A 60,948-nucleotide genomic window follows, 5' to 3' on the forward strand; every position below is an offset into this window, starting at 1 on the left:
ATTCGTGACCACAACGACACACATCAATAAACTAAAAGCGAAGCCTGTACCATAAGAAAGAAAGTTCAGTGAGAGTGATGAAAAATTCTTTGGCATACATCTCACAAGATCATCTGCTAATCCTCGGGACACCAGCATACCAAAGACATTGAAACAATTGTAATACTGCTTTAAAAATCGCTTGAATGATGTGCATGAGGGGATTTTGGAAGCGACAATTCTTGCTGACCTTAAATCATGGCCAATCAAATACCGATCAGAGTTTGTGGTAAGTCATCACCAAACTCTGATTGGTATTTGAAATGAATGAAGATGAGTAAATAATGGTGCATACTGATGGCAGACGGAAAACAGTGATGTCATATACATGCAATTAATGTTATAAGTAGGTTTATAATAAACATAATTTGTTTGTGTTGTTCTGTTATATATTCTGATTATCAATCCTTAATATTTTGCAACAATGTTTTTTTTGTAATTAGTCATCTAATTGTGTTTCAAGTTGTGAAAAACCGGGCAGGCAACTTTATGGCCGGGCAGGCAACTTTCCAGAGTTGCCCGCACGGGTGTCCGGTAACTTTTTGTCATGAGTTTCAGACACAGACACAGATAATAATAATAATTATTATTATTCTAGCTCCACTTGAGAACGCGTTTTGGCACTGTGCTGAGAGTTCTTATTCTTCTGAGGTGAACTTGATCTGTCACGGTTGGCTAGGTGGTGATGGCAGGTGCGGATCCCAAAAAGCAGGCAGGAGGGAGCAGGAGGTTGTTTGACAAATTGTATTAAATTAAAGGTCAGCAGGAACAAAATGTAAAACATCAAAATCATCTGAATGGAAAAAATACAAAGTAGCAAAAGAAGACCAAAAGTAAAAGTCCGCCAAGGTTAAACAAACACATACACAATGCATGCAGCCAACAAGCAGCAAACAAACAATGAACCGGCACCGGATGGTCGTGCCGGGTGTCCTTTTAAGTGTCAATGATCAAACGACCAGCACCTGCGAGGCTGCAGGCAGGGCTGACGTCGCCAACCCGCTGGTCGCCAATCTGATCGGGACGACCAGCACCTGTGCAGGTGTAGGCGGGGCCGAGAGCGCCCCCCCGTTGGTCGCCAACCAGATCATGACAGTACCCACCCTTCAAGGGGCTGCTTCCAGAAGTCCCAACAGTCTTCCAAAAGGTCCACTCGCCAGGGAAGGGTCGGTGGAGAGGGCAACCGCTGCCTCTCCAGCATATGACGGGCGGCGGCCTGATGGGAACGGGACTCGGCCTGGGGTGGACGAAGACGCGGCACGGATCGTCGTGGGCGTGAGTGCGATCCCTCTCGCACATTCACGCGACGGCGCATGGCACTGCGTGGACGTCGAACTGCCAGGCGCAGAATGGCACCCCGTACGGCCGTATGGGACCAGGTCTCGGCCGGACGCCGACGTGGGCGTGAACTGCCTGGCTCCGGGGTAACGAGACCAGTCAAGAGCCGCTCCGGGATCCAGCGGTGAGTGGGGTCTCGGACTGACGTTGACGCGGACGTTGCACGGCTCATCGTGGATGAGACTCAATTCGTCATGCACAACGACAGCGTGGCTGGACGTGGGCGTGCAATGCCAGTCACCCAGTGTCACCCTGGACGGCCACCTGGAAGGAGGTCTCGGCCGGACGTTTACGTGGACGTTGCGGCTCGTCGAGTGACGCAATTCAAACTCGACGAGGCTTGCGCTAACGTCGACGTAGCATTGCCGGGCAAAGGGTGGAAATGAGACGGATCCGATGTACCAGCGGGATCCGATGGTAGGCCGGTTTATTCTGTCACGGTTTGCAAGGTGGTGATGGCAGGTGTGGATCCCAAAAAGTAGGCAGGAGGGAGCAGGAGGTTGTTTGAAAAATTGTATTAAATTAAAGGTCAGCAGGAACAAAATGTAAAACATCAAAATCATCTGAATGGAAAAAATACAAAGTAGCAAAAGAAGACCAAAAGTAAAAGTCCGCCAAGGTTAAACAAACACATACACAATGCATGCAGCCAACAAGCAGCAAACAAACAATGAACCGGCACCGGATGGTCGTGCCGGGTGTCCTTTTAAGTGTCAATGATTAAACGACCAGCACCTGCGAGGCTGCAGGCAGGGCTGACGTCGCTACCCGCCGGTCGCCAATCTGATCGGGACGACCAGCACCTGTGCAGGTGTAGGCGGGGCCGACAGCGCCCCCCGTTGGTCGCCAACCAGATCATGACATGATCCTTTGCCGACAGCATAGAAACCGCTTGTTTTACATATTTTTTGTTTATTTACATCCAAACGACTGCCGCACATGATTTGTTGTGGTGCTTTTATTTTGAAGGTGGCCCACGCCGCTCGCTAGCTGCAGACTACCGCAATGCACAATGTTATCAATTGAAGTGGCGGCTCACTTGACTCCGATTTTGCGAGTGGAGGCCGGCTTGACCGCAGTGTCCACTAAATATATAAAATACTCCCTCTTAATTTTAGATGTATGTGTATTTATTCATTCTTAGGAGCATTAAAAATGTGTATTATTCTCCACAAATTACGTTCATCAAAGCTCTGCATCCAAATGTGATATACAGTGGGGCCTCGGTTTACGAACACCTTGCCTAACAAACTTTTCGGTCTACGAACGTTAAATTTATGAAAATTAAACCTTGGATTAAGCACTACCTTTCGCGATACACCCCCCCACCACGGCTGGTGGAGTAATCTTCGGCGGAAGAACACCAAAGCACACGACCGAACAGCGCCTAACTTTCCACACCCTTTCTATGAGTGCACACGTCGATCGTCTTCAACGATACGTTTGCTGTTATGGGACCGAAAAAGACCCCACCACAGGCTCGTGTTCAGCCGAAGAAGAAAATTACAGTCGAGGAGAATAAGGAGATCATTAAGAAACACGAATGAGGTGTGCGTTTGTGGCGTCACAAGTGCGCACCACGGCTTTCATGTGAATCTCAGCCTGACACATTTCCCACGCTGTGTGTCACTTCCCTGAGAGTAACTTTCTACTACCATTCTACAAATAAAGAGCCCGGTACCGATATGCTAAGTCCACCATTGCTACACAAAGGTGTGATTTACTCGATGCTTTCACGTGACCAATGACACCGAACTTGTCACATGCGAGTTGACAGCAGGGGCGGGGGTCGCCGCCACCAGGCTTCCTATTTGCTGACAAGAGTTGTCCATAAGGCACCTGTCGAGGCAAGCGGCAGCTAGGCATTCGGATGACATGTCCAACCCACCGGAGTTGCCTCTTTGCTAGAATAGCCTTGATACTGGTGGAGGCAGTGCGTTGAAGGATGTCAGTGTGTGGGACATGATCCTGCCGGAGTCGGTGGAGGCACCTGATGTGGAATGCATCAAGGCGTCTCACATGGCGTCGATAGAAGGTCCAGGATTCTGCGCCATATAGCAGCGTCGACACACACACTGCTTGGTAGACGGTGACTTTTATTGGAGTTCTTAAGTGGGTGTTTTCGAACACACAAGTATGCAACCTGCCAAAAGCTTTGGAGTCTTGATTGATGCGGGCCAGGAAGTCATCATCAATTAGACAGGAGGGTGTTAGAATGCTGCCGAGGTAGCTGAATTGCTGGACAATCTTGAGGGGTGTGCCACTGAGGGTGAACACGGGGGGTGGAGAACTCTCTTTTGCCATGACCTCCGTTTTCGTTACATTGGTCACAAGACCGAGTGATCGGTAGATGGAGGACATCAAGGTCATGTCGCATGGCAGCTTGGCTGTGGGCCAGCAGAGCACAATCATCTGCATATTGTAACTCGTGGATGTCGCTGATCAGGGTCTTGGCCTGTAGGCGTCTGATGTTAAACAAGCTACCATCCAGGCGGAATTGGATTTGTACGTCACCACCTTCCTGGATGGATTTATGGAACAGGAGCATAGCTGCCATCAGGAACAGGTTGAATATAGCAGGGCCCAGTACACAACCCTGCTTCACCCCGACCTCCACAGGGAACGGGGGAGATTGCTGGCCACCCTCGAGTACAGTTGCTTGCATGCCGCGGTGGAACTGTTAAGGATGCTGAGAAATTTGCAGGGGACACCAAATGTCTGCAGTATGGTCCAGAGAATGTCACAGTTTACTGTGTCAAATGCCTTGGTAAGGTCGATGAAGGTGATATAGAGGTCCTTGTTTTGTTCCCTGTATTTCTCCCGAACTTGTCGCGCGGCGAAGATCATGTCCAGAGTGCTACGGTCCTTTCTGAAACCGCATTGTGTCTCTGGGAGGATGTCTTCGGTAATGTGCGATGTAAGACGGAACAGTATTACTTTTGCAAGAATCTTGCCAGCAACAGAAAGCAGGGAGATGCCACGGCTGTTGCCACAGATTGACTTGTCCCACTTCCTTTTATAAATGGTGACAATGTTGCTGTCTTTCCATTCCAGGAAGTGTCCCGTTTTGCCAGATGTTGCAAATGAGGTGGTATAGCTGTCGTGTCAGGAGGTAACCGCCGCTCGTGAAAACCTCAGCTGGAAGTCCATCAGGGCCAGGGCTTTTGTTGTTTTTAAGGCTCCGGATTGCAGAGAGGACCTCTGTGAACTGAGTAGGTTCATCAAGGAAGAGAACTCACGGAAACTCTGTGAGGGAGTCAAGGACAGATGGGTCTGAAGGGTTTACTTGGTTGAGCAGGGAGTCAAAGTGCTCTGCCCAGCGCTCAAATATTAGCTGGTTGTCCTTCAGTAGCATAGAACCGTCTGCAGATCTAACTGGAACAATGTGTTGTCTTTGTGGGCCATGCAGGTATTTTATAGCATTATAGAAGGCGTGTGTATTGTTGTTATCTGCATGCCTCTGGATTTCCTGGGCCTTGCTGAACCACCACTTGTTTTCCATAATCCTTAGCTGTTTCTGTGTTTCACCTTGTCGTGAGAGAGGAGAAGTGGAGAGTGAGGGTTGGATAAAAATGTGGTATGGGCTTTGCGCGTGGCTTCCAGAAGCTCCTGTATGGCAGCTGAGCTGTTATCAAAGTCTTGGTAACGTTTCTGAGTAAAGACGATGGTCTCAGAGACAGCTTGATGAATTGTTGTCCTCAATTTTTTTCCACCTGCTTTCAACATCAAGGTCACCGTTACTGATGTCCTTGTCCAGGCGGGCAAGTCCCTCTGCCAGCTTGTTGCGGTAGCTAGCTGCACATTCTGGGGACTCCGGGGCCCTGGAGTTGAGACACCTTTGGGGTTGCTGATTCTTATGAGGAGGTCGAATTCTCAGCTCGAGCCTGGACTTGATCAGTCGATGATCAGTCCAGCATTCAGCCCCACGCATGGCCCGCGTGATGGAGACGTCATTTTGGTCTCGTTGCCTTGTGGTGATGTAGTCCAGTAAGTGCCAATGTTTGGACCTGGGGTCCATCCATGTTAAGTATTTCTTTTTCAGAAAGAAATATGTTGTTGGTTACAATCAGCTGATGCTCAGAGCACAGAGTGAGGAGTGAGTGAGTTTCCAGAGCCTGGCATCAGTACCTACTCGGGCATTGAAGTCACCCATCAGAACAAGTTTATCAGAGGCAGGTATTTTAGATATACCGTGGGACCTTGGCTTACGAACTTAATTGGTTCCCAGACAGAGTGTGTAAGGCGAAAAGTGTGTATCCCCAAAAATATTTCCCATCGGAAACCATTAAAATGAGAATAATCAGTCCCCATAAAACATAATTTTCTACTTTCTAATTTTCTAAGCCTTTAAACTACACAAAATATACCTTATTTTATGTATAATAAATGTGCTATAGTTGTATGATTAAAAAATAAACTGTACTTTACAATAAAGTCATTTTTTTACCTTTGTGATGGTTGCTAATGGCTTGATGGAATGGAGTGTCCGGTTTCCTCAGTATTAAAACTTGATGAGGAACATAGGCTTCTTTCGCCATCTTGAGGAATGATCCCTTGTAGATGCTTTCTCTGTGATAATTGTATCTAGTTCTTCATCAATTGTGATCTGTTTAGCTGGGTTGATAGCTTTTTGCATCAAGTGTACAGATAACTTGTGCGGGTTATTTGTGGAGCCTGATTGATGGGATATGTAACCTTCCAGTCTACACTCTGCTTTTGAACTATCAAAGTTGAAATGGGTCCAAATTTCACTGTTTTCTATCCATTTTCTCACCATTTTACTTTTTTTTTCAAGCTCTGTCCTGGGAATATAGGACAAAAAAAGTCTGCTGCCATTTCCTTGTTTGGAGAACGGGCTTGTTCACGGACGACACATCACTCATTGTGGCAGGTTCATGTGTATCCCGAAAAATAGTTCGTATGCCAAGGTAAAATTTTCAGAAATGTAACGTTCGTAAACCAAAAAGTTCGTAAGTCAAGGGGTTCGTAAACAGAGGTCCCACTGTACTAGCATCCAGGGATTCGTAGAGCCATCTTTGATGTTATCGTCAGCATCCAAGGTGGGAGCATAGGCACAGATTAGAGTAGCAAAGCGACCTTTCACCAGGGAAACACGCCAGGTCAATAAGCCTGATGCCTTGAGGGGACTCATGGATGTTACTGAGTAAGCTGCTTTTCACAGCAAAACCAACTCTACGGAGTCTGTGCTCATTCCCCGGAAGACCCTTCCAGAAGAAGGTGTAGCCCTCACCAACTTCTATGAGTGAATCCTCACCTGAGAACCGAGTCTCACTGAGTGCGCCGATATCGATGTTGTACCTCCTGAGCTCATGTGCAATGAGGGCAGTTTGTCTCGAGCATCGAGGAGGGTGCGAACATTCCAGGAAGCCAGGTTCATAGTCATGGATTTGATTATATTTCGTTTTCGACTACAGAGGGGGATGCCTTGGTGGCTGCGGTGGGCCACCCAGGTGTGGTAGAACGAGCAATGTTTAGGTCACCTTTCCTAGACCCTTCCCCTATAAGGGGTGAGCAGTGCGGACCCTGAATTGGGCTGCTAAGACGCACAGGATGCTGCCGAAGGACAATGTTGCTCCATCCCATCTTCGCAATGACCATCAATCCTGTACCGCCACTGTGTAGGAATCAAGCTAGAAGCTCCCAGTCACATCCATGACCTGCCCCCGTCACTTTATCCTATCGCTAGTGGACTTATATGGTTGAAGCTGAAAACCTGCGCTACTAGTGGATTTAGTGTGAGGGACAGGGCGTGCAATTCCTTCCCCCACATACCTGCCCGCACCCACTGTATTCCAGTGGCATGAGTGAGGACTCACTTTCAGGTGAGTGCGGTTGCTGGGGGCTGCCGGTGGTCCGATCTGTTGGACTTTCCCTATGCCTACCCCCAGTCCACACCTCAACCAGACACTGCAGTCATGGTTGTATTGGAGATTCAAAAAATGGGAAGTGGACTCTTGATCAATTATAGAACATTAACACAGATAAAATAGTAATATTAACACTCTGTCTATGAATTTAGTAAAATAGTTCAGATGACAGGCTGGCACCCTGTACACTAACACAAGTACATTATTTTTGCAAGCTATGACAGCTACAAACTGATACAATCAACAGATTAGCGATGGTGGGGAAGGGCAGCGAGAATATGAGAAAAAAATATCTACAGAGGAGGTGGCACTGGACCAACTTTCACCTCATAGCTGTGGTGCTGAGCAAGGCATGGACAACGTGAACACGTACATTGACACAAAAACTCTGCAGTCACAACTTATATTTAAAGGTCATACGGGAGCACATTAAATGTCAAAGAGAATGACGCAAAAACAAAAAGATTTTAACACGTTTAATTAAATGTTTTTTTAAAAGGGAAGGCAACTACTATACACTCAGAGATGCTTAACTCATTCACTGCCATTCCCGAATTTATTCGGGAATTGAAATTGTGACGTGGAGCGCCATTTCCGAATTTGTTTGGGTTTTGTGTTTTCTTGCAGATAAAATACTGGTGAGAGCTGCCCCCACTTGTACCTCATCATACTCCAGACGCATATAACCTAGGAATTAACTATTTTTTCTGATGAAAGAATAGAGTCTAAGGGTTCTCATGCTCTATTGAATATTTATGTAGTGCTAAAACTCAATATTCTGAGGGTCATGGAATTTCAGTGGCAATGACAAAAACCCTGCCACTGGAATGGATACATTTTTTGCACATGCCTGGCAGTGAATGAGTTAAAATTGATGCTACACAATTATGTCACCTATATGCATGCAAGTACGTACACACAAAACATAAATCTAACAGAAACTTTGTCGCTTGGTGCCTTATAGCAGCACAGCATCAAACTAATACAATTGTGTCATAGCTAAATAACTATCTAAAATAATTTGCCCACAATTTTTTTTCAAAGCTCCTTACCAATTACAGATTCCAACCACTTTTTGTATGCCAGTCCAAAGTGTCTTTGCTCATGATTACCTTGTCTGTCCAGAATAGTGTTCAGAAATGTGCACTCTGATGACAGGCTGGGTGGGGTTAATATACAGAAACCCCTCTTAAGACGCTTGCTGTCGTGAGAATCAGGCAATGATATGCCATCTTCCTTGAGAGCACCATCTCCCCAATCTCCAGACCCTTCAGCACCTTGTTTCAGTTGGTCTGTGTCATCAATGTTATAGAGAACAGTGCTTCTATTCGAGTTGAAGTAGAGCTGGTGTTCCCACCTCCACTGGTACCACAAATAGAAGACATGACGCCTGGTGTACAAGGGAATATACATATTCACTATCACATCATCACAGTAATCATGTACATTTCATAAAATAAAAGTTACATGGTCCATTAAAAAATATTAATTGTGTTTAAGAGCAATTTTTAAACATGTAGTTCTAAATTGACAATGTATTATGCAGGGCTTGACATTAACATCTTCAGCTGTTGTTAGTGATATTAGATTTCTCACTCGCCATTTTGTGGCTTCAATTATTGATCCACATTGATTGCTTTCCACACGGGGTTTTATTGAGTGAAAAATAAAAGTTATGGTGCGTGAAGAGCCTAATGTACGCTAGAGTAATGGTCCTCAACCTTTTTTGCGCCACACACCGTTTTTTTCATGGACCGGCGGATAAATATAACAAAATAAAACATTTGTTTTTTTACTCATTTTGCTATCTTATGGTGGGCTAATTTTAGTGGTATGTATCACGTGACCTAGACAAGCATTTTGACATGCGTCAAGAGTAAATCATAGACGGATGTAATCTGGTAATCTTTCATTTTAAACCAAACCCACACAACATTTCTCACCTCTGTCTCCTCCAAAGCAGAGCAATAAAGCATGGAGTGTGGTGGATTTCTTTGATCTAATGTTTGTAGTGAGAGTGCAAAAAAGTGTCACCAAGTCATTCATGATCATTGGCACCGCCCGACCCACTCTCGAGGACTTGCACACTGCAAGAATCCAAACTAGGGCGCGGAAAATCCTACTGGACCCTCCGCACCCTGCCCACCACCTTTTCCAGCTACTCCCCTCAGGCAGGCGCTACCGATCCATGCGCACCAAATCCAGCAGACATTTAAACAGCTTCTTCCCCCAAGCCATTAACTCTTTGAACTCTTTCAAATGTAGCCAAATAGGAACTGTATAGTGCAACTTAGCATTTTTTTTTGACGACGATACTAGTGCAGTGTGTTCTATCGGAAACAAATTCCTTGTATGTTCTACATACTTGGCAATAAAGATGATTCTGATTCTGATTCTGATGAAACATGTTAGTGTACCTGAAACAGTCATTTCAGTAACATCAGAATCAGAAAGCTTTTAATAGACACACAATGGGGAATTTTTTGGATTGAATTGGATTTGCCTTTATTAGTCTCACAGTGGAGAAATTTGTATCCTGATAAGAATAATTTGTATGCTCATAAGAGCCACCTCATCTGGCTCTTTTTCATATGAGTGTGTGTGCACGCACACACATAAATGTATTTCACAAGCAGTCACCTTATCGTAGTTGAGGGGTTTGTGTGTCTCAATGATCCAAGGAGCTAAATTGCTAGGGATTTTAATGCTATTGGCAGGATCACCAACAGCAAACAGATCCTCATATACAGTAAAGTCTCGTTATATCGATATCGGATATATCGATAGTCCTGGTTATATCGATACTATTTCTATGCACGCACGGAGAAAATTACATGCAAACAGGGTCGGATATATCGATAGTCCCGGTTATATCGATATTTTTTCGGACTCCCTTGAATATCGATATAACGAGACTTTACTGTATATATATATATATATTCTAATTTGTGACTCTATGCGAGCGCATCTCACAGACAATGTGAAGCAGAAAATGAAGTGGATGAACGCTACGCTTGCTGTGATTCCGGGTGGGTTGACCAAGGAACTCCAACCGCTGGACATCGGTGTGAACCGGCCGTTCAAAGTGAGGCTGCGAGCGGCGTGGGAGCAATGGATGACCGAAGGAGACCACAGCTTCACGAAGAGTGGTAGGCAGTTACGCCACAGTGTGCAAATGGATTGTGGATGCTTGGGCTAACGTGTCTGCTGGCACGGTGGTTCGAGCTTTCGGAAAAGCCGGCATTATTTCCGAGGAACCGCACGGCACAGAAAGTAACTGACAGTGAGGAAAGCGAACGTGCCATGTTGGATTTAGCGCAACTGTTCGATTCTGTTACCGGTAATGTGCTTGTTTTTACCATGCAGACGCCTATTGAGCGATGATTACAAAATGTTCTTACTTTGTCATTAATAAATAAAGCACTACCAAACTCAGTTTTGCTCCCGATCTGTTTTTTAAATACGCCTGTATGTTGTGGTAAGGCGGACGCCCGTATGGGAGTAGAGGATATGTACCGGTATATAAAACTTGCGTCCTTTCATCCGGTGCGCCCAATGTGTGTTAAATACAGAAATGGCACGCATAAATGAGACTGTGCCTTTTCACACGGTGCGCTCTTTGGTCGTGAAAATACGGTATATATGCCAATGATTTTTTTTTTATGTAGATGACAGCCGTGTAGAAATGTCGCAGCATCCCCTGTGCCTGGCCATGCTTCTTTAGCAGCCTCAGGAAGTACATCATCTGTTGGGCCTTTCTCAGGATGGAGTTGATGTTGACCTCCCACTTCATGTCCTGAGAAACTGTGATTCCCAGGAACTTAAAGGTCTCAACGGTTGACACGAGGAGGTTGGATAGTGTGAGGGGCAGCTGTGGTTATGAATGTTTCCTGAAATCCACGATCATCAACTGTCTTGAGCGTGTTCAGGTCTAGGTTGTGACGGCAGCATCAGAGCTCCAGCTGTTCCATTTGTTGTCGGTACGCAGACTCGTCGCCGTCTTTGACGTGGTGTCGTATGCAAACTTTATGAATTTGACAGCTGGGTGCGTTGAGGTGCTGTCGTTTCTGTAGGGAGAGAAGAGCAATGGAGAGAGGACGCATACCTGTGGAGCTCCAGTACTTGTGGTGCGCATTGCGGATGATATTTTTCCCAGTCTAACCTGTTGTGTCCGTCCCGTCAGGAAGCTGAGGATCTACTGGCTGATCGTAGGGGACACACCAACCTGGAGAAGTTTGGGGATGAGGAGTTCCGGGATAATGGTGTTGAACAAAGTCCACAAACAGGATCCTCACGTAGCTTCCTGTGTTGTCAATGTGCTCGAGGACGTGTGGCAAACTTTAAATGAGACTTTATGGATATCTTTGAGAAATGCCTTTCTTCTTGCCACTCTTCCATAAAGGCCAGATTTGTGCAGTGTACGACTGATTGTTGTCCTCTGGACAGACTCTCCCACCTCAGCTGTAGATCTCTGCAGCTATATGTGTATATATATATATATATATATTTATGTAGTGCTAAAACTCAATATTCTGAGGGTCATGGAATTTCAGTGGCAATGACAAAAACCCTGCCACTGGAATGGATACATTTTTTGCACATGCCTGGCAGTGAATGAGTTAAAATTGATGCTACACAATTATGTCACCTATATGCATGCAAGTACGTACACACAAAACATAAATCTAACAGAAACTTTGTCGCTTGGTGCCTTATAGCAGCACAGCATCAAACTAATACAATTGTGTCATAGCTAAATAACTATCTAAAATAATTTGCCCACAATTTTTTTTCAAAGCTCCTTACCAATTACAGATTCCAACCACTTTTTGTATGCCAGTCCAAAGTGTCTTTGCTCATGATTACCTTGTCTGTCCAGAATAGTGTTCAGAAATGTGCACTCTGATGACAGGCTGGGTGGGGTTAATATACAGAAACCCCTCTTAAGACGCTTGCTGTCGTGAGAATCAGGCAATGATATGCCATCTTCCTTGAGAGCACCATCTCCCCAATCTCCAGACCCTTCAGCACCTTGTTTCAGTTGGTCTGTGTCATCAATGTTATAGAGAACAGTGCTTCTATTCGAGTTGAAGTAGAGCTGGTGTTCCCACCTCCACTGGTACCACAAATAGAAGACATGACGCCTGGTGTACAAGGGAATATACATATTCACTATCACATCATCACAGTAATCATGTACATTTCATAAAATAAAAGTTACATGGTCCATTAAAAAATATTAATTGTGTTTAAGAGCAATTTTTAAACATGTAGTTCTAAATTGACAATGTATTATGCAGGGCTTGACATTAACATCTTCAGCTGTTGTTAGTGATATTAGATTTCTCACTCGCCATTTTGTGGCTTCAATTATTGATCCACATTGATTGCTTTCCACACGGGGTTTTATTGAGTGAAAAATAAAAGTTATGGTGCGTGAAGGTCTTATGTGAAGAGCCTAATGTACGCTAGAGTAATGGTCCCCAACCTTTTTTGCGCCACACACCGTTTTTTTCATGGACCGGCGGATAAATATAACAAAATAAAACATTTGTTTTTTTACTCATTTTGCTATCTTATGGTGGGCTAATTTTAGTGGTATGTATCACGTGACCTAGACAAGCATTTTGACATGCGTCAAGAGTAAATCATAGACGAATGTAATCTGGTAATCTTTCATTTTAAACCAAACCCACACAACATTTCTCACCTCTGTCTCCTCCAAAGCAGAGCAATAAAGCATGGAGTGTGGTGGATTTCTTTGATCTAATGTTTGTAGTGAGAGTGCAAAAAAGTGTCACCAAGTCATTCATGATCATTGGCACCGCCCGACCCACTCTCGAGGACTTGCACACTGCAAGAATCCAAACTAGGGCGGGAAAAATCCTACTGGACCCTCCGCACCCTGCCCACCACCTTTTCCAGCTACTCCCCTCAGGCAGGCGCTACCGATCCATGCGCACCAAATCCAGCAGACATTTAAACAGCTTCTTCCCCCAAGCCATTAACTCTTTGAACTCTTTCAAATGTAGCCAAATAGGAACTGTATAGTGCAACTTAGCATTTTTTTTTGACGACGATACTAGTGCAGTGTGTTCTATCGGAAACAAATTCCTTGTGTGTTCTACATACTTGGCAATAAAGATGATTCTGATTCTGATTCTGATGAAACATGTTAGTGTACCTGAAACAGTCATTTCAGTAACATCAGAATCAGAAAGCTTTTAATAGACACACAATGGGGAAATTTTTGGATGGAATTGGATTTGCCTTTATTAGTCTCACAGTGGAGAAATTTGTATCCTGATAAGAATAATTTGTATGCTCATAAGAGCCACCTCATCTGGCTCTTTTTCATATGAGTGTGTGTGCACGCACACACATAAATGTATTTCACAAGCAGTCACCTTATCGTAGTTGAGGGGTTTGTGTGTGTCAATGATCCAAGGAGCTAAATTGCTAGGGATTTTAATGCTATTGGCAGGATCACCAACAGCAAACAGATCCTCATATACAGTAAAGTCTCGTTATATCGATATCGGATATATCGATAGTCCTGGTTATATCGATACTATTTCTATGCACGCACGGAGAAAATTACATGCAAACAGGGTCGGATATATCGATAGTATAAAGTTTGCAGATGACACCACGTCAAAGACGGCGACGAGTCTGCGTACCGACAACAACTAGAACAGCTGGAGCTCTGATGCTGCCGTCACAACCTAGACCTGAACACGCTCAAGACGGTAGAGATGATCGTGGATTTCAGGAAACACCCATAACCACAGCTGCCCCACTATCCAACCTCCTCGTGTCAACCTTTGAGACCTTTAAGTTCCTGGGAATCACAGTCTCTCAGGACATGAAGTGGGAGGTCAACATCAACTCCATCCAGAGAAAGGCATGACAGATGATGCACTTCCTGAGGCTGCTAAAGAAGCATGGCCAGGCACAGGAGATACTGTGACATTTCTACACGACTGTCATCAAATCAATCCTGTGTTCTTCCATCACTGTTTGGTTCGGAGCCGCCACAAAAATGGACAAAATACGACTTCAACGGACAGTTAGGACGGTGGAAAAAAAAATCATTGGCACCACACTACCCACTCTCGAGGACTTGCACACTGCAAGAATCCAAACAGGGGTGCGGAAAATCACAGTGGACCCTCCGCACCCTGCCCACCACCTTTTCCAGCTACTCCCCTAGGGCAGTCACTACCGATCCGTGCGCACCTAATCCAGCAGACATTTAAATAGCTTCTTCCCCCAAGCCATTAAATCTCTAAACAGTAACCCAAATAGAACTGTATAGTGCCTCTATTTTTTGATGATACTAGTGCAGCGTGTTCTACCGAAGACAAATTCCTTGCGTGTTCTACATACTTTGCAATAAAGATTATTCTGATTATCCCGGAAATCCTCACCCTCAAACTTCTCCATCTTGGTGTCCCCTTACTAACTGCCAGTGGATCCTCAGCTTCCTGACGGAACAGACACAACAGGTGAGAATATCATCATCAACACGCACCCCTAGCACTGAAACCCTCTCCACTGCTCTTTTCACTCTACACAAATGACTGCACCTCAACACACCAATCTGTCAAATTCATGAAGTTAGCAGACAGCACCACGGTCATCAGTCTCAATGACGGCGATGAGTCTGTGTACCGACAACAAGTGTAGCAGCTCGAGCTCTGGTGTTGCCCTCACAACCTAGTGCTGAACATGCTCAAGACGTAGAGATGATTGTGGACTTCAGGAAACATCCATCACCACAGCTACCCCTCACATTATCAAACTGCCTCGTGTCAACCGTCAGTTGACACGGCAGTTGACCTACAAGTCCGTGGGAATCACAGTCTCCCAGGACATGAAGTGGGAGGTCAACAACAATTCCATCCTGAGAAAGGTCCAACAGAGGATGTACTTCCTGAGGCTGCTAAAGAAGCACGGCCTGCCACAGGAGGTGTGACGACATTTCTACACGGCTGTCATTTAATCAATCCTGTGTTCTTCAATCACGGTTGGGTGAGGGCCACCACAAAAATGGACAAAATGGACTTCAACGGAGTTAGGACGCCGGTAAAAAAAAAAATTGGCCCGACCCACTGTCGAGGATTTGCACACTGCAAGAAAAGAATTTCCAGCTACTCACCTCAGGCAGGCGCTACCGATCCATGCGCACCAAATCCAGCAGACATTTAAACATCTTATTCCCCCAAGCCCTTAAGTTTCCAAACAGTAACCCAAATATAACTGTATAGTGCATATTTGCATTTTTTTTATGATGATACTAGTGCAGCGTGTTCTACCAGAGACAAATTCTTTGAGTGTTCTACATATTTGGCAATACAGATGATTCTGATGTCCCGGCTGAATCAACCAAGCCAACTGTGCACCTGCGTTTTAAAAATATTTTTCATGGTTGCAGTATTTTTACATGATGTTGCGCCTACAAATGCAAGACATTGTCTCCTCGTAATCATCTCTCTGTGGATTGCACTTTGACTTGGAAGCAATGTGACTATATGAAAATGGTCAACAGTTTCCGTTTTTCATTCTGTGTTGATTCTCTCATCTTTTATCTGTGACTGCTTTAAACGAATGTGTTGCTTGGTTTTGTGTAACGCCTTTTATGACACAAAACGGAGACTCGTAAAAAATGCAGCGCTTTGGAACGGTGGGAAACCACTTGCCAAAGTTAATGGTGAGCAAACAAGTTAATGTCAAGCCCTGATTTGATGTAATTGTCATTTGGGATCCTCACCTGTGACTCCACAGGGTCTCATGTCCAGGGAAAGACTGGATTAGGACTGAGCATAGTTCCATTTCTTGAAGGAAGACCTCAAAAAGTTTCGTTAAGTCAAAGTCTCTCTCATCTTCATCTATTGTCTCTATTCTTGACTGCTCTCCATTCGTCAGGACATTGGTAGCAGGTATAAAGCAGTTTCTGGGCACAGACTGATGAAGGGGTGAGCAGTTTTTGCTGGGAGCTGGTGTCAGAGAAAACTTTTCAATTAACTCCTTAAGCACAAATTGGCGGTAGTGAAAGCCACTATGGTCCGACACATGCATTGACACCCAGTGACGCGTTGTGGACAGCTCATCATGGCAAACCTTAAAGGATTAAAGGGAAAGACATTCACTTTAAGATCAGAGTTTAATCGTATAGTTTTTTAATTGTCACTCAAAATGGCTAAAAGCACCATAGACCAAATACCTCTACTCCAAACAACCTCAGTGTTGTTGCTGGGCTAGTTTCTAGAGCCAGTTCAGTCTGGTTCAATTGCAAATTTTTGTTATGCAAATATCAACTAGCGTATCAGTAATTTAGAACAGCTAAAGTAATTGCCATTTGTGTCATTTTCCCTCACGATTTTGGAGAAATCTAAGGTATAGACAAGACCTACCTTGACATTGCCTTTGGCCATGTGTTGAAGCACCCAGATGCGGTGGGACCATGCATTGTAGTTGCTGGGATAACTACATGCAGCAGCAGAGCAGACATTTAGTTCAGTGTGGAGCAATTGAGCAAGATGGTAAGTCATTTGCTGACTTCCTCTAGCTGCCTGCTCTGCTTCACTCTGCTGCTGCTTTCCATTACAATCCACAGCTGCGAGCCGTCTCAGGATTTGCTGCAGAACCCAGCGTCTGCAACGAGGCATTATTTACTGGTAATGATTTGTTCGGAATGATTTTGGTACACAAAAATTTACTCATTCAATATTAAGAAAATAAAACAAACATAAAGGTTTTTTTTAAGTTCACGTTCCAAATGCTAAAAAAATGTAACAATCTGAGGAATCCAATTAAAAGAAAAATATCAGAATCACAAAGTCTTTAATCATCCCACAATGGGGAAATTAGCAGTTCACAGCAGCAATTTGAAAGGGGATGGGGGTGGGGGATGAAAGGATGAAAAACAAGATATTCTAAGCATAATAAAAATGTCAGAAGACCGAGGTGTATACTGTAACCGCAAAATTGTTTCATAAAAACTGTACATGTACACATATTGATATAAGTAGCTGTATTGCATCAACATAAGGTCATAAGGTGGCTGTGCTATTTACAGTACAAGTGTCCAGGTTTTTTTTTTTCACATGGGATTATTAAGAAGCCTGCCAGCAGTCGGTAGAAACGAGCGGCAGTTCCTCTCCTTCTTGCAGCTCAGGTATAGGAGCTGGGTGAAGGAGCGGCCCAGTCCTGTCAGGGTGGGCAGGCGGGGGTGGGAGGGGCTGGGCATCATAGCTTTCAGTTTGGCTAGCATCCATCTTTTGCTCACCTCCTCCAGAGAGTCTAGCGAGCAGCCCAGGACCGAACTGGCCTTCTTGACCAGGTGCTCCAGTCTTTTTCTGTCCTAGGTGGTGATGCTGCCTGACCAGCAGAGAATGCCATAGTGGATGGCTGAAGCAACCACAGAGTCATAGAAAGTCTTTAGGAGTGACCCCTAAAGCCCAAAAGACCTCCGTTTCCTGAGTAGGAAGAGGAGTCGCTGTCCTTTTTGATCAGGGCATCCGTGTTTGTAGACCAGTCCAGTTTTTGTTGAGAGTAACACCCAGGTACTTGTAGGAGGTCACCCTCTCTATTAGTACCCCGGATGTCCAACTCCTTGGTTTTCCCGGTGTTGATCTGGAGCTGATTCTGCTTGCACGAGTCCACAAAGTCTTTGGTCAGTCCACTGTACTCCCGATCATCTCCCTCTGTAATGAGGCCGACAATAGCTGAGTCGTCAGAGAACTTCTGAAGGTGGCAGGTTGGAGTATTATAATTGAATTGCTGCTGTGGACTGCAAATTTCCCCATTGCGGGACGAATAAAGGTATTCTGAAGTCAGAAGTGTAGAGGGTGAACAGGAATGGAGCCAGGACTGTCCCCTCCGGCGCCCCAGTGCTGCAGAAAAGCCTGTTTGACTCACAGTTCTTTACCCTCACATACTGTGGCCGGTGTGTGAGGTAGTCTGTAATCCAAAGTGTGAGGTGGTGGTCCACACCGGCATGCCGCAGCTTGTCCCCGAATAGATTGGGCTGGGTCGTTTTGAAGGCACTGGAGAAATCAAAGAACGTAATTCGCACAGTGCTGCTAGCATTCTCCAGGTGCAGCAGTGCCGAGTGGAAGAGGTAGATGATGACCTGTTCTGGACTGGGAGGCAAACTGTAGCGGGTCCTGTGATGAGCTCGCTAGTAGTCGCAGGTGAGCGAGGATGACTTCCTCCAGCGTCTTCATCAGGTGAGACATCAGTGCCTCCATTCTGTAGCTGTTGAGCTCCTTTGGGTGGGCGATCTTTGGCATTGGGACCAGGCATGACCTTTTCCACAGCTGTGGAACTCTGCCCAGCTTCAGGGTCAGGTTGAAAATGTGCTGGACAATGACACACAGCTGGTCGGCGCAGGTCCTGAGGAGTTGGGAGCTGATGTTGTCCGGGCCTGCTGCCTTCCTCACTTTCATCCTTCTCAGTTGGTTCCTCACCAGCGCGGTTGTGACAGATAGACAAGAACCAGGAGGCAGAGTGGGGGCTGAGGGTACGGCAAAGGTTGAGAGGGCAGTTGTTTGTTGCGGGAAGCTGGTCGTGAGAGGGGGGTGGGAGGGGAAGACCACTGTGAGAGTGGGTGCAGGTGCAGCTACAGGTGGAGTGACGGTGCAAATGGATGGACCAGGTGACGGTGGGCCACGGGCGACAGGCGTTAAACCGATTGAAAAAGCGGTTTAGGTTATCTGCCTAGTCCTTGTCTTTCTCATTCAATGTCACTTGGCTTTTGTGGCCTGAAAGCAAGCTCCAGACATAAGTGACATTTCAGGCTTGCAACAGCTCCTCCATTTTCATCCTGTAGGCCTTCTTCCACTCTCTGATCTTTCTCCTCAGTTCGATCTGCATGGCCTCCAGTTCCTCTCTGTTGCCCAACACAAAAACCCTTTTCTTTTCCTTTCAGGACAAGAGCAAAATTCACACAGGGAGGCCGGAGCTGGAATTGAACCTGTGAAGTCGATGTGCTAATCACCAGACTACCAGGTGGCCGGATTCTCTAAACCAGGGGTGGGCACTCCTGGCCCTGGAGAGTCACCCTCCTGCATGTTTTCCAAGTCTCCTTGTTGCAACACACATGATTCAAATGAGCAGGTTCAATGTAAGGCTTGCGCAGAGCTTGGTGATTATCTGATTATTTGAATCAGGTGTATTGTAACAGGGAGACTTGGAAAACACGCAGGAGGGTAGCTCTCCAGGACCAGGTGTGCCCATCCCTGCTCTAAACCTTTCCATTCGGATGGACAGCCTCACTGCTTCATGATGCCTCATTTTGTTATCACAACCAGTCATGGCTCCTATCAATTTCTGGTTCACCTGTTCACCTGTGGAACGTTCAAAACTAGTGTTTGATTAGCCTTCCTCAGCTTTGAAAGCCTTTTTTCGCACAATTCCCAGCATTTTTAGGAACGAATAACAGTCCCATGAGTCGTCACCTTACCGTGGTGGAGGGGTTTGTGTGTCCCAATGATCCTAGGAGCTCGGTTGTCTGGGGCTTTACGCCCCCGGTAGGGTCACCCATGGCAAACAGGTCCTGGGTGAGGGACCAGACAAAGTACGACTCAGAAGACTCCGTATGATGAGAAAGACAAATCGACCTGGTTTTCCCTTGCCCGGACGCGGGTCACCTCTCTGGAGCCAGGCCTGGAGATGGGGCTCGTTGGCGAGCGCCTGGTGGCCGGGCCTACACCCATGGGGCCCGGTCGGGCTCCGCCCGAAGAGGAAACGTGAGTCCCCCTTCTCAAGGACTCACCACCCATGGGAGGGGCCAGAGGGGTCGGGTGCACTGTGAGCTGGGCAGCAGCCAAAGGTGGGGAGACCTGGCGGTCCGACCCTTGACTGCAGAAGCTAGCTCTTGGGACGTGGAATGTCACCTCTCTTACAGGGAAGGAGCCTGAGCTGGTGCACGAGGTCGAAAAGTTCCGACTAGACATAGTTGGGCTTGCCTCCACACACAGCCTGGGTTCCGGTACCAGCCCTCTCGAAAGGGGTTGGACTCTCTTCCACTCTGGAGTTGCCCACGGTGAGAGGCGTAGAGCAGGTGTCGGCATACTTATTGCCCCCAGACTGGCCGTCTGCACGTTGGGATTCACCCCGGTAGACGAAAGGGTTGCTTCCCTCCGCCTTCGGGTGGGGGGGACGGGTTCTGACTGTTGTCTGTACATATGCACCAAACAGCAGTTCAGTGTACCCATCCTTTTTGGAGACCTTAGGGGGTGTGCTGGAGAGCACTCCCCCTGGGGACTCCCTTGTTCTGCTGGGCGATTTCAATGCTCATGTGGGCAATGGCAGTGTGACCTGGAGGGGCGTGATTGGGAGGAACGGCCCCCCCGATCAGAACAGGAGTGGTGTTTTGTTATTGGACTTCTGTGCACGACACGGATTGTCTATAACAAACTTTATTCAAACATAAGGGTGTCCAGGGTGCACCAGGACACCCTTGGTCGCAGTTCTCTGATTGACTTTATATTTGTATCATCGGATTTGCGGCCTCATGTCTTGGACACTTGAGTGAAGAGAGGGGCGGAGCTGTCAACTGATCACCACCTGGTGGTGAGTAGGCTCCGTTGGTGGGGGAAGATGCCAGTCCGACCTGGAACACCCAAACGTGTTGTGAGGGTTTGTTGGGAACGTCTGGCTGAATCTCGTCAGAAGGAGTTTCAACTCCCACCTCCGGCAGAACTACACACATGTCCCGGGGGAGGTGGGGGACATTGAGTCCGAATGGACCATGTTCCGCACCTCCCTTGCTGAGGCGGCAAATCAGAGTTGAGGCCGTAAGGTGGTTGGTGCCTGTCGTGGCGGCAATCCCCGTACTCGCTGGTGGACACCAGTAGTAAGGGATGCCGTAAAGCTGAAGAAGGAGTCCTACCGGGCTTATATAGCCTGTGGGACTCCTGAGACAGCTGACAGGTATCGATTAGCCAAGCGGAATGCAGCCTCGGTGGTCGCCGAGGCAAAAACACGGGCATGGGAAGAGTTCTGTGAGGCCATGGAAGCCGACTTCCGGACCGCTTCGAGGAAATTCTGGTCCACCATCCCGCGTCTCAGAAGGGGAAAGCAGTGCACCACTAACACTGTGTACAGTGAGAGTGGGGCGCTGTTGACCTCGACTCAAGACGTCGTGAACCGGTGGGCAGAGTACTTCGAAGACCTCCTCAACTCCACCAACACGCCTTCCTTGTAGGAAGCAGTGTCTGGGGACTCCGAGGTGGGCTCTCCGATCCTTGTGACTGAAGTCACCGAGGTGTTTAAAAAGCTCCTCGGTGGCAAGGCCCCGGGGGTGGATGAGATCCGACCGGAGATCCTAAAGGCTCTGGATGTTGTGGGGCTGTCCTGGCTGACACGCCTCTGCAACATTGCGTGGTCATCGGGGAGAGTGCCTCTGGATTGTCAGACCGGGGTGGTGGTCCCCCTTAAAAGGGGGACCGGAGGGTGTGTTCCAACTACAGAGGGATCATTCCTCAGCCTCCCTGGAAAGGTCTATTCAGGGGTCCGAGAGGGGCGGGTCCGTCGGAAAGTTGAGCCTCAGATTGAGGAGGAACAGTATGGTTTTCGTCCTGGCCGCGGAACAGTGGACCAGCTCTACATCCTTAGCAGGGTCCTCGAGGGTGCATGGGAATTCACCCAACCAGTCTATATGTGCTTCGTGGACTTGGAGAAAGCGTTTGACCGTGTCCCTCGTGGAGTTCTGTGGTGGGTGCTTCGGGAATATGGGGTACAGGAGCACCTGATACAGGCCGTTCGGTCCCTATACGACCGATGTCAGAGTCTGGTTCGCATTGCCGGCAATAAGTCGGAATCGTTTCCAGTGAGGGTTGGGCTCCGCCAAGGCTGCCCTTTGTCACCGATTCTGTTCATAACCTTTATGGACAGGATTTCTAGGCGCAGCTGAAGCCTTGAAGGTTTCCGTTTTGGTGGCCTCAGTATAGCATCTCTGCTTTTTGAAGATGATGTTGTACTGTTGGGGCCTTCAAGTGGAGCTCTCCAACTCTCGCTTGAGCGTTTCGCAGCCGAATGTGAAGCGGTTGGGATGAGAATCAGCACCTCCAAATGAGACAATGCTTTTCAGTCGGAAAAGGGTGGAGTGCCCTCTCCGCGTCGGGCAGGAGATTTTGCCTCAAGTGGAGGAGTTTAAGTATCGGGGTGTCTTGTTCACGAATGAGTGTGTAAGGGAGCGAGAGGTCGACAGGCGGATCGGTGCGGCGTCTGCTGTGATGCGGACTTTGTACCGATCTGTCGTGGTAAAGAAGGAGCTGAGCCACAAAGCAAAGCTCTCAATCTACCGGTCGATCTACGTCCCAACCCTCATCTATGGTCACGAGCTATGGGTTGTGTCCGAAAGAACGAGATCCCGGATGCAAGCGGTCGAAATGAGCTTTCTCCGTCGGGTGTCCGGGCTCTCCCTTAGAGATAAGGTGAGAAGCTCGGTCATCCGGGAGGGGCTCAAAGTCGAGCCGCTTCTCCTCCACATCGAGAGGAGCCAGATGAGGTGGCTCGGGCATCTGATTAGGATGCCCCCAGGTCGCCTCCCTCGTGAGGTGTTCCGAGCACGCCCCACTGGCAGGAGACCCCGGGGACGACCCAGAACACGCTGGAAAGACTATGTCTCCCAGCTGGCATGGGAACGCCTCGGGATCCGCCAGGACGAGCTAGAAGAAGTGGCTGGGGAGAGGGAAGTCTGGGCTTCCCTACTGAAGCTGCTGCCCCCGCGACCCGACCCCGGATAAGCGGCAGAAGATGGATGGATGGATAACAGTCTTAAAATCCAAGGTTAACTTTATAATAATAAAATTATTAATAATACATTTTATTTCAAGCGCCTTTCAAGGCTCTCAAGGACACTTTGCAGTCACAGACAAGCATCGATACAATAATAAATAAAATACAATTAGAAATAGAATACAATAGATAAAATACAATTAGAAATAGAAACAAGTGATAGAGCTACACAGAAAATGCAATTTTAAATAGGTGGATTTTGAGATGGGATTTGAAGGTGGGAAGAGAATCAATGTTCCGAATTCTGGGAGGAAGTGAGTTCCAGAAATTGGGGGCAGAGAAGATGAAAGCTCTGTCCCCCATCGTGCGGGGACGATCAGAGGGCACATAGAGGTGGAGGGCAGAAGAGGATCTGAGGGAACGAGAGGGAATATAAATTTGAAGAAGGTCAGATAGGTTGGGAGGGGCAAGGTTATGAATTAAATGTATACAGAAGAATTTTAAAGTTGATTCTATATTTGACCGGGAGCCTCTTGGAGGACTGGGGTGATGTGGTGAAAGGATGAGGTTCTGGTGATGATCCGGGCTGAAGAATTCTGGACTAGTTGAAGTTTGTAGAGAAGTTTCTGAGGGACACCAAGGAGAGGTGAATTGCAATAGTCAATCCGACAGGTGACAAAACTATGGACAAGGATAGCAGTGGTGTGAGGTTCAAGAGACAGGCGAAGACGATTGATATTGCATAGGTGGAAGTACGCAGATCGGCTTAAGTTATTTATATGGGAGAGGAAAAGATAGTGTGCTGTCAAGGATGACACCCAGGCTTTTGACCTGATGGGAGGGAGATATGGTCGAATTGTCAATAGTGAGAGAGAAACTGTTAGCTTTGCTTCAGGTGGATTTGGTACCAATAAGAAGAATTTAAGTTTGTTCGCTGTTAATTTTGAGGAAGTTATGTGTAAACCAGGATTGAATTTCAGAGAGTCAGTGAAAGGGAAGAAGGTGGAAGAGAGGTGTCAGGTTTGCTGGAGAGATAGAGCTGGGTGTCATCTGCAAAGCAATGAAAGTGGATACCAAATTTACGGAGAATATTGCCAAGGGGAAGGAGGTAGATGATAAAGAGGAGGGGTCCCAGGACAGAGCCTTGGGGCCCACCGTAAGATACAGAAGAGGACTGTGAGATGAAGGAGTTAATTTGGATGAACTAAGAACGGCCAGCGAGATAAGAGTGGAACCAGCGTAGGGGCGATGGAGTACAGTATTTCAAGGAAGATGAGATGAGAAATTGTGTCAAAAGTTGCAGTGAGGTCAAGAAGGACAAGGCTAGAGGGTAAGCTGTCAGCTGCCAAAAGAAGATTGTTCGTGACTATTAAGAGAGCTGATTTTGTACTGTGGTGGGGGCGGAAATCAGATTGGAATGGTTTGTAGAGATCATTCTGGGAGTGGTGAGAGTGTAGCTAGGAGTAAAAAACTTTTTCAAGGATTTTAGAAATAAAAATACGTTGAGAAATGGGGTGAAGGTTTTTGAAGTAATTGAGATCAGATCCAGGCTTTTTAAGCATTGGTGTGATAGCCGCCGTTATGAGGGGGACAGGGACGATTCCCGTGGATAGTGAGGAGTGAATAAAGGCTTAAATGAATGGAAGGAGATATGGTCAGCAGGATTTGACCAGAACTGTTAGGAGGGGATCTAATTGATGAGAATAATTCTTGGATTTAGCTATGAGGTTCGAAATTGTAGAGGGATGAGGGAGTTCAAAAGAACATAAGAGTTGAGAGGGGGTAGGATTATTGGGGGAAGGGTACAGAGGACAGAAGATGCTGGTGGATTTTGTACATTTTTAGAAAAGAATAAAAGGAGAGAAATGCAGGTGTCAGAGAGAATCATCAAACACTGGACATGATGTTGTTCTGTCCGTTTGTGCCAATGGATGGTCCTCACATGAGATTAGCCTTGATGTTGAGAGTGGTGTGGGAGCTGTGCCTCAAGGATGGGAAGGTTGTGAATTTGGGACACAACGTCAGTTGTGCTCCAAAGAATCATTGGGTGTTTCAGCCTTTCATCACTAGACACCCTCATCGATGAAGGCCAGCGACAGGTTGATCACGCCCAATTAGATGTTGAGAAGCTGGTGGGGGGGGGGGGGGGGCAGTGTCTTAGGTTCCAGATCCACTGGCTGCTTCTTTCTGCCGCTTCAGAGACTGATCTGTGTGCCGCAGAGCCTGTCCACGGATAGCCAGGTGTTTTAGCACTCTGATGGTGGAGGAAGCCACAAACCCTCTGCATCCAACTTCAATTGGATATACCTTGGCTTTCCATCCTCGCTGTTGCGCATCCACTGCTGTAGCACAGGCTTCTTGCGCTCATAGGCCTCTTCAACCGAGTTTTCCCACGGGACTGTGAGTTTGGTTATGTAAACAGCCTTGAGTGAAGGGGACCAGAGCACCAAGTCTAGCCTTAGGGTGGTGGCTGCAATCTCCGCTGGGAAAGCCAATTATTGGCCAATGTCAACCCGCATTTCCCAATCCGGGCCCTGGATACCTGTCCATCCTCTGGTTTGGCAGGATGATGGTTGGGCTTTTTCTGTCCCTCTCAGATGAAAGTCAATGGTGCTGTGCTGGATGTGCGAGCGCAGCAGCCAAACGGGGGGGACCCTGGCGGTCCGAAACTCAGCTGCAGAAGCAAGCTCTTGGGCCTTGTAGGGAACGAGCCCGAGCTGGTGTACGAGGTCGAAAGGTTCCGACAAGATGGAGTTGGAATTTACTCAACGTAGGCTGGGTTTTGGTACCAGCCCTCTCGAGAGGGGCTGGACTCTTTTCCACTCTGGAGTTGCCCACGGTGAGAGGTGTAGAGCAGGTGTCGGCATACTCATTGACCCTCAGCTCGCCGCGTGTACGTTGGGGTCACCCTGGAAGACGAGAGGGTTGCTTCCCTCTGCTTTCGGGTGGCTAAAAAGTGGACTACTATCTCAGAATACATTTGTACGCCAAGCTCAGCTGAACAACACTATCCGTTCAGGCCAGCTTTCTGGTTGCAAAACTGATAGCAAGCAACGGTAAGCCTTTCACGGATGGAGAGTTTAAGAAATGTATGGATGCTGTCACGGAGGAGTTGTGTCACGAGAAGAAATATACATTTAATGATGTCGCGGCTTGGAATTGAAGCGGATTTATGTGGGACAGGAGATATGAGACAATCTCTTTTCGTCAATGGATGCTATAGCTGCATGTTTGCTTTCAACATTTAGCTTGTAGTCGACGTCCACATTCCACCATGATGTCCCTGATCCACCGGTGAAAACATGCTGTGATCCTCTCTTTCATCTGGAACGGCTTCATGTAACAAGGAGGGTACAGAAAGTGCTTAAGAAGGAATGACTGTGTCTTTGTGTTGTCATATTGTCTTTGTGATGTCATATTTGTTATTTAGGTTTTTTTTTTGTTCTTTTGACTTCAACACGGCGCCGCGAGAGTGGCTGCCTTTCCATCAGCTCGTGTATTTTGTTTTTTTCTACTTTCATTCCTTTCCTCACTTTGCTGCTGTGAAATATAAATAAATCTCTCCACTGTGAGACTAATAAAGGCAAATCCCATCCAATCCAATAAAATCTACTGGGATAAAATCCATCTTTACAGCCATACCCCTCCCCTCCCCCGGCAAATTGGCGTTTTGGATTGGATTGGATTTGCCTTTATTAGTCTCGCAGTGGATAAATTTACATTTCACAGCAGCAAAGTTATGAAAGAAATGAAAGTAGAAAAGCAAAACACAGGAGCTGCTGGAAAGGCAGCCATTCTCGCGGCGCCGTCTTGAAGTCAAAAGAACAAAAAAAACTAAATAACAAATAACATGACAACACAAAGACACAGAGAGACAATAAAGTTGACTGACATAAATTTTGACTTGACTTTGATCAGAATCAGAATCAGAATCATCTTTATTGCCAAGTATGTAGAACACACAAGGAATTTGTTAAAAACTGATAAGTGGCACTATACAGTTCCATTTTGGCTACTGTTGAAAGATACTGGTAGTGAAATGTATTGTGCTGTGTAGGCGCTGTATCACTTTCTCCACCTGCTTCCTTTGTGGTTTTCACAGGGAAGTTGATGAGAGAGAGAGCTGCAAACAGCGGTGTCTACAAGCCTACTGAACCTACAAAAGGATTATAAGGAAGGAACATAAGAACTTTAAGAGACTGCTCATACGTGTCAGAGATATTCTGCTCTGACAATTGAGCTGAATTTTTATCTGTTAAGATTGTGCTTGGCACAACAGAAAGTTAATTTTCCATTGTTTTTTCTATGAAGAACCCAGAGAGAGTTATTTCGTTATTATTTCATAAATAGTGGTATTTATTTCCTGTTTTTCTATGAAGAACCCAGAGAGAATTATTTAGATATTATTTATTTCACAAATAGTGTTATTTATTTCCTGTATTTTTCTGTGAAGAACTCAGAGAGGGTTATTTAGTTATTATTTATTTCATTAATAGTTTTATCATTTGTTTCCTGACATTTTTTTGTAAAGAACCCGGAGAGGGTTATTTGGTTATGTGTCGCTTTCTGGAAAACAAGAAAAAAATGTAAGCTCCCCAACAATCGTCACACTTTTTCTATTACAAACTGAAACTGGCCCCCCATCAGAGAAGGGAAACGTTATGTGGCCCTCACAGGAAAAAGTTTGGGGACCCCTGCCTTAGAGGGTGTGCTGGAGAGCAGTACCGCTTGGGACACCCTTGTTCTGCTGGGTGATTTCAATGCTCAGTTGGGCAATGACAGACAGACATGGAGGGGCGTGATTGGGAGGAACGCCCCCCCCCCCGATCAGAACCCGAGTGGTGGTTTGTTATTGGACTTCTGTGCTCGACACGGAGTGTCTATAACTAACACTTTATTCAAACATAAGGGTGTCCATATGTGCACGTGGCACCAGGATACCCTTGGCCACAGTTCGATGATTGACTTTGTAGTTGTATCATCGGATTTGCGGCCGCATGTTTTGGACACTCGAGTGAAGAGAGGGGCTGAGTTGTCAACTGATCACCACCTGGTGGTGAGTAGATTCCGTTGGCGGGGGAAGATGCCAGTCCGACCTGGCAGACCCAAACGTGTTGTGAGGGGTTTTTTTGAACGTCTGACGGAATCCCCTGGCAGAGGGAGTTTTAACTCCCACCTCCGGAAGAATTTTTTACACTTCCCAAGAGGTGGTGGACATTGAGTCCGAATGGACCATGTTCCGCACCTCCCTTGCTGAGACGGCCAATCGGAGTTGTGGCCATAAGGTGGTTGGTGCCTGTGGTGGCGGCAACTCCCGTACTCCCTGGTGCGCACCAGTAGTAAGAGATGCCTCAAGCTGAAGAAGGAGTCCTATCGGACCTATATGGCCCGTGAAACCCCTGAGACAGTTGACAGGTATCAATTAGCCAAGCGGAATGCGACTTCGGTGGTCGCAGAAGCAAAAACTCAGGCATGGGAAGTTCGGTGAGACTTCCAGACTGCTTCAAGGAAATTCTGGTCCACCATCCGGCGTCTCAAGAGGGGAAAGCAGTGCACCACTAACACTGTGTACAGTGAGGTTGGGGCGCTGCTCACCTCGATTCGGGACGTTGTGAGCTGGTGGGCAGAGTACTTCGAAGACCTCTTCAACTCCACCGACACGCCTTCCTTGGAGGAAGCAAGTTCTGGGGACTCTGAGATGGGATCTCCGATCTCTGCGGTTGAAGTCACACCGATGTGGTTAAAAAGGTCCTTGGTGGAAAGGCCCCAGGGGTGGATGATCTCCGCCCAGAGTTCCTTAAGCCTCTGGAAATTGTGGGCCTGTAATGGCTGACACGCCTCATCAACATCGCGTGGTCATCCGGAGGAGTGCCTCGGTATTGGCAGACAGGGGTGGTTGTCCCCATTTTTAAAAAAACGGGGGCGGGAGGGCATGGGATCACACTCCTCAGCCTCCCTGAGCTATATGTCATGACCAAAAGAACGAGATCCCGGATACAAGCAGCCTAAATGAGCTTTGTCCGTAGGGTGTTCGGGCTCTCCCTTAGAGATAAGGTGCTCAGAGTCGAGCCGCTTCTCCTCCACATTGAGAGAAGCCAGATGAGGTGGCTCGGGCATCTGATTAGGATTCCCCCTGGACGCCTCCCCGGTGAGGTGTTCCGGGATTGCCCCACTGGCAGGAGACCCCAGGGACGACCCAGGACACGCTGGAGAGACTATGTCTCCCAGCTGGCCTGGGATTGCCTCGGGACGGAAGGAAGTCTGGGCTTCCCTACAAAAGTTGCTGTGCCCGCGACCAGACCCTGGATAAGCGGCAGAAGATGGATGGATGGATGGATGGATGGATGGATGGATGGCAATGTCACAACTTCAGTGGAATTATGATTGGTTTGTAGGAGTCACATAACACAAAAAGATAGATCTTACCGATGTATCCATGTCTCTGGGCTTTTGGGGAATTTACTGAGTGCCAGCTTGCCAAGGTAGAGGTCTTTTTCTGCTTGAAGTATTCCAGACTGAATCAACTCCTTCCTGTAAGTCATACATCATAGTCGACCATTACAACATGCACTTTTCAAACAAAATTATTGCAACATGGCAGTAGTCTCTCTTTCTCCCTCCCCCCCCCCTCACTAGGGCATGGGAAGAGTTTGGTGAGGCCATGGAAGTTGACCTCCGGACAGCTTCGAGAAAATTTAGTTCAACAACAACAGTCTTTGGCTAAGGAGCTACCCAGTGCTGTCAGGGTGAGCAGGTGCATATGGAAGGGGCTGTCCATCATAGTTTTTAGTATAGCAAGCGTCCGTCTGCTGCCCACCTTCTCCAGAGAGTCCAACGAGCAGCTCAGGACAGAACTGGCCCTCTTGACAAGGCGCTCCAGTCTTTTTCTGTCCCGGTCGTGATGCTGCCTGACCAGCAGACAATTCCATACTGGATGGGTGAAGCTACCACAGATTCAAAGAATGTCTGAAGGAGTGACCCCTGACTCCCAAACGACCTGTTTCCTGAGTAGGAAGATGTGACTCTGTCCCTTTGTGATCAGGGCATCCGTGTTTCTAGAAAAGCCCAGTTCATTGTTGAGAATAACACTTGGTACTTGTAGGAACTCACCCTCTACAGGTCCGTATAATGGATGTTTAACGTGCAGGTGAGGACAGTTTCCTGCAGAAATCCACAACCAACTCCTTGGTTTTCCCGGGTTTGATCCGGAGGTGATTCTGCTGGCACCATTCAACAAAGTCCTTTGTCAGTTCACTGTACTCTGTCTCCCTCTGTGATAAGGCCAACAACCGTTGAATCATCGGAGAACTTCTGGAGGTGGCACGTTGAACTGCTGAAGTCCGAAGTGGAACTGGAACTGTATAGTGCCACTTAGCAGTTTTTTTGACAACGATACTAGTGCAGCGTGTTCTACCGGAAACAAATTCCTTGTGTGTTCTACATACTTGGCAATAAAGATGATTCTGATTCTGATTCTGAGAGGGTGAACAAGCATTGAGCCAGAGCTGTCCCCTGCAGCGCCCCAGTGCTCAGAGAAGTCTGTCCGACTCACAGTTTTTTGCCCTCACATATTGCGGCCAGTTTGTGAGCGACTCTGTAATCCATGATGTGAGGTGGTGTTCACTGCATGCCGCAGATTGTCCCACAGTGGGTTGGGCTGGATGGTGTTAAAGGCACTGGAAAAAAAAATGGAAATTGTGATCCTCACAGTGCTCCCAGTTCATCTGCCCAGTCCTTGTCTTTCTCAGTCAACATCACTGGGCTTTTGTGGCCTAATGTTGTTCAGGCCCTTCCAGATACTAGCAACATTGCTGGCTTGCAGCTGCTCCTCCATTTCATCCTGTAGGCTTTTTTCCCCTTTCTGAACTTTCTCCTCAGTTGGATCTGCACCCCGACATGAAAGCCCTTTACGATTTCTTCATGAGGGCCTTTATGTCAGGATTAATCCACGGTTTGTTGTTGGAAAAACAATCCTGGTGGATATGGTGTTTCTTTCACAAAGGTTTATGTAATCCGCAATGGTGCAAGTGAGTGAATCAAAGTACTCCCCATGAATGTCAGTGAAGAGCTCCCACCTGGTCCTAACCTAAAGAAGTCCAAAATGGCACACCGGTGGCAGCCGTCAGCAAGTGCTCTCATGAGCCTTTTTTTGTTGTTTTTGTGTTTTCTTTTGTCACTTTGTGTTGTTATGCGTCATGTAGAACGGACACGGATTGTTTTTCAGCATTTTTGGCCACGACATTCATCAAGGAGGAGAATGTCCTGAGCGGCTGCACCTTTTCGGCAGCACAAATATGCCGGTACTGTTTTTGAATGGGAGGTGCCATTTGACTGTCATCGCTGGACAGCTCTGGGACAAAATGTGCTTTTTTCCGCCTTTAATGGCCAGCATCTGCACAGCCCCGCTTTGTTCAGCGGAAAGGTCGGTGCTGCTGGACCGTCTGTGGCTGGATGGGTGCATGGCTTGAAGAGCCGCGATGATAAGAAAGAAATGTCAGCGCAGAGCGCCGATGTATATGTGGAATTGTCGTGGCTTGGAATTGAAGCGGGTTTACGTGGGACAGGAGATGTGAGACAGTCTCTTTTTGTCAATGGATGCTACAGCTTCGTGTTTGCTTTCAACATTTACCTTGTAGTAGTCATGCACATTCCACCATGACATCCCGGATCCACTGGTGAAAAGGACACTTTGATCTTTTCTCCTTTCATGTAGAACTGCTTCATGTCACAAAGAGGGTACAGAAAGTGCTTAAGAATCAATGGCTTGGTGTCTTTGTGTTGTCATATTATTTGTTATGTAGGGTTTTTTTTGTTGTTTTGGCATCAAGATTGCGCCACGAGAAAGGCTGGCTTTCCAGCACCTCCTGCATTTCATTTTTCTACTTCTTTCATTCCTTTCATAACTTTGCTGGTGTGAAATGTAAATTTCTCCATTGCGAGACGAATAAAGGTAAATCCAATCCAACCTCAGTGAAGAGCTCCCACTTGGGTGACTCAAATCATTCCTGCAGAGCCTCTTAAGCCTCTGTTGACCATCTTCTGACCGTGCAGGTCACAGCTGGTTGTCTGTGCACCAGTGGTTTGTACACAGGCTGGAGAAACAACATTGCGGTCTGCTCGTCCAAGAGGGGGTTGAATTTGAATTCATCCTTTTCATTTGCGTAAAACAAGTCCAAGATGTTATTTTTTCTGGTAGCACAGGTTACATACAGTGTGAAGGTTGGGAGGGAGGACTGCAGTGAGACACGGTTGAAGTCTCCAGATATAATGAGCACGGCGTTGGGGGACTGGGTTTGCTGCTTCTTTACGACATTCATCAGGGCATCAGAGGCTGCACAGCCATTTGCCATTGGGGGAATGTACGTCAACACAGCTATCACGTGTGAGAATTCCCGTGGAAGATAATGCGGCCAGAGGCTAATGGCTGGCAGCTCATTGTTCCGAATGCAGTTTCTCTCTGAACGTGATATGCCCAGGATTGCACCATTTGTCGTTCACAAAAATAGCAATTTCCCCTCCTTTCTGCTTACCACTGCCTGCATTCCTGTCTGCACATACAAGTTGGAAGCCTTGCAACTCAGCGTGTGTGTCCGGAGTGATCGCCGACAGCCTTCTTTCCGTGAGGTGCATCAAACTGGTTTCAGGGTACTGCGTCTGATGTTGCGTTAGCGTCATGAGCTCGCCCATCTTGTTAGCGATCTCACATTCCACATAATGATAGACGGGAGGACATGTTAGTATCTTCTCCGTCTGCGGTGGTCTTTGCCGGCTCGAAATCCTCATGTTCTCCTCTTCAGCTCGTCGGGGATGCCTGGTTTTGCGGCCGCAAGCCTGCTATTAGCTAGCCATGCTCGCATCTGGTCAACTGTAAACAATGGTTGTCTGGTCAACTGTAAACAATGGGATCCCGTGTGCAAATCGTTTCCCCATTCACAGTAGCCGCAAAAAATTAAAATAACGGAGATTAGCAGAAGATGAGATGAAAATGCCCATCTCCTCCCTGTAGGTTTCAGAAACGGAAATACACAAAACACAATCGGACAAATGCATTAACAAAGTTTATTAGTAAGATGGAAAGGGACTTAAACAGGGTTAGGAGCTGGTGTAGAGGCACCCAAACAGGGGGCGCCATAACGTCACCAGATATGACAAAGGTATGAATTACACATGAATGTTGTGTGCTGTTTTATCAAGAGATAATGAAGTGTTGAAGATGACAGCCGCCATGGATGGATTTGTGTGTGTACCTGACATTCCATGCAGTGGTGACATCAGGATTAAGCAGCAAGAGGGTGGACGTAATATCCACTAAAGCTGGAGGAATACAAACATGATCAAGAATGACACGCACACACACACACACACGCGCACACACACACACACACACACACACACACACACACACACACACACACACACGCACACACGCGCACACACACACACACATAAGCAAATGTTGAGTACAGTGATACCTTGGCTTACGAACTTAATTGGTTCCCAGACAGAGTAAGGCGAAAAGTGTGTATCCCAACCATCAATTTCTCATGGGAAACCATTAAAATCAGAATAATACGTTCCCAGGTCACCATAAAACATAATTTTCTTTCTAATTTTCTAAGCCTTAAAACTACACAAACTATCTTATTTTATGTATAATAAATGTGCTATGGTATTGTAATTAAAGAAATAAATTGTACTATATCATAAAGTAATTTTATTTACCTGTGTGATGGTCGTTGATGGCTTGATGGATGAAGTGGTTTCATCAGCATAAACACTTGATGAGGAACATAGCCTTCTTCTTCCACCATCTTGAGGAATAATTCCTTGTAAGTTTTGGCAGCTTTATTGTCAGAACTAGCTGCCTCACCATGACGAATGACACTATGAATCCCTGTACGACGCTTAAAGTTCTCAAACCATTTGTGGCTAGCCTTGAAATCATCAATGGATGACGAACTTCCAGGTTGCCTCTTGACGATATACGAGTGAAGTTGCTGTGCTTTCTCTGCGATAATTTTACCTAGTCCACATCAATTGTGTTCTCTTTAGCTGGGTTGATAGCTTTTTGCATCAAGTGTACAGATGGCTTGTGCGGGTTATTTGTGGCGCCTGATTGATGGGATATTTTAACCTTGCAGTCTACAGTTTGCCTTTGAACTATCAATAAAGTTGAAACAAGTCCAAATTTCACTGTTTTCTACCCATTTTCTCACTCTCTCTCTGTAGTCTGCCTATCTATTTTTATTTGCAGCTCGGTGTTTCTGTAACCCCGTTTCTGTAAAGTCGGCTGCCATTTCCTTGTTAGGAACGAACGACACATCACCCATTGTGGCGTTCCGTGTGTATACCGAAAAATCGTTCTAAGTGCACTTTCTAAGTGTTCTGATTGTTTTGATTTTCTAAATAAAGATTTACAAAAACAAACATATTCATTCATTGTCTGGAGCAGTTTATCCTCACTACAGTTGTGGTGGGTGCTGGGGCCACAAAAAACAAACACTAAAAAACCAAACAAAATAGTGATATTCAAAACTAAAGGGTGACGGTGGGACTTTGTTAGTCTCAAATACAGCAGAAAGTAAATGGTTGGCACTGCAACTGACCAACTTGAGAGGCAAAGTGAGAGGGATGAAGGTGGAAGAGAGGCGTCGGGTTTGCTGGAGAGGTAGAGTTGGGTGTCATCCACGAAGCAGTGAAAGTGAATGCCAAACTTACGGAAAATATTGCCAAGAGGAAGTAGGTAGATAATAAAGAGAAGTGGCCCCAGGACAGACCCTTGAGGCACACCAGAGGACACAGGAGAGGACCGTGAGGTGAAGGAGTTGATTTGGATGAATTGTGAGCGATCAGAGAGATAGGAATGAAACCAGCGGAGTGGGGTATGTGTGATGCCTAGGGTGGAAAGTCTGTCGAGCAGGATAGGGTGGGAAATGGTGTCAAAGGCTGAGGTCAGGTCGAGAAGGATGAGGATGGAGAGTGAACCGGCATCGGCTGCCATAAAAAGATCATTCGTGATTTTTATGAGAGCCGATTCAGTACTGTGGCGGGGGCGGAAACCAGACTGGAATTGTTCGAACAGGTTATTGTGAGTGAGTGAAGCTGGGACACAACTGTCTTTTCAAGAATTTTGGCGATGAATGGGAGGTGGGAAATTGGACGCAAGTTATTGAAATCGTTTGGGTCTGAGCCAGGTTTTTTCAGGATTGGAGTGACAGCTGCGGTTTTGAGATTGGAGTGACAGCTGCGGTTTTGAGTGGGATAGGAACAATTCCAGTTGATAATGAGGAGTGAATAATGGTAGAAATAAATGGGAGAAGAGAGGGTAGGCAGGACTTTATAAGGATAGTCGGGAGGGGGTCGAGTTGACAGGAGGAGTTCTTGGATTTGTTGATAATGTCTGAGATTATAGAGGAATGGGGGAGTTCAAAGGCAGAAAGTCGTTGGGAAGGAGTAGAAAGGCTGGGAGGATTGGGGGGGGGGACAGAGGACCCGAAGTGCTGATGGATTTTGTTGATCCTTTCACTAAAAAACATAAGCAGAGTGTTGCATGTCTCAGAGGAATAGAAGTGTGAGGGGAGAGAGATAGGAGGTTGTGTGATTTTGTGATAGAGGGAAAAGAGGGCCCGTGAGTTTCCAGGATTAGAGTCAATGAGTCCAGAGTAATATTGCGATTTTGCATGAGTGATACAGTCCTTGTAATGGGTAAGGTGAGTTGCGTACATGTCCTTGTGAGTAGTGAGCCCAGACTTCCTGTAAAGTCTTTCAAGTTGGCGAGATTTTGCCTTGATGGAGCGGAGATGGGCAGTGAACCAGGGTGCAGACCGGGTGAATTGGACTGACCGGGACTTTACAGGAGCCAGGGCGTTGAGGGTGTTCGTGAGGTCCACGTTGTACCGGGAAACAAGTTCATCAGGAGATGAGTTGCAGTCCGGAGTCAGGATTGCGATCATCTCAGCGAGGGTGGCAACATTGATGTCCTTGATGTTGCGATATGAGATGACACGGGGGGTTTGGGGAGAGAGAGGGTGATGGAAACAGTGAAAGAAACTAGGAAATGGTCTGTTATGGGGAGTTCATTAGCTGTGCAATTCTTAGGGATAAGGCCAGACATGCAAATGAGGTCCAGGGTGTGGCCTTTTATGTGGGTGGGAAAGTCCGAGAATTGATGGAGACCAAAGCTGTCGAGTGAGGAGGTGAAGTCTTTCGTGAGGGGAAGAGTGGAATTGTCCATGTGGATGTTGAAGTCCCCGAGAATAATTACATTTGGTGACAGGGTGGAGAGGTGTGTGAGGACATCAGATAATTCTTTTAGAAAGTCACAATGTGGTTTTGGTGCACGATATACAGCGGCTATGATGGTGGGTGAGGGTCCAGAAATTTTACAAGCAAGGCATTCAAACGATAGGGTTTCTTGGAGTGAAACTTGAAGGATTTTCCAGTTCTTGCGGTAAATTATCGCCAGACCACCTCCGCGGCCTGAGAGGCGGGGCTTAGAAATGTAAACAAAGCCTGGCGGAGTCGCGCCATTGAGCTCGGAGAAGTCTCCCGCCATTTGCCAAGTCTCATTTATACAAAAAAAGTCAAGCTTACGGTCAATAAGAATGTCTTGGATAAGACACCCCTTTCCCGTAAGCGAGCGGACGTTGACGAGGCCGAAGTTGACGCTGGTGGCGTCCCCACTACGAGGCGCATTAGCCGACCTAGCCAGGCCGGCTAACATACGGTGATCGACCGAGCGGCTGCTCCTTCTGCGCGGCTGGCGGACGGATGACCACAGGGAGGTGATATCCTTGGAGCCATCGAGGTGAAAGCCTCGACGTGATCCGCGGTGGATATACCGCCGGGAAGGGCGACGAGCGATTTCCGGGAACCGGAGAATCGCCGGTACCTCGGTTCTCGACCATAATTCGTTCCAGGACCCTGTGCGAAAAGCAATTTTTTCGAACACCGAAACCATCTCTTTGCTCCTGTCACTTGCGAGTCGACAGCGGGGGGTCTGCCTCTCCCGGCCGTTCTCCACCTGCTGTCAATTCTCTAATCACGGACACGGGGCATTTATACGGTTCGCGATCACCTCACCAATGCCGGATGATTGACGCACCTCGCCACCGTACCTGGACTCTTCCTTCGATGCGCGAGTGTATCCGGTCCGAGGTATTTTCCCTGCATCCCGTGAATTTATGTCGTCTTCCGGGATTGCGTAATTTTGCACCCTCGTGTGCCATTTGCTTTTTGGCGTAGTAAGCGGGTCGGATCACCCCCTGCCTTCTTACTCGCTGTGTTTTCTTTTATTTGTGAATAAAAACCCTGCGTGGTTAGTACGTGTCTGTTTTGGGATCCCAAACATTCCACTACGTTCCGACGAGTCATCTGCCGTCACTCTCGCTCGGAACGTGACAGCTACGGATGACTCGGCTACAGGATGTTCTTTTCTCTTCAAATATCTATCCAATGACACTTGCTCTCACTCCCACAGTCAGATCACTAGATTTCACAGCCTCCTTATTCTTTGATTAGGGGCTAAAACTCTTCGTACATCTATATTAAACGCTAGAGCAAAACGCAGCACGTCGGCTAGCGACAACAGTTGGTCACGGAGAGAGCGATACACCCGTGCGCCGCGAGGGTGGGGAGCTGAGCGGCGCACTCACGCGTCGTATTGGCGTTCGAACACCGATTGATGTTCGAACGCTGAAGCAAGAATATCTCTAATATTTTGTTCGAACACCGATTTGTTCGAACTGTGAGGCGTCCGAGAACCGAGGTACCACTGTACTTTGTTTTTCATTGGGCAGCCTATCTTTTGGATGCACTAATTTTTGCCTTAAAGTGTTTATCGGTTTGAAATAAGTAGGAATTTAGTGTTGTCAAAGTACTCTGTTATTTTTCAGAAACTCCTGCAATGTAAGGTACTGCTACTCCTCTCCTTTTTGTATCTTCAAAATTCTTGGTTTCATTCCCTATTCTTTCTTTCTGACATTTGTTAAACGACCACTGAGGGTACCCACAGTTTGTGAGTGCTCTCCTGATATGTTTTGACTCCTTTTCTCTGCCTTTGACGCTTGTTGGTATTAGTTTAGCCCTATGCTGGAGGGTTCTGATAACTCCTAGTTTGTTTTGTAGAGGATGGTTCGAATCGAAAACTAAGTATTGGTCAGTGTGCGTAACCTTCCTAAAGACTTCTGTTTTTAGCGCTCTGTCCTCTTTTATAATTACTTTACAATCCAAAAAGGCTAGTTGGTTCTCTTTAATGTCCTCGCGAGTAAATTTAATGTTGATGTCTACGGAGTCAAGGTGATCACCTTAACTCGGTAGACAACACCTTAACCTTAACTGCGAAGGATTGAATTTCTTGTTTTTTAATTATGACAAAAGTATCGTCCACATATCTAAACCAGTGTCTCGGTTTTGTCCCCGGGAAGGATGTGAGGGCCTGTTTCTCCATCTCTTCCATGCACAGATTAGCCACTATGGGTAAAACTGGTGAGCCCATAGCACAACCATGAATTTGTAAAAATTTTCCCTAAATTGAGAATACGTAGTATTAAGGCATATTTCCAATAAGTGGCAGATGTGGTCCGGTTTAAGTTTAAACTTAAACTTAAACTGGGGGAGCAGAGGACTATTCCCTGAGGCTACACTGATGACTTCCATTGTCCTGACTGATTACTTCTATTGTCCTGCCTAATCAGTGTAGCCTCAGGGAATAGTCCTCTGCTCCCCCCAACCTTAGAGCAGGGACCTATGACAACAGAGGTCTGGCACCGCCACCACTGTACAGTAGGGATATATATATGACAAATTTACCAGCAAATTTTAGTTCGCTGACCAAGCCTATTGGATGAGAAGCAAAACGTCAGACACCTTCAAAGAAGTACAGATGACGGCTGAAGAAACCTTTTCATCGACAGAGTTTATGTGTGTTAATGAGAGGGACCCAAGTACAAGAGTGATGCTACAGGGAGAAGAGATGAAGAAGGAGGAAAATTTTAAGTATTTGGGGCCAAATGTCCAGAACAATGGAGAGTGTGAAAAAGAAGTGAACAAGCGTGTCCAGGCAAGGTGGAACGGCTGGAGAAAAATGTCAGGTGTGATGTGAGATCGAAAGGTTTCAGCTAGGATGAAAGCAAAGCTGTTTAAAACTGTGGTAAGAACAGCCATGATGTTAGGAATGACAGTAAGACTGTGCCACTGAAGAAAATACAGGAAGTAGAGCTAGAGGTAGCAGCGATGAAGATGTCCAGGTTTTCTTTGGGAGTGACCAGGTTAGATAGTATCAGGAATGAGCATATCAGAGGGACACCTATTAGAGGCTCTGGAGAGAAAGTCAGAAATGCTAGACTGAGATGGTTTGGGACATGTCCAGAGGAGCGAGAGTGATTATATCGGAATGATACTGAGCCTTGAACGGCCAGGCAGGAGACCGAAAGAAGTCCTCAGAGGAGGTTTATGGATGTTGTCAAAGAGGACTTGAAGGTGGCTGGTGTGAGAGAAGAGGATGCACAAAACTGATTCTGACACTGATTCGCTGTGGAGACCGCTGAAGTTTGAATGTTTATGTAGTCCTAAAACTCAATATTCTATGGGTCCTGGAATTCAACTGACAATGACACATTTAAGCACATTTCTGGCAGTGAATGGGTCAAAACAAGATTATCGGTTCAAAATTTCCTTTGGGTTTTCGAGCAGCCCGGTGGGTTCAATCATCGCTCCAGCCTATCTGTGTAGACTAGAGTTTGCGTGTTCTCCCCAGGCCTGTGTGGGTTTTCTCCTGTTTTCTCCCACTTACCAAAAACATGTTTGGCAGGCTAATTTAACACTTAAAATTGTCACATGGTGTGAATGTGAAAACGGATAGTTATTTGTCTTTTTGTGCCTTGCCATTCATTAGCGGGCAAACGGTACAGTGTCCTCCGCCTACTGCCTAAATAATAAAAATAATGCATGACATTTTAAGTGCCTTTCAAAGCTCCCTTGGACACTTTACAGTCACAGAGAAGCATAGGTACTATAATAAATAAAATACAAACACAAATAGTGAGGATTAAGCAGAATGGTAAATGAAGAAATGAATGCATTTCCTTTGATTTCTTTTTGTCCTGTTTCCAATTTCAATGCTCTCATTAACAATATGTCACTGATCACTTTTCTTTGTGTTAATAGAAATAATTATTGAAACAACAATTTGGATTTTCAATTTCAAATAACATTTTTTCCATCAATCAGAGTGGGAAAATGTTTGTCACACAGCAGCTCCTTTAATAACCCTTTTTAGGAATGAAAAAAAGAGTAATATAAAATTATGAATAGCATATTCAAGGTAAACTAGTACTCTAGCTCTGTAATCACTCTAACCATTGTCACAGATCTTATATTTCACAGGACCATACTTTCGGAATTCTCCAGAATTTCACACTTGGACCACAATAGCGTGACTTTGAAATGGTACACTGACTTTCTTCACCGACTGTACAACTGTTATGTATTTTTGAGCTCAGGTTTGCATATTGCCCCTCAGCTGTCATTGGGTGGTACCACCGCACAACGGTAGACTAACATTATGGAATGTCCAGAAAGCTTTTGGGTTCTGTGCAGTATCCTTGTTTACATAACTTTACTGAGAAGAATTGTGAATTTCTCAACTGTGAGATGAATGAAAATGAATCTAATCTAATATCCAATGGGATCTGTTGTACCCACTTATCGAGTTTGGGGTCAGTGCACGACTGTCACCATTAACTTCGAGGGTCTCTCTATCTCCTCTCTGAGCCCTTGGTTTTTCTCTAGTTTCTTATATTCCTTCTTTCTGATGTTCACATCACTTGGATAGCTACATCCAGTACAAAGGCTTTCCTCTGCGGTTTATCTATGATCACAATATCTGGTTGGTTCGCCATTACCGTCTTGTCTGTCTGTATCTGGAAGGCCCACAGAATGTTTGCTTGGTCATTCTCCACCTATGGAGGTGTTTCCAATTTTGACCTTGGGGTTACCAGTCCATACTCCGCACAGAAGTTTCGCGATTAAGCCAGATACCTGGCTATGAAGCTTTCCCTGCCAGCACCTTACACCCTGCAGTTATGTGTTGGAATGTCTCAGGTGCCTCTATGCACACGCTACACCTTGGGTCATTTCTGATATGGTATATCTGGGCCGCTCTGGTGCTGGTGTCCGTCCGTCCCCCATTTTAGCTTGGGTCCTCTACTACAGGCCAGGAAGCTCGACGTTTCTGCGCAGCATTCATGCGGTTCCTAGAACTGCGCTTTTCTGGACCGAAATATCCGATGTTGTTCCTGGGATATGTTGCAACCACTCGTCTTGTTTGCCCCGAGTGTTCCGACCACCACAGGCACGACTGTCACCTTCACCTTCCAGGCCCACTCCAGCTCCTCTCTGAGCCCCTGGTATTTCTCTAGTTTCTCGTGTTCCTTCTTTTTGATGTTTCCATCAATTGGGGCTGCTACATCCACTACAACAGCTTTTCTCTGCCTTTTATATATGATCATGACATCTGGTTGGTTCGCCGTTGTGAATATATACATACAGTAAAGTCTCGTTATATCGATATCGGATATATCGATAGTCCCGGTTATATCGATACTATTTCTATGCACGCACGGAGAAAATTACATGCAAACAGGGTCGGATATATCGATAGTCCCGGTTATATCGATATTTTTTCGGACTCCCTTGAATATCGATATAACGAGACTTTACTGTATATACACATATCGATCAGTGTATACACAGTAAAGTCTCGTTATATCGATATTCAAGGGAGTCCGAAAAAATATCGATATAACCGGGACTATCGATATATCCGACCCTGTTTGCATGTAATTTTCTCCGTGCGTGCATAGAAATAGTATCGATATAACCGGGACTATCGATATATCCGATATCGATAAAAAATATTTTACTGTATATATATATATATATAGTGCAGTGCACAATGAAGGGGTCTCACCCCCTGAAGGAACAATAGCAGACATTGAAAACAGCTACAAGTACCTCGGTATACCACAGGCCAATGACAACCTCGAACTCGCAACAAGGAAAGCGACCAAACACCTCCAGCGGGTGAGGCAAGTCCTGAGAAGCCAGCTCAATGGCAAGAACAAGACCGGGGCAATAAACAGCTACGCCCTGCCAGTGATCAGATACCCTGCAGGAATAATAAGGTGGCCAAAGGAAGAGATCCAGACCACGGATGTTAAGACCCGAAAACTCCTCACCATGCATGGAGGGTTCCATCCCAAGTCCAGCACCCTGAGACTGTACAAAGCCGTAAGGAAGGAGGCCGCGGACTAGTGAGTGTGAGAGCCACTGTCCAGGATGAAACATCCAGACCACGGATGTTAAGACCCGAAAACTCCTCACCATGCATGGAGCGTTAAATCTCAAGTCCAGCAACCTGAGACTGTACACAAGACGTAAGGAAGGAGGCCGCGGACTAGTGAGTGTGAGAGCCACTGTCCAGGATGAAACATCAAAGCTCAATGAATACATCAAAGATAAGGCTCCAACGGATGATGTACTCAGAGAATGTCTCAGACAATGGGGAACAGAGGATGAGGTGCTGGAAGAGGGACAATCATGGGAGGAAAAGCCCCTACACGGGATGTACCACCGAACCCTAACTGAAGTGGCTGATCTCAAGAAGTCCTATCAGTGGCTAGAGAGGGCTGGCCTAAAGGACAGCACAGAGGCACTCATCCTGGCTGCTCAAGAGCAGGCCCTGAACACCAGAGCCATAGAGGCACGGAAATACCACAGCAGGCAAGACCCAAGGTGTAGGTTGTGCAAAGAGGCACCTGCGACAATCCAACACATAACTGCAGGGTGTAAGATGCTGGCAGGGAAAGCCTACATGGAGCGCCATAACCAGGTGGCTGGCATAGTCTACCAAAATATCTGTGCGGAGTATGGACTGGAAACCCCAAGGTCAAAATGGGAAACACCTCCCAAGGTAGTAGAGAATGACCGAGTGTGTGTGTGTGTGTGTGTGTGTATGTGTGTGTGTGTGTGTAACATCCGATTTACAACCGGCGCGAGTTACAGCCACTCGTACTTATGACCACTAGATTTTATTGGTATTGTAATTAAAGAAATAAACTTTACAATATAATAAAGTTATTTTATTTATCTTGGTGATGGTCGTTGATGGCTTGATGAAATGAAGTGGGCAACTTGAGGAATGATTCCTTGTAAGCTTTGGCAGCTTTATCGTCAGACTATCAAGTGTCCAGGTGGCATGTGCAGGTTATTAGTGGAGCCTGATTGATGGGATATTTTAACCTTGCAGTCTACACTCTGCCTTTGAACTATCAATGAAGTCCGAGTCCTAATAATGTCAAACGAGTCCTAATTTCAGTGTTTTTTATCAATTTTTTCACTCTCTCTGTCGTCTACCGATCTATTAATATTTGCAGCTCTGTGTTTCTGTAACTCCCCCCCAGTGCTGCATTTTTGACCAATCATGTGCGGCTTTAATGTATTTTATTTGCAGCTCCCTCGCTCCCTCCCTCTCTCGCTCCCTACCTACCTCCCTCTCTCTCTCACCTCCCCTCCGTGTGGCTGCCGCTGCTCACCCGCAGAAAAGATCCTACGACTGTAAAGTGTCCTTGAGAGGTTTAGAAGGCACGTATAAATGAAATGTATTATTATTATTATTAAACATTTATCGTAGTTAGCATTAAATAGACACTTCACGACTCATTTTTGAACACTCAGTTTAAAACAAATTGTTGTCAAGTCTGGAAGTCAACTGGGTCAATTACCTTCCTTATCCAGCCAATGTTTCCGTAATCGGTAGAGTAACACCTGATGATGTACATATGGCAGCAGAAACTTGACACACCAGGTCTCTAATCCCAGCTTGTTCTCCACCACAATGACGGGGCTTCGGTTGGAACGTCCCTCTCCAAATGGAATCAATCCAATCTCATCACTGTGGAAGGAGATAATGAATTTAGGGATAACACAGGTATGGACTGTTGACCGTGAATGCTTAGTACACTTTCAAGCCGCTATAAGCGACAAACATTTATTACTCTTGGAATAGAGAACAAAATGCGTGTTCACACCAGTTACTTCATGCTCGTAAATGCTTGCTCTAGCTGCAAACGATCGTTCACCAGATGTTGGCCTACAGTTTTGTGATTCGTTTTTTCCCTTGTTATAAGGACACTATGAACCACTTCAAAATTCCCCTGTAACACAAACAATGCAGGTGAACATCTGACAAATGACACCTGTTTAATGAACGTTTAATGAACCCTAACAAAACCTAAAGAGAGTATGAAATGTAATTTCTTGGAGACGTAGTGAATGCAAAACAAAGTTGGAAGCAGTCAAAGTCAAAATGAAAAATATCTAAACCATAGGGAGCATGTTGAATAACCATGGATGCGCTGAATAAGATTGTTCATTGTTTATCCCTGTTTTGAAACTACAAAAAAGAGCACTTTGTATTACTAATGGAACATAGTCCAACTCGGGGCCCAAGTAGGCAGCCGTCAGAAAGTGCATTCATGACCCTTGCTTTTTTGTTGATTTTGTGTTTTCTTTTGTCACTTTGAGTTGTTCTGCATCGTGTGGAACTGATGTGGATTGTTTTTCAACATTTTTGGCCATGACATTCATTAAGGAGGAGACTGCTGAGCAGTTGCACCTTTTCGGCAACACCAATATGCCAGCATTGTTATATATTGTTATGTATATGGATATATATATATATATATACAGTAAAGTCTCGTTATATCGATATCGGATATATCGATAGTCCCGGTTATATCGATACTATTTCTATGCACGCACGGAGAAAATTACATGCAAACAGGGTTGGATATATCGATAGTCCCGGTTATATCGATATTTTTTCGGACTCCCTTGAATATCGATATAACGAGACTTTACTGTATATATATATATATATATATATATATATATATATATATATATATATATATATATATATATATATATATATATATATATATATATCAGAAAATCTTTAACCATCCCACAATGGGGAAATTTGCAGTCCACACCAACAATTTGAAAGGGGATGGGGTGAAAGGATAAAAAACAAGATATTCTAAGCATAGTAAAAATGTCAGCAGACTGAGATGTATACTGTAAATGTGTCTAATATATATATATATATATATATATATATATACAGTAAAGTCTCGTTATATCGATATTCAAAGTGGAAAAAGTCAAATATGTACTGTCATTTCGTTCTCCTATGCATGGCCTAAAAGTCCACTCTGATCTTGCTCACGGCACGTACGCATTCACATGTGCAAGTGTGTGTGTGTGTGTGTGTGTGTGTGTGTGTGTGTGTGTGTGTGTGTGTGTGTGTGTGTGTGTGTGTGTGTGTGTGTGTGTGTGTGTGTGTGTGTGTGTGTGTGTGTGTGTGTGTGTGTGTGCAGTACAGTATATGCTGTATATGTATATCTCTTCTTCTTTTCATTTCGGCAAGGGGTCGCCACAGCAAATGAGTGTATCAGTGTATCAGTGTCCTCCATCTTGAGAGGTTTGATCTGCATGTTTGTTTTGGCCAAGCTTTTACATCGGATGCCCTTCCTGACACAACCCTCTGTATTTATCCGGGTATATACTGTATGTATATATGTATAGTGGGACATCGGCTTATGCACTTAATTGGTTCACCAAGCATTACGGTTACAACAGTCCTAACAGGGCTGGTTAAAAAAAACAGGTACGAGAGACAGGTACTAACAGCAGCAACACGTTAGCACTGGCTACAAGGTCTGGGTACAAAAACATACCAAGTTACTGAGACACGGAAGAAATACATTCGCACTCACTAGGAGGGCTGGTTACAAAAACATAGCAAGTTGTTAAGATCTCATCTTATGTCACATTAGAATAGCGTCAGATATTCCTCGCCACACACACTCTCATTCTCTCTTTGGTTGTTTCTGTAAGTGTCACTTTCATCCTGAGTTAAAGTCACTCCCGAGCTTGTGCTGTCCTCTCCGTCACGCAGCAGACGGCTCTCGGAAACCTGTTGGTGATGCTTGATTTTTTTCACACTTCTCCGCGCTATCAGGACCCACTGGCTGACTTGTGCAAAAGTTGCTCTTTGAATACTTCAATTAGTCCAGAATATTTCAGCCTGGATCATCACCAGAACCTCCTCTTCTCACCACATTACCCCTGTCCACCAAGAGCTCCACTGGCTCCCGGTCATATATAGAATCAACTTTAAAATTCTTCTTTATACATTTAAAGCTATGCATAACCTTCCCCCCCCCCAAACCTATCTGACCTTCAAATTCTGATTCCCTCTCATTCCATCAGATCCTCTTCCTCCCTCCACCTCTGTGTGCTCCCTGCCCGTCTCAACACGATGGGGGACAGAGCTTTCAGCCGCTCCGCCCCCAAACTCTGGAACTCACTTCCTCCCAACATTTGTAAGCTTGATTCTCTTCCCATCTTCAAATCCCATCTCAAAATCCACCTATTTCAAATTGCATTTTCGGTGTACCTCTCTCAGGACTGAAGTTCTGTTTGTGTTGTAATGTAAGGAAAGAGATGCCCATTTCACAGTAAGATCAGAGCATTGTCATCAAATGGTGAGTATAGTTTTAGCTTTTTTGAATGTTGCTGTGATGATTACCATTTTGTGTTTGGGATCCTTTTACTGAGCGAGTTGCTTGTTCTCTAGCCACAAAGGGACATATGTCTTCTTGTGCCGGTCACAAGCCCGGATAAATACAGAGGGTTGTGTCAGGAAGGGCATCCGACGTAAAAGCTTGGCCAAAACAAACATGCAGATCAAACCTCTCAAGATGGAGGACACTGATTTGCTGTGGCGACCCCTTGAAGGGAAAAGCCGAAAGGAAAAGAAGATGAAGATTGGCATACAACAGTGATTTTCGATCAATGAGTGCTCGCAAAAAAAATCAACAACGCCTCAGCCATATGCTTGCTTTTACAAGGTTAAAATGAATAGCACACGTACAGATGACCAAATAAACAGCCAAAGAGAAACAATAAACTTTGTGTGTTGCGCTCACATTCCAGAATACAGTCAAGGCACACAGATAAGCCGCTGCCGCTACAACAAGGAGTAATTAGGGGCATGACAGACGCAATTTCGGCCAGCAAATATCACAGACAGACACACTTACATGTTAGGATTCCTCTTAAGTGCATTAGTAATGTCTTTAACTACTCTTTTGACTAAGACATCGATCTCTGACTGTAACTCCGCCATTTTCGGTCACCATATGACGTTCGGTGACGTACAGATTACTGGTTCCGGGTCAAATGAACGTCGACGGTTTTACGTCCCTCGATGAATTCTAAGGGCCCGAAGTATTAGTCATGGGAATTCCGGCACTTTTCAGGGAGCCGGTCCTTTTGGATCGGCTCACTTAAAAGATCCGGCTCTTTGGGCTGCCAAATGGCTCTTCAATTATTATTATTTTTGCCTAAATTAATTTACAACAAAAAATCATGTAAAATTATGCGAAAAACAAATTAAACAAATTGTCAAAAATATACAGTATATTACAATTATATGGCTTTATTCATATTCTTCTGACCATACTCAACATAGAGTACAACATGAAGTGATTAAAAAAATATGTTGAAATACAAAAATAAAGACCCATCTCAAGACAAGATGAACAAAAAGGTCCAATCTCTGATGTGTATATTTACTGAAATGTAACTATGTACAGTAAAAGAACCAATCAGTTTGATTCCCAATAGCAAATTATAAATTAACATTTGTAAAACAAAAACCAACATCCAAAAGCTTTAGGTAGTTTTTAGCGAAGATTAACATTGACAAAAATCAAGTGCCTCAGCTTTGAGGGGTAATCCTGTTTCTCCTCTCTGTTAATATCTGCCCTGTTTTAGAGAAGATTCTCTCTGATGGGACAGATGTTGCTACAATACACGTGTCATCACATGTGTAAGTCGTGGGTACACTGAATCCTTGGCCTCCCACCAGCTCAAAGGGTCTCCACTTCTCTGTAAAAGGGGCTCCTCAAGATAGGAACTCATTTCTAGAAATGCATCTGATGAATGATTTGGTCCTGTCATGTTTCCAGTTTCTCACTCTTCAAAGAACCTCCAAACAGCAGATGCCTGTGGCCCCTCTTGTTGGTGCTCTGATGCCTCTTCTTGGCCCCTTGGCAGTGAAGTTGAATGGTTGGATCTTGCTGCTGCTGCTGCAGTTATTCTCTGAAGAGCTTCGTCAACTGCTCTATTGTCAGTGAAGGACAGCTTCTTAAATCAAGAGTCAAGAATGGCAGTTTCTGACAGAATCCAGCAGATGGGTCACCATGTTGAAATTGTCAATGAAGTGGCATGTAACTGACATGTAGGATGTTGTGGTTTGGGATGTCCAGTAGTCAGTTGTCAGACAAACAGCGGTGGTTTTTTTGACCCGTTCTTGGACTGCAGCACATTCTCTGTCATATAGGTCTGGTATGATTCTTTGAGACAATGTTTTCCTGCTTGGAATAGCATAGATTGGGTTGAGAGCATGAGTATATTTCATGAATCATCTGTCATCCACGATGGAAAATGGCTGAAAATCACTTGCAATCATTTCTTCATCAATTGAGTTCTGTTTCGCCGGGATTATAGCCTTTTTGTATAAAGTGTCTCAAGGAGCTCGGGGTTGTATGTCTTGGAAGTTGTGGCATTTCAGCAACAGATGCAGACACACTAGACGAGTGGTGGGCAAACTACGGCCCGTGGGCCACATGCGGCCCTTTTGCCTTTTTCATCCGGCCCGCCAAAGATTGGCACAGAATTGCTCAAATCATAAAAAGTAAAGTCTCGTTATATCGATATCGGATATATCGATAGTCCCGGTTATATCGATACTTTTTCTATGCACGCACGGAGAAAATTACATGCAAACAGGGTCGGATATATCGATAATCCCGATTATATCGATATTTTTTCAGACTCCCTTGAATATCGATATAACGAGACTTTACTGTAACATAATTGTGACAACATTCATTTGACCTTTTCCTGCAATACATGAACATGGTTCAGTTATATTTATTTAGTAATTTGTACTTTAAAGTTATTTTCCATTTAACTTTACCATGTTTTGATTTTTTGTTTGTGGTTCATGGCTTTTCAGGGTGTTGACAGAGGATGGTTAAATCAGAAGGAAGCCAAGTGTTGAACAGAATAAGTTAGTTTAATCTTGTAGACAGTATGGGGCATCGTGGGGTGTCGGCCAAGGAGGGACAGAAAGGAAAGAGGAAGAAACGCGGACTGGGACGGACAGGGTGCGACGCAATAGGATGTGACGTAATGGAATGTGACGTCATGTAAAGGCAGGCAGGATGATGTATCAGGAAGTCCAAACCAGAACAAAATGATGCAAAAAGATGTTTAAAGATGTTCGTATAGCGAATTACCCTAACAGGTAATATGATAATAATGTTTTTTTTTAATTCATTTTTTCTATGCTACAGTTTATATAAAGAATGCTGACATGACATTTTAAACAAAACACGTTATCTGTTGCCAATTGGTGTTCAATGAAGTTCTGTGATAAAAATATCAGTGACGACGATAGATGGTGAACAAAAAACTACTTTATTCTAGTGAGACAGAAAAAGCACTTCTCTCGTCTAGGCAAGAGCGAAGTCAGGAGCACACGAACAAAGATCAGCACACAGAACAAAGAGGGAGAGCTTCCGCTCTGACTAGTTTTTGAACGTCCACAGCAGCGATCTGTTGTCCAATCAGCTACGGACAACTCAGTGTTGGCCGGACATAGATTGAAACTTGATACTCGTTACATCCTGCTTTCATACTGTTCGACTGATACTTTATTCCATATAGTCTGAATTGAACATGCAATAACATAATATGTAGTAAACTAACATGGGATAACATAATATGTTTACTAATCTAAACATGAATGACATAATATGTTTACTAATGCGCATAAGCACTCTATCAGAAACCTTGAAGGGAAAAACCAGGGGAGAGGATTTGTACAACAGTGTGGCGGCGGCCATGTTACGGCACAAGCTACCTTGGAGTAAACTCGCCAACGTTACCACAGATGGATCGCCAAATCTGACTGGACAAAACGTCAGATTGCTCAACAGAATCCAGGAGCGGGTGAAAGAGCACAACGATGAGCAGGAGGTCATTTTCTTACACTGCATCATCCACCAAGAAGCACTGCGTAAATCTGTACTGCAGCACGACGACGTAGTGAAGCAAGTTGTAAAACTGGTTATCTTCATTTGAGTGAGGGGACTTCATCATCGTCAGTTTATCAAGTTTCTGGAAGATATTGATGCTGACCACCATGACTTGCTTTACCACTCCAATGTCCGCTGGTTAAGTCTGGGGAAAGTTTGTCAACCAGTGTGGGAGCTCAAACGGGAGATGATCTCATTTTTGGAGCTACTTGTGAAAGCTGACGATTTTCCGGAGCTGAGTGACACAGATTGACTTTGCGATTTAGCTTTTGCGGTGGACATTCTGACACACGTGAACGAGCTGAACGTGGAGCGTCAAGAGAGAGACTGGTTTGTGTATGAAATGTACACAAACGTCAAAGCCTTCAAAAGCAAGTTCACCTTATTCTCAAAGCAAATGTAAAAAGTCATTTGCTCATTTCCCCACACTGGCGACACTGAAAGAGGCCCCTGGACATGTGAAAAAATACAGCAAATCACTGGATGACCTGCATGGAGATTTCTGCCGTCGGTTCTTGGACTTTGAAAAAATGGACAAGTCACTTCAGCTGGTTTCATGTCCCTTCACACAAGATCCTGAGAGTGCCAGTTCTGTCCTGGGCTGCTCGCTGGACTCTCTGGAGGAGGTGGGCAACAGATGGACGCTTGCTAAACTAAAAGCTATGATGGACAGCCCCTCCCAAGCCCTCCTGACCACCCTGACAGCACTGGGTAGCTCCTTCAGCCAGAGACTGTTACACCCGCGCTGCAAGAAAGAGATGTACCGGCGCTGATTGATCCCCAGTGTGATACTGTCTTGAAGGAGAAGTTCAACTCTGTTAAACTGGATGAGTTTTATGCTTCATTAAGTGCAGCCAAATTTCCAAACATCCAAAAGATGGCACTGAGCATGCTGGTGTTTGTCATGATCTGGTTGGCGACCAACGGGGGGCGCTGTCGGCCCCGCCTGCACTTGCACAGGTGCTGGTCGTTTCCAATCAGTGACACTCAAAAGGACCCCCGGCACGACCATTCGGTGTCGGGTAATTGTTAAATGTCATTGTATGCGGTTGAACACATGGTACGCTGTTGTATGCAATTGTATGCATTGTGTGCAGTGCATGTGTTTGTTTAATCTTGGCGGACTTTTAATCTTGGTTTTCTTTTGATACTTTGTATTTTTTTTTTTCCGTTCAGAAAATTTTGATGTTTTAGATTTTGTTCCTGCTGACTTTATTTTAATACAATTTATCAAACACAACCTCCTGCTACCTCCTGCCTGCTATTTTGGGATCCGCACCTGCCATCACCACCCTGCAAACCGTGACAGTGTTGTTTGGCTGTACGTATGTCTGTGAACAGACTTTTAGTGTAATGAACACCAACAAAGCACCCCACCGATCCCAGTTAAGTGATGAACACCATCGAGAATTGCCACAACAAAACTGACACTGGACTTTGATGCACTGGCAAAAACAGGCGATCAACAACACTGTTCCCATTAAAGTCATGTGAGTAATACCACTGTCAAGCCTTTTTGATATGTATTTATTTGGCGCTGACCCGGCCCATGTGGCAACTTTTTTAAGTCAATGTGGCCCGTGAGCCAAGAAGTTGGCCCACCCCTGCATTAGAACCTTGAGTAATAGCTGGTTCCCTTGCTTGTCTTTTCTTTTCAAATTGTACTGATGTGTGGATTGTTCTTATGTGCAGGTTATTTGTGGCGCCTGATGATGGGATATTTTAACCTTGCAGTCTACACTCTGCCTTTGAACTATGACACCACATTTCACTGCATTTTCTATCCATTTTCTCACCTTTTCACTTTCCACCGTGTTGTTTTTTTCTTTGTAATGCTCTCGTCTCCCGTTCTCACCTTTTACATGTGCTAGTGCTCAGTGTGCCACCGTTTGTCTAACCCATCCCCCTTCTCCTAACTGCAGTGTCTGTCTGTAACCCCCCCCCTGCCTCCTCTACCATGGATGTTGATCAATTCCGTGCGGCTTTAACAGAAGAATGGGTGTGGGAAATTGAGGAAAAAAAAGTCGGCTCCCATAACTGGCTGCCAGTTAGGGGCCGGCTCCCGTCGTTCCCTTCAAAGATCCGGATCTTAGTACCGGCTCGTTCGCGAACGACACATCACTACAAAGTATGGCTCTGGTTAAACAGTTTTCCAAAGAGTCAGGTCTCTCGCTAAATATAAATAAATTTGAGTTGTTAGCTGTGAAATCATGTAATGAGTCTATGCTATACAATATATCTGTAAAGAATCAAGTTATGTACCTAGGTCAGACATGGGCAAACTACGGCCCGCGGGTCCAAATTATAGTAAAAACCTCATTTTTCCCCTTTCGCTGCAATGCCCACGTTTCCCCAATAGATACCGCACTGAAAACACATTGACCGTTGTTGGAGTGGCGAGTATTTCTCTTTTTTTCACATCCCTTTTTTGCACCTGCTTTCGCGTCACCATTAAGCCCTTCTGTGTAAATGCGGACCAAAGAGAAGGAAAGTGGACAGCGAATGCCAAGTGTTTAATAAGGAGTGGACAACAAAATACTTCTTCACTGAAGTCTGATCAACGGCTGTATGTCTAATATGCCAAGAAGCTGTTGTGGTTTTCAAAGAGTACAATATCAGCCGTCACTTTGCCATGAAGCATTGGATTGGATTGGATTGGATTGGATTGGATTTGCCTTTATTAGTCTCGTAGTGGAGAAATTTACATTTCACAGCAGCAAAGTTATGAAAGAAATGAAAGTAGAAAAGCAAAACACAGGAGCTGCTGGAAAGGCAGCCACTCTCGCGGCGCCGTCTTGAAGTCAAAAGAACAAAAAAAAACCTAAATAACAAATAACATGACAACACAAAGACACAGAGACATTCATTCTTAAGCACTTTCTGTACCCTCTTTGTTACATAAAGCAGTTCCAGATGAAAGAGGAGAGGATAAAAAAAAAATGAAAAAGCATGCAAACTATGCCAGCAACTAAGCAGGCAGTCAACACAAGAACGGGCGGCTACTGCTCATTACGTCCCTGGGAGAAACTACTTCACCACTCTTGCGTCCTCTGGTTAAGTTTGGGGAAAGTGTTTGAACGAGTCTGGGAGCTCAAAGATGAGATTCGCTCATTTTTTTAATTTAATGGGGAAATCCAAAGAATTCCCCGAGATGAGCGATACAAACTGGCTTTGTGACTTTGCGTTTGCTGTGGACATAGTTTCACACATGAGTGAGCTGAACGTGAAACTACAGGGGAACGATCGATTTGTTGCACGACATGTACACAAATGTGAGAGCCTTCAAATCCAAGCTGGTTTTCTTCTCCAGGCAAATGTCAAACAAATGTTTCGCACATTTCTTCCCACTATCCACGCAGAAAGAGGCCGCCCGAAATGCAAAGAAATACTGCAAATCACAGGAGGATCTGCAGAGAGAATTTTGCCATCGGTGCTGTGATTTTGAAAGAAATGACAAGTCACTATAACTGGTGTCCTGTCCCCTGTCACAAGACCCCGAATTAGCACGGCAGGAGCTGCAATTGGAACTTATCTATCTTCAGTCTGACTCCGTCTCAAAGGAGAAGTTCAAGTCTCCTAAACTGAATGATTTTTACGCTTCACTTAACTAGACCGCGTTTCCAAACCTCCGGAGGACGGCGTTGAAGATGCTGGTGTTGTTTGGCTCAACCTACGTGTGTGAGCAGACGTTTAGCGTCATGAAAATCAACAAAGCCCATCACAGATCCAAGTTAAATGACCAACACCTCAGATCTGTCCTGAGAATTGCCACAACAAAACTAATTTCAGACTTTTATGCACTGTTAAAAAAAGGGAGACCAACAACACTTCTGCTGTGTTATGAAAAAAATGCAGATTGTAAGTTTGGAAGTGTGTCTTTTAATTAAGAGCAATGCGCATAAATGTTGATTTCTATAACTTTGTACCTTCAATTGAAATTTATTAAAAACAGACGCAATCTTGATAAATCACAGTGCATATGTTATTGTAATCTATTTACATTTCCTCCTCCCAGTATCTGCGAAATAGTATGTAAAGGCCAAATTTTGCATATTCCTTGAGACAAATTTAATAACTGATAAGGGCTATTTTTCACATTTGAGATACAGTTAATAAATTGGGTTGTAGTGTTCTTACTGTGCTATGAGGTTTGCACACACTACATTTAATGCTTTAGTCTATTCGGCCCAAACACTCCCTCCAAATGCTTCTGGCTCTGTCAAATTTTAGAACCCATTGTGGCCCGCGAGTCAAAAATGTTGCCCACCCCCGTGCTAGAATATCGAAGGCTGTGTGTCCTCATTTGCTGTTATACATTCACACTAGCATATGGAAAACTGCCCTGATCTTATTTTTCTGTAATAGTGTTCTCCTTTAGCGCATGTGAAAGGGGGTGACTTTTTGAAGTGAAACTTAGACTTACTCAATCTAGACCTAGGTGTCAATCTCATTTTTGTCACAGGCTGCTTTTCGAATTGCATCTTCCCTTGGTAGACCTAATTTAATATGTAATATAATATCACGTAAACAATGTTGAAACACCAAATTCCAATCACTGAAATTAACACGGTTTGTCAGATTTTTTTCCAAGTGAGTGTTAACAGGGAAAATGATCATAAATCGCGGCATTATTGATTATACGTTGTGATGTCACGAGAGGCTGTGTCCTGGAGGGCAAATACATCCCCCTAAGATGGCTCCACCCAGAGAGAGTCTTGGCCCCAGCTGGTGGAAGGCAGCAATTAAAACCACACAGCTGCAGCTGATCAGGGCTTGATTGGCAAGCAAGGCTCTTAAGGCAGAGGCCTCTGAGTGTGGAGCTTGGGGGAAAGACAAGCTCGATTGCTGTGCTCTGTGAAGAAATTGATTGTTGCGTGGAACTCATTGCCAGTTGGGACCACACGACAGGACGCTGGATTAGAACCTTGCTAAGGTGGCTAGGCTACATGAGGAGGACGTCAACAGGGGTGAGGCCTAGAGACTCTTGGAAAAGAACTCCGTCTTTAGTTTTACCTCAGAAGAGACTTTATTTGGATTTAAGTATCAGAAGAGACTTTATTTGGATTTAAGTATCGGAAGAGAAACTATTCAAACCTTTGTTGCTTGTGAATTCCCCCTGAAACCCTTGGTTAAAACTTTTGTTTGTATCCAAACCTGTGGTCCATTGCGCTCCTTGTCCTGTCCCGCTGAGAGCTAGCCTCTCATGATATCACAACGTGGAAATTGGACAATCCGATACTAATTTTATACTGGATCAGATTTGTTGATGCGTGTGATTTGCTTTTTCAGGCCATGTGAAATTATGTGGTGTGCCAGAACTGGCCCAGACACTGAGTATGACACCTATGATCTCGGAGGCACAGTAGAAAATAAGCACGGCACCACATATTCTTTACACTTTTGCCCATACTGTTGCTGCACTGGACTCAATTTTGTTATTGTTTATTCATTTCTTTGATGTTAGTTTTCAACAATGGATGTTCAATTCATTTTACTTCCGTATTGTGTTCCTGGGTTGAAGCATAGATACAATAATAAATAAAATACAATTATAAATAGAATACAATAAGTAAAATACAATTATAAATAGAAACAAGAGATAGAGCTGCACAGAAAAGGAAATTTTAAGTAGGTGGGTTTTGAGATGGGATTTGAAGGTGGCAAGAAAATCGATGTTGCGAATGTTGGAAGGAAGTGAATTCCAGTGTTTTGGGGCGGAGCAGCTGAAAGCTCTGTCCCCCGTGATGACGGGCAGGCGGGTTACACAGAGATGGAGGGAGGAAAAAGATCTGAGGGAACGAGTGGGAATAGAAAGTTGAAGAAGGCCAGATAGTATGTGAGGGCAAGTTTATGGATAGCGTTAAATGTAGAAAGAAGAATTTAAAGTTGATTCTACATTTATTTAATTATTGGCATATAAGGATTTTATTTTAGTTGTATTTTTATTTTTAAAGGTGGAGTTATCGTATAATAAGAATTAGAATGATATGACTATGACTATGTTTCCGTTCACAGCAGAGGATACACATGCGCTATCATCGATGACGGAGAAAGGGCTTCTTCGTTACCGACATGGCACTTGGATTGGATTTGTCTTTATTAGTCTCGCAGTGGAGAAATTTACATTTCACAGCAGCAAAGTGATGAAAGGAGTGAAAGTAGAAAAACAACATACATGGGCTGCTGGAAAGGCAGCCACTCGCGCGGCGCCGTCTTGAAGTCAAAAGAAAAAAAAACTAAATAAATAATATGACAACACAAAGACAATATGACAACACAAAGAAAGACACAGAGTGTCATTCATTCTTAAGCACTTTCTGTACCCTCTTTGTTACATGAGGCAGTTCTAGATGAAAGAGGAGAGGATCAAGGCATCTTTCCACCAGTGGATCAGCGACATCATGCTGGAATGTGCACATCGACGACAGCTAAATGCTGAAAGCAAACAAACAGCTGTAGCATCCATTGACGAAAAGAGATTTTCTCACATTTCCTGTCCCAAATAAATCCGCTTCAATTCCAAGCCGCAACAGTTCCACATACACATCGACGCTCCTTTTCTTCTTATCGCGGGCTCCTCAAGCCATGCATCCATCCAGCCGCAGAATGTCCAACAGCACCGACCTTTCCGCTGAACAAAGCGGTGCTGTGAAGATGCTGCCCATTACAGGCTCAAAAAACCACAATGGCCCCAGAACTGTCCAGCGATGACAGTCGAATGGCAGCGACATTCCTCCCATTCAAAAACAGTACTGGCATATTCATGCTGCCGAAAAGGCACAACCGCTCAGCACAGTCTCCTCCTTGATGAATGTCGTGGTCAAAAATGCTGAAAAACAATCTGTATCCATTCCACAACAACACAAATTGACAAAAGAAGACACAAAACAAGACAATAACAACAAAAAAACTTCCCTGAGAGTTTGAGATTCCACCTACATTGGTGCATTTGGAGTTCCTCGTGGCGTACCAGATTAGTATAAATTGGTTAACCAGATTGCTGCACGGTGGGGATCCATTTTTATTTGGAATCAAATAGAAATGAATGACACGTGTTGATGGGATTCGCTATCTCCACTACAGTGTCCAAAAGCATGCAAATTATACTGAAGGAGCTTATTAGGCTATTGGAAGCAAAACGAGTGACAGTCACATCTCTGATGTCGCTCTGGGACTGCTTGGCGGTCGATGTGCTCTTGGTGGAGGCCAATGGAGCGTGTGCAATGTTTATTGAACAGTGCTGTTCAACCTCGCCCTGAGGGCTCCGCACACTGAACTGGATGGATCATTCTGCCGTGACCCCGCCCTTGTCGTCAGATTTGTGGAGGAAGACCTTTGTCATGTACAAATTTAGGGTTCTGTCTTAATTTCGCTTACATTTTATTTTTCAGCTCTCTTGACATTCTGTTTTGGTTGCTGCGTTCCCTGTATCCAAGTTCTGCTTATCCAATTAATTTCTACGGCTATTGCGGCCACGACTTTTAAATTGAAAGGGGTGTACCCTCAGATTTAGGAAACAGCTCCGCTCACTGAGACATGGTTTCACTTCAATACCAAAATGTCTCTTGACCTTGGTGTATTTTATTAGATTTCATTCATTCTAGGTCTCAGACTCTTTCGAGTCCGAAAGGGGGAATGACTGATTATTTCAAATTATCAAAGTCAAAAAAGTCAAAGTCAGCTTTATTGTAAAATATGCTAATATGAGAATCAGAATTAGATCAGAATCATCTTTATTGCCAATTATTTAGAACACACAAGGAATTTGTTTCCGGTAGAACACGCTGCAGTATCATCATCAAAAAATTGCAAAGCGGCACTACACAGTTCCAATAATAATAATAATAATAATAATAATAATAATAATAATAATAATAATAATAATACTCCTACTACTACTACTACTACGACTACTACTACTACTACTACTACTAATAATAATAATAATAATCTGGCGGCCCGGTAGTCGAGTGGTTAGCACACCGGCTTCACAGTGCAGAGGTCGCCGGTTCACGTCCCGGTCCGGCCTCCCTGTGTGGAGTTTGCATGTTCTCCCCGGACCTGCGTGGGTTTTCTCCGGGTCCTTCGGTTTCCTCCCACACTCCAAAAACATGCATGGCAGGCAGATTGACCACTCCAAATTGTCCCTAGGTGTGAGTGTGAGAGTGACTGTTGTATGTCTTTGTGTGCCCTGCGATTGGCTGGCAACCAATTCGGGGTGTCCCCCGCCTCGTGCCCGAAGACTGCTGAGATTGGCTCCAGCAACCCCCGCGACCCTAATGAGGAATAAGCGGTACGGAAAATGAGATGAGATGAGATAATAATAATAATAATAATAATAATAATAATAATAACAATAATAATTTGTTTAGGTAAGCCTCTGCCAAGGTATTTTGCTTTTGTCAATGATATGTCATGACATCTCATGCCACAAAAGCCCAGTGACATTGAACAAGAAAGACAAGGATTGGGTAGATGAACTAAACCACATTTTCAATCGGGTTAACAAGACGTCTGTTGCCCCGGCCCAACGTCAACTCCACCTGGAGCTGCACCTGCACCCACTCCCACTGTGGACTTCCCCGCCGTGCCTCCTCTCACGACCAGCTTCCCGCAACAAACAACTGCCCTCCCAACCGTTGCCACACCCTCAGCCGCCACTCTGCCTCCTGGTTCCTGCCGATCTGTCAAACCGCGTAGGTGAGGAACCAACTGAGGAGGATGAAAGTGAGGAAGGCAGCAGAACCGGACAACATCAGTTCCTGACTCCCCATGACCTGCTCCGACCAGTCTGTCATTGTCCAGCATATGTTCAACCTGAGCCTGAAGCTGGGCAGAGTTCCACAGCTGTGGAAAATGTCATGCCTGGTCCCAGATTGGGTGGGCCAAAGATTGCCCACCCAAAGGAGCTCAACAGCTACGAATGGGTGGCGCTGACGTCTTACCTTAGGAAGACGGTGGAGAGACTCGTCCTCGCTCACCTGCAACCGCTGGCGAGCTCATCACAAGACCCACTACAGTTTGCCTACCAGCCCAGCATCGTTGTGGAGGACACCATCATCTACCTCCTCCACTCTGCACTGATGCACCTGGAGAATGCTGGGAGCACGGTGAGGATCACGTTCTTTGATTTCACCAGTGCGTTCAACACCATCGAGCCCAAACTACTGGGGGACAAGCTGCAGTGGAGTGGAACACCACCTCACATTCTGTATTACAGTTTAGGTAAGCCTCTGCCAAGGTATTTTGCTTTTGTCAATGATATGTCATGACAATAATGTCATGACGTGCGTCTTAAATAATGTCGTGATTTGCGCCTTCAACAATGTAATGATGTGCATCTTCAATAATGTCATGATGTGTGTCTTTCGCCATATTTACTTAGCATGTATACCCTTCTGATACGCAGAGTGAACCAAGTTCATTCTTGGAGCCATCTGTTAACCTTGATACACTGCTTACTGGAGACTTTCGATGAGAAGGTTTCTTCAGCCGTCATCTGTACTTTTTGATGGTGTCGGACGTTTCGCCTCCTATCCAAGAGACTTCGTCAGCGAACTAAAGTCTGACTGGTCGTATCGGCCCTATTTATATATCCCTAATGTCCGGACATGGCGGCGCCGGACACAGCTGTGATAGGTCCCTACTCTCAAGTTGGGGGGAGCAGAGGACCACTCCCTGTGGCCCCACTGATTGTTCCTACATTCCTGACTAACGACTGGCCTATTTGCCCCACTCCCACCGGTATCACCTCATCAGCATTACGAATGTTGCCTAACCTGTTTTGCTTAAGCAGGCTATTTTATGAACGATCCAAATTGAACCTCACCCCACCAGACCGGTTTAATGAAGGATTTAGTTGTTTTATGAGAATCGCTTCTTTTACCCCCCTTTCAAACCATCTATGTTCTTTCGCTAAGATTTTAACCTCATTGTCATCAAATGAGTGGTTGCTAGCTTTTAGGTGCAAATGTAGCCGATTGAGGCCCACTAGTATTATCCCTGCGATGTTGATAAAGTCTTTTTTTGAGAATTTGTTGAGTCTCCCCAATGTACTGCTCTTTACAGTTTTCATTCTTACAATGTATCGAATAAACTACATTACTTTGTTTTTCATTCGGTAGCCTATCTTTTGGATGCACTAATTTTTGCCTTAACGTGTTTCTCGGTTTGAAATAAGTAGGAATTTTGTGTTGCCAAAGGACTCTTTGTAATTTTTCTGAAACTCCTGCAATGTAAGGTACTGCTACTCCTCTCCTTTTTGTATCTTGAGAATTTTTGGTTTCATTCAATCACAACACATGACAGCATTGCTCAGCTGATGTCATGCACAAACATTTGAAGCCAGTCACTTGCATGCCACGTTTTGGCGTTTTGGACTCATTCATAAGAAATAGTGGGGCCGACACAAGTTTCCCGTTTTATGAATTGGATAGGATTGGACTAGCCTTTATTAGTCTCAAAGTGGAGAAATTTACATTGCACAGCAGCAAAGTTATGGAAGGAAGAGGAAAGGTAAGGAAGAAGTAGAAGTCTTTTTTTCCCACATGTGATCATTGAGAATTGCAAAGCCTGACAGCAGTCGGTAGGAACGAGCGGCGGTACCTCTCCTTCTTGCAGCGCGGGTGTAATAGTCTCTGGCTGAAGGAGCTACCCAGTGCTGTCAGGGTGGGCAGGAGGGAGTGGGAGGGGCTTTC

General features: G+C 45.3%; 1 protein-coding gene across 2 annotated transcripts; it reads right to left on the reverse strand.

Annotated features, from left to right (window-relative positions):
* Positions 1 to 11,775: 11,775 nt before the first annotated feature.
* Positions 11,776 to 47,304, reverse strand: ptar1 (protein prenyltransferase alpha subunit repeat containing 1). 2 transcript variants are annotated; one of them, XM_088995131.1, is made up of 7 exons: positions 47,186 to 47,304; positions 43,799 to 43,968; positions 33,263 to 33,329; positions 29,442 to 29,546; positions 16,682 to 16,922; positions 16,039 to 16,388; positions 11,776 to 12,409 (listed from the first exon to the last, which is right to left on the reverse strand). In XM_088995131.1, exons 1-7 carry the CDS (start codon positions 47,269 to 47,271, stop codon positions 12,058 to 12,060), a joined length of 1,371 nt encoding a protein of 456 aa, XP_088851257.1. In that variant the 5' UTR covers positions 47,272 to 47,304; the 3' UTR covers positions 11,776 to 12,057. The 2 variants fall into 2 exon arrangements, with proteins under 2 accessions (XP_088851257.1, XP_088851258.1); XM_088995132.1 differs by lacking the exon at positions 29,442 to 29,546.
* Positions 47,305 to 60,948: the final 13,644 nt, after the last annotated feature.

This window comes from Hippocampus bargibanti, linkage group LG04 (assembly GCF_051943395.1).
Source record: "Hippocampus bargibanti isolate YZ-2025 linkage group LG04, ASM5194339v1, whole genome shotgun sequence".
Taxonomy (NCBI): domain Eukaryota; kingdom Metazoa; phylum Chordata; class Actinopteri; order Syngnathiformes; family Syngnathidae; genus Hippocampus; species Hippocampus bargibanti.

Excerpts from the sequence above, each read along its gene's own strand:
- ptar1 (XM_088995131.1), bottom strand. The coding sequence starts at position 47,271 with ATGGCGGAGTTACAGTCAGAGATCGATGTCTTAGTCAAAAGAGTAGTT. Across the intron at positions 43,969-47,185 it reads CTTAAGAGGAATCCTAACAT|TGATGAGATTGGATTGATTC; the intron begins GTAAGTGTGTCT and ends CTCCTTCCACAG. Across the intron at positions 16,389-16,681 it reads TGGCCAAAGGCAATGTCAAG|GTTTGCCATGATGAGCTGTC; the intron begins GTAGGTCTTGTC and ends TAATCCTTTAAG.